At 38.7% G+C, this 72,089-nt stretch overlaps 2 protein-coding genes and 1 pseudogene across 6 annotated transcripts; 1 reads left to right on the top strand and 2 right to left on the bottom strand.

Annotated features, from left to right (window-relative positions):
- Window positions 1–17,439: 17,439 nt before the first annotated feature.
- Window positions 17,440–42,751, bottom strand: C1H6orf163 (chromosome 1 C6orf163 homolog). Its single transcript, XM_025983864.2, has 5 exons — window positions 39,582–42,751; window positions 36,155–36,249; window positions 34,633–34,740; window positions 28,548–28,750; window positions 17,440–20,266 (listed from the first exon to the last, which is right to left on the bottom strand). The coding sequence occupies exons 1-5, from the start codon at window positions 39,727–39,729 to the stop codon at window positions 19,831–19,833; spliced, it is 990 nt and encodes a 329-aa protein (XP_025839649.1). The 5' UTR covers window positions 39,730–42,751; the 3' UTR covers window positions 17,440–19,830.
- Window positions 42,752–43,135: 384 nt separating this feature from the next.
- Window positions 43,136–53,823, bottom strand: SMIM8 (small integral membrane protein 8). Of its 5 annotated transcripts, XM_025983848.2 has the most exons (5): window positions 53,359–53,750; window positions 52,894–53,046; window positions 52,045–52,094; window positions 45,292–45,452; window positions 43,136–43,569 (listed from the first exon to the last, which is right to left on the bottom strand). In XM_025983848.2, exons 4-5 carry the CDS (start codon window positions 45,424–45,426, stop codon window positions 43,411–43,413), a joined length of 294 nt encoding a protein of 97 aa, XP_025839633.1. In that variant the 5' UTR covers window positions 45,427–45,452; window positions 52,045–52,094; window positions 52,894–53,046; window positions 53,359–53,750; the 3' UTR covers window positions 43,136–43,410. The 5 variants fall into 5 exon arrangements, with proteins under 5 accessions (XP_025839633.1, XP_072592961.1, XP_072592972.1 ...); XM_072736860.1 differs by lacking the exons at window positions 52,045–52,094; window positions 53,359–53,750 and adding an exon at window positions 53,758–53,823; XM_072736871.1 differs by lacking the exons at window positions 52,894–53,046; window positions 53,359–53,750 and adding an exon at window positions 53,758–53,818.
- Window positions 53,824–53,990: 167 nt separating this feature from the next.
- LOC112908393 (chloride intracellular channel protein 1 pseudogene) lies at window positions 53,991–55,284 on the top strand (annotated as a pseudogene).
- The last annotated feature ends 16,805 nt before the right edge of the window (window positions 55,285–72,089 follow it).

Raw genomic sequence — 72,089 nt, 5'->3', positions numbered from 1 at the left:
AGCCTTCAGAACTGTGAAAAATAAATGTTTGTTGCTTAAGCCACCCAATCTATGGCAATTTGTTATAACACCTTGAGCTGATTAAGGCAATAACCAAATGTTGACACTTGTTAATTCTGGGGAGTGGACTATCCATAGGTTTTTCTTATGATTCTCTGTACTTTTCTATACTAAAACAAAACAAACACACAGAAACCAGCAAGAATTGAAAGCACAGATCAAGCATTATTTTTTTCTATATTGATCAACTCTTCAGCTATTTCATTTAGTTTTGGATCATAAAATAATTCTGAATCCTTTCTGAGGGTCAAAATAGCCATGATACCTACTTATTCTATCGCATTCAAAAACCACATCAGCTGGCTTTATAAGATTAGTTGCTTATTAATCCTAATAAGGTGTAGCTTTTGCTATTAATCAGTTTCAGAAGACAGATTTACATTCGAATTTAACACATTATTGTGTTAAAGAAGAGACCAGGAGCACCTGGTGGCTCAGTTGGTTAAACATCTGATTCAGTTTCAGCTCAGGTCACGATCTCAGGGTCACGATATCAAGCCCCAAGTCAGGTTCTCCACCCAGTGATAAAGATTCACTTGAGAATCTTCACTGCTTGAAGATTCTGCTCCCCCCACCGCCACCTCAGCCCTGCTCACACATGCATGTGCTCTTGCTGGTGCTCAATCTCTGTCTCTCTCAAATAAATAAATCTTTTAAAACAGAAAGAAAGAAAAGAAGGAAGGAAGAAAGAAGAAAGAAAGAACATCTTGATACATTTTTTAAAATTTCAATATCTTACATATGGTAGACGTTTGATAAGTGTCTTTGGAATCCGTGAAACTAATTTGTCATTTTCTCAACATTAAAAAAAAAAAAACTATCAATGAGAAAGAAACTTCTAGGCACAGAAATGTAGTAGTCTGATAATGTGGCTTGTCATTTTTATTATTTTTTAAATGTGATATATTCAGATAGTTCAAAATTAAAGGTTTAAACTGATATGCAATAAAAACTAAGGCTTCATCCAACACTTGATCCCCAGCCACTCAGTTCTCTCCTAAATAGGCAACCAAAATGGCCAGTTTTTGTGCATGTGTCTGGAAAAGAGATATTTTATCTATGTACAAGCAAATGGATACTCTTTTTTCTTCTGTTTATACAAATAGTAACATATTCATTTTCATGGCTCTAAGTACCATCTATGGATGACATTGATTAGGCAGTCACTGGGATGTCTAATAAATATTTCAAATTCAACATGTGCAAACTGAATTCTTGATCTTTCCTCCAAACAGGCTGCGTCAGCCACTTTCCCATTCTGTTCACGGCACCCCCAGCTTCCTGCTTGCTCACTCAGTCCTACTTGACTCTTCTTCACATGCCACATCTAGTCTGTCAGGAAAGCCTGTTGCCTACCAGGAAGACTTTTCCAGAATCTGATCACGGCCCACAGTCCCTTCTGCTGTCACTCAGGTGATGGCGACCAGTATCTCCCATGAGTGTCCCTGCCTGCCCTGGCTTTCCAGGGCTCTCCCTGCCTCCACTGCTGCCTCCCACAGCCTTTTCTCCACAACCACCAGACTCCAAATTCCAAGTCATACAATGCCATTTGATGCCTCAGATCCCTACAGGACTCCTTGTTCCTCAGAATGAAAGTCAACCTCCTTACATGGTGCTGGACTGATCTGCCTCCCACTGTCTTCTTCACCTTCTCTCTTGCTACTCTTTCCAGATCCCTCCATTCAGCTGCTGGCCTGCTCCTGCACCAGCAGACATATTCCCGCCCTAGGGCCTTTTACTTCAGCTCCCAGGCCTGGAACTCTTCTTCAGACACTCTTCAGACAAATTCCTTCACCTCCTTCAAGTCTTTGTTCAAATCTCACCTTATAAGGCCCAACCTGACCATGGTATTTTTTATCAGTGCACATTATCTTCTCCACCCTGAGGCCCCTCGATCTTCCATATTCTGATCTACTCCTTCTTTTATCCATAGAACTTCCAGTTCTTGATGTACTATTATGCAATGTTCATCATCGTTGTTTACTGATTGTCTCTTTTAACAGAATGCAAACTCCACTACAGTTAAGATCTTTGTCTATTTTATGGACATATCCCAAGTGTCTAGTGTGATGTCTGACACATAGCAGATGCTCAAATGTATTTGATGAATCCATGAATGTATAAATAGATTATACTATGCATATCATTTGCACCTTGACTTTTTCACTAAATGATATATTCATTCATTCAACAAATACATTTTGGAAATCTCAGAAATTTTTAATCGGCACATACATTCTTTTAAAATTTTTTTACAGAAACTTATTATTTCATTAGAATTATATCATTAGAAAGATGTATTGTGGGGTGGCTCGGTCAGTTGACCATCTGCCTTCGGCTCAGGTCATGGACCCATGGTCCTGGGATCCAGCCCTGGGTCGTGCTCCCTGCTCCTTGGGGAGCCTGCTTCTCCATCTCCCTCTGCCTGCCGCTTCCCTTGCTTGTGCTCTCTCTGTCAAATAAATAAGTAAAAACTCTTTTAAAAAATTTATCATAATTTACATAATTCATATAACTGGTTCTATTTAGATTGATTCTAATCTTTTATTTTTACAGAATAATACTGTAATGACAGTCTGGTTCATGTGTTATTTTACATGTGTAAGAATATCTGTAGGATAAACTGCTAGAATTGGAATTGCTGGGCCAAAGGGTATATGCTATTTAATTTTAATAGGTGTTGCCAAATTGAATTCTATAGAACTTGTACCAATTTACATACCCTCCAGGAATGTACGAGAATGTTTGTCTGCTCACACTGTCATCAACACAGTTTATAATCTTATTATCTTTGCCAGTGTGATAGGTAGATAATGAATTCTCAGTGTAGCTTTCATTTGCATGCCTCCTATTTTGAGTGTCTGGAACATTTTTCCATAGGTTTAAATGATGTTTGATTCTTTCTTATTTCCTATGGTTGTTGATCTATTTCTTATTGCTTCCTAGGAGTCCTTTATATAGCAGAGAAATTAGCCCTTTGTCTGTGATAGGAAATGCAAATACTTTTCTCTGGTTTGTGGTTTGACTTTGGACCTCCTTAGGACTTTTGGCTTAGCAGATTAAAAAAAATGTCTTTATGAAGTTGAATGCACCATCTTTATTCACACTTTATTCTTCTGAATTTTGCATCAGACATAGACAGCTATCCTCAATCTGACTTATTTGAACATTCTTAAATGGCTTCTTCCAATACTTTTGCAGTTTCATTTTTACTTTTGAACCTTGATCTACTTGAGATATCTCTTGATATGCAGTGAGATAGAAGTAGATAACTTCACCAGGACTACCCACTTTTTCCCCAAGCCATTAATTGAATAAGCCATTTTTTTCACTATTTCCAAGTGCTATCTTTGCCCTAAGCTAAATTAATAAGTGATATTAAGGAGATTCCAAACCAAATATTTCATCATTTGGGACACCATTCCTAGGTTCTCCCTATATCCTTATATTTTATTCTTTTTTAAAGAAGATTTTATTTATTTATTCATGAGAGAGAGAGAGAGCAACTGTGGGGAAAGAAGCAGAGGGAGATAGATGGACAAGCCGACTCTGCACTCAGCGTGGAGCCTGACATGGGGCTCAATTCCATGATCCCGAGATCATGCTTGAGCCGAAATGAAGAGTCCAATGACTAACTAACCGAGCCACTCAGGGGCCCCTATATTTTATTCTTAAATTCTATTCTGTGCCATTGAGTCTTGCATCTATTCATGTCTCGGGACCACTGTTTCAGTTTCTAATGACATGTAGTGAAAAGGCCTAGTGCTCATCATCACAAGTACTCTCAGAATTCCCTTAAATATTCTTTCTGCTTATTTTTCCACGTGAAATTTAGAAACAACTTGTCTATTTCCTCTTGAAAACAATGCCAGGACCAAACCCCAAGATCAACAACAGAAGTAACAACAACAACCTTGTGATATTTCTCTGGATTTCTATTATATTCATGCCCTGCAGCTCCAATCTTGGCTATTGCCGTTAGTGTATTGAAATCACTGGAAAACAAAGTCTTTTCCTGTCCTGCATCTGAGCTAATTTTTATTGGAGTTTTGGTTGCAGGGGCAAGCATAGTTTTATCTTCATAGCTGCCTTAGGCTGTTGTTCTGGGCTCTGAGCCTCAGCAATTCTGATATCCTTCTATTCATTTTTTTCCTTATCAGTTCGTGCTATAGCATAATTTAAAATGGTTTGTTCAAAGTCATAATTATAAGGGACTTATCATAATATGCATTTTATTAACTTCTTTTAGACAGAAGTCTTATAATCCTGAAACAATCTTGCAGTCATTCCAATTCAAGCTGTATGTTATGACTCTGTTCTTTAAATTTTTAAGTATATTTTCCACTTGAGTTCTTAAAGTTTCAGAGACACAACTGGTTTCTATGCAACCACTCAGGTGAAGTACATACTCTGTCTTGCTACTTTCCATTCCGTAGTGAAGTGCTTAGCATCTGTAGTCAATAAACATACTCCACAGGATGAAAGAGAAAAAAAATTGAGTAGAAGAATTTTAAAATAGCTGTCAGTAGGCTTTTCATAAGATTAAATTTTCAAAAGCTCAAATAAAAAAATTTACCGATCATAGACTAAGTATACTTTAAAATCTACAAGCAGTAGATAGGCCATAATTCACATACACAACGCACACATACAGCACATAAAAAGAATGAGGAAATAAAATATAATGAAATCAGTACATTCTAAGATTTAGGGTAAGTGGCGTTAGGATCTGCATGAGAAATGCAGAACCATATGTGTCTTGTGGGCTCATTTTTATAGGGATAAAAAATAACATTTGGAGTACTTCCTTTCTCTCAGGAACTATGCTAAACACTCGATTGAATCCTCACCAAGACCCTATGGTCCAGGCTCAATTATTATCTACACTTGTGGGTGAAAAAAAAGTGAGGTTTAATAAGGAATTTGTCTAAAGCCAGACAGTTACCAGCTGGTAGACCAGGATTTACTCCTAGGAAGCCGGACTCCAGATGTCTATGCTGCTACTAAGCACAAATGAGATGCTAGAATGGGAGCATTTGCATGGTTTCATCCTAAATGGTGTAATAATAAATGGTCTTTCAAAATCAGCTTTATAGAAGTTTAATATACATAATAAAATTCACTAATTGTGTGTACAGTTAAATACATGCTTAAAAATGTATTCAGTGATGTTATCATCACCAAAATTATAATACTGAACATTTCCATTACTCTCCAAAATTCCCCCATGCAACTTTATGAATTCCCCTTTGCCCCCATACTCCCTGGCTCCTGGCAACCCCACTGATGTTCTTTCTGTCATGAGAGTTTTGCCTCTTCTAAAAGTTTATATAAATTAAATTATATAGTAGTTGTCTTTTGAGGATGAATTTTTTTAAAAAAAAGATGTTATTTATTTATTTCAGAGAGAGAGAGAAAGCATAAGCATAGGGAGGGGCAGACAGAGAAGCTGAGCAGGGAGTCTGACTTGGGGTTCCATCCCAGAACCCCAGGATCATGACCTGAGCTGAAGGCAGATGCTTAACCAACTGAGCCACACAGGCATCCTGTTGTTGTTGTTGAGAGAGAGAGGGAGGTGAGGGGTGCAGAAGGAGAGAGAGAGAGAATTTTAAGCAGACTCCAGGCCCAGTGTGGAGCCCAATGCAGGGCTTAATGTCACAACCCTGAGATCATGACCTGAGCCAAAATCCAGAGTCAGATGATCATTCGACTGCCTAGGAACTCCTTGAGGATGAATTTTTAAATTTATCATGATGCATTTGAGATTCATTATGTTATTGCATGTATCAGTAAGTTATTACTTTTTATTGTTGAATGACAATCCATTGCATACGTATACTACAACTTGTTTATCCACCAATTGATGGATATTTGGATTATTTTCAGTTTGAGGTCATTACAAATAAGGCTGCAATGAACATTTGCATACAAATCATCTTTTGACATGTTTTAATTTCTCTTAAGTACTTCAAACATGACTCCTAGGTTGTATGGTATCATGTAGTCATATGATAAGGTTATATTTCTTTATAGAAAACTTCCAAATAATTTTTCAAAGTGTGTGAACCATTTTGTATTTCCTCCAGCCATGGGTAAATGTTCTAATGACTCATACCCTGGTCTACCCTTGGTATTGTGCATATTTAAATTTTAGGCATTAGTGTGTGGGTGTTTTTGTAGTGGTGTTTCCTTGTGGGTTTTTTTCCCACAACTATTTATTGAAGGCCTATTATTTATCATGCATCATGCTACCCGCAGAGAATAAAATGGTTAGTAATGCAGAGTTGATCCTTGCCCTCAGAGTTTAAAGACCAGAGAAGGAGACAAGCAATTATAACAGAGAATGCTAAGCAATATTATATTATGGCACCTCCTAATACAAATACCTGCCATTTTGTGTCCATCAACTCTTCTTTTCCATAATCAAAACATTTAGATGCAAAGTTGCTCAGAAATAGAAAAAAAAAGACTTTAGTAGAGGTGATTTTATTTTTTAAAAGATTTTAGTTATTCATGAGAGACACAGAGAGAGAAGCAGAGACATAGGCAGAGGAAGAAGCAGGCTTCCTGCAAGGACCCTGATGTGGGATATGATCCTAGGATCCTGGGATCACACCCTGAGCCAAAGGCAGATGTTCAACCACTGAGCCACCCACGTGCCTAGTAGAGGTGAATTTAAATTCCTCTTGAATACATTATTTTTCTTGAATACATTCTTATACATTCTTGTACATATTAGCTGCTTTGTCAGTATTTATATCTTGAAAATCAGTTTGAAAATACACAATTCTTTTAGAACTCTAGACACAGGTAACCTGATATTTTTTAGAGTAAAGAGCCAAAAACATAAACACAGCATCATTCCTGATTTGTGCTTCTAGAATCCTATAGAATTAGGATTTGTAAGCTGATATTACTTTTGAAAATTCTTTGAAATGACAAGAGAAGTGTGGTCAATTTTCCAAACATTTATAAAGTTCTATGTAATTGAGTTCTGAAGATACACAGGGAGAGCTACAGCTTTACAGTCTGGAAGACGATGAAGACACTCTATCAGATCACCCCAATATAGCAGTTAGTATAGTACTACCTGATCAGAGATGACTGCACAGCACAAAGCGAACCAAAATAATGGCATTTCTCCCACTCATGGAGAGACCTGGGGAGGATTTCACAGAGGTGGCATCAAGGTTAAGTGGTGAATTATCAGATCCAGAGGTAGGATGGAAGAAAGATCCAGGTGGAAGTAGTCAGGTATACAGCTACTCCACCTTTATTAAGACTTTAATAAAGAATTTAATAACTTTCCCAGAAGAGCAGACCAGTACCTCTCAGATGTCATAAAGTTATCTGAACCATTAAAATAATGTTAAAAATCTGGTGTCTAGAAATTCCTCCATTCAAGCAAAGATTAGAACAGCCCTCCCAGAAAATATGGACTAGGTATAGCCCCACATTTTCAGTTTACCTAGGCTGATATTAATCTGTTCTGAACAACTAGGCAGGAAACAACAAGGCATGTTCCATTGTTTAGTAGGAAAGAGCGGAAAGATAACAATCAGTGTGAACAACAGTATAATTAAGAGAAGTCAACTTGGCAAGGGTTCTTAATTTATACCAAATTGAAGTTTACAAAGCTCTCCTTCCAATTTGAAGGACTACAAAAGGAAAGAAGGTAAGGTTTTGTCTTGAATGAAAGAATGTTGGTTTAGGAAAGTAACTTAATTTGTTAAGGAAACAGAAGCTTTAAGACAATTCTCCTAAAATTTCAACAGGAGCCAATGCAATGCATATTCCATTCCATTAAACTAACATCCATAATGCTTATGAACTGGGATTTACCAGAAAATCCACTGAAATGTCACTCTAAGTACCATTACTTCTCTGTGAAATGGCTTTTCTTTCACTCTGGTCTCAGGGAGTTCTCAGGCTTGAAAGACTAGCCCTTGTCATTTTACAATTAGATGACGTATGAGCATAAATACTGTAAGAGACTAATATTCCCTATCTATAAAGTGAAGCTAGTAATATCTACTTCGTAGGATTCTTGTAAGGTAAAGTATGTCGAGTTCTTCTTTTTAATTTTTTTTTTAAGATTCATTTTTATTTACTTATGATAGAGAGGGGTGGGGGGCAGAGACACAGGCAAGGGAGAAGCAGGCTCCACACCTGGAGCCCGACGCAGGACTCAATCCCAGGACCCCAGGATCGCGCCCTGGGCCAAAGGCAGGCGCGAAACCGCTGAGCCACCCAGGGATCCGCAGTATGTCGAGTTCTTAGCATAAAGCTGACACCTGGGGCAGCCCTGGTGGCTCAGTGGTTTAGCGCCACCTTCAGCCCAGGGCGTGATCCTGGAGACCCAGGATGGAGTCCCACGTCGGGCTCCCTGCGTGGAGCCTGCTTCTCCCTCTGCCTGTGTCTCTGCCTCTCTCTCTCTCTCATGAATAAATAAATAAAATCTTAAAAAAAAAAAGCTGGCACCTAATAAAATATCAACAAAATGTATTAATCACCCTGTCTTTCTAGCCAGGGTACTGCAGTGAACTGCAAAAAGATAACCTTTAGCAGTTTGACTTATCTCTGAAGGCCTGTTCCCCTGAACATGTCCTCCATAGAACCATCTTCTGATCAGTAACATATCTGTGCGTCTCAAGATATCCTGAAGCATCATTTTCTTTTTACAATAGGGGCTGGGATTCCTCAAGGTAATTAGAGATGGAAGATAATTGAACTGGGGATAAAATTTGCCCTTTGGACAAAATAAAGCATAAAATTCTAATCCTAATCAGTTTGGAAAAATCATTCCAATAGAATAGTCAAAAGAGAAAAAATTTGAGTTGCATATTGTTTCTTTTATTCAAAGGTTGAATGGTCAAGCCACCTAAGACTTCCAGATTTTTCTTTTTTTCCTGCGTGATCTCTGGTTGTTCCCATTTCCAAATGGCGACTGTGGCTTTCCAAGGAAATGTTCAGGAGGGCAGCTGCCTTGGAGGTAGGTTGCCAGGGCTCCTCTACATTAAAACATGCACATGAAGGCTCCAGAAGGGAATGTAGCTGCAAGAGGCCTTTGCTAGCTGTTGGAGGTAGGCAGGTCCACGGCTGCATGCTGCCCTGCCTCTTTGCCCCAAAGTCTGTGTTTGGTTGTCTTTTTAAAAGAGCCCCTCAACAGATGCTCTATTTAATAATTTAATTTTATTTTTTTAAAGATTTTATTTATTTATTCATGAGAGACAGAGAGAGAGAGAGAGGCAGAGACACAGGCAGAGGGAGAAGCAGGCTCCATGCAGGGAGCCCGATGTGGGACTCAATCCCGAGACTCCAGGATCACACCTGGGGCCCAAGGGAGGCGCTCAACCACTGAGCCACCCAGGCTGCCCTATTTAATAACTTTAAAAAGGCAAACCATTTGTAGTCATTTAACACAATCTCAAAGCCTTGATTGCAAATGATGGTGAGATTGCCAGCATGGCCAAAATTATCATACGCTGTGTCCAACTTCTCAAGGTACACCACTACTTTCTTTTCTGGTGATCCCATAACGGAGCAGTTGATGTTGCATTAAGAACCATCGAGGCCTACCGTGAAGACCCAGGTGCCCAGCAGCCCAGGGTCTAAGTGCAGCTGGCAGGTGTGGGGCAGCAAGAGGATGGAGAGCAGCCAGCAGGGTCAGGGATCCACAACGGCGGGGCGGGAGGAAGTGGGGGGGCGGGCAGAGGAGAGAAGGAGAGAGCAGGAGCCCAAGAGCAGCAGGCTGAGAATCTCATTTTAATTTGCATTTCCCTAAAACTAATTTTGAATAGCTTTTCATGTACTTAATTGCCATTTGTATATTTTCTTCGGTAAAAGGTTCAAATTTTGGTAGAGTTTTTTTTTTTTCTATTTTGAAGATTTTATTTATTTACTTGAGAGAGAGAGAAAGCAAGAGAAAGCATGAGCAGTGGGGAGAGGGAGACACAGGCTCCCAGCTGAGCAGGGGCCCTGACTCTGGGCTCTATCGCAGGACCCTGAGATCATGACCTGAGCTGACGGCAGACACTTTACCTACTGAGTCACTCAGGTGCCCTGAACTGTGAATGTACTTTATATATTCTGCACTAATGACCTTTATCAGATATATATTTTCCAAATATTTTCCCTCATTTTGTGGCTTGCCTTTTTAGTTTAAAACATTTTCTGGTTTAACTTATGCTTTGTTCTCTGACATATGGGTTCTTTAGAAGTTGTTTAATTTCCAAATATTTAGGGATTTTTCAGATATCTTTCTGTTACTTTTAATTTAATTTAAATAATAGATTTCACATACTTTCAATCCTGTTAAGTTTATTGAGACTTGTTTTTTGGCCCATTTTATGGTCTTTATTTTATGAACATTCCATATATATTTGAAATGTTAATTAGGTCAATTTGCTTCCTAGTGTGGTTCATGTCTGCTTCATTCTTGCTGATTTCTGCCTTCTTTCTTCTGCCTCAATTACCAATAGAGGATTGTTGAGGTTTCCAACTATAACTGAGGACTCATTTATTTTTTCTTTCTATCAGTTTTTGTGTTATATAACTTGAAGCTCTGATATTGAGTGAATACACATTTAGTGTTGTTACAATCTCTTGATGAATCAATCTCTATCATTTTGAAATATCCCTTTTTTCCCCTGGTAAGTTGCTTGTTCTTAAATCAACTTTGCCAGTAATTAATATAGCCATTCTACTTTTCTTTTGACTAGTGTTTTCATGACATTGTCATTTTTCATCCTTTACTTTTAACCTGTGTATCTTTACACCTGACTTGGATTTCTTATGAGTAGCATATGGTTAAATCTTGCTTTTTTTTTTTTTTTTTTTTAAGAAAGAGAGGCAGAGACATAGAAAGAGGGAGAAGCAGGCTCCATCCTTGCAGAGAGCCTGAAGTGGGACTCGATCCCAGGACTCCGAGATCAGGCCCTGAGCCAAAGGCAGACACTCAACAGCTGAGTCACCCAGGCATCCCATTTTTTTTTTAAGATTTTATTAATTAATTTATTTATTTATTTATTTATTTGAGAGAGAGAGGAAGAAGGGAGAGAGCCAGCATGAACAAACACAGTGAGGGTCACGGACAAGCAGACTCCACGTGGAGAGCAGAGCCCAACTCAGGGCAATCCCACCACCCCAAGATCATGACCTGAGCCCAAACCTGAAGTTGGATGCTCAACTGACTGAGCCACACAGGTGCCCCAAGGCATGTTTTTTAATGCAATCAGACAATCTCTACATTTTAATTAGAGTGTTTGGACCATTTACACTGAATTTAAGTAAATCTGCCATATTGATTCTTGTTTTCTATTAATCTCACCTTTCTTTCTTTTTCTCTCAATTTTTGGTTTCTTTTGGTATATATATATATATATATATATATATATATATATATATATATATATATAGTGGTTCCATTTATACATTATTGGCTTAGTTGCTATACTTATTTGTTTTTTTTTTTTTTTGTTTTAGTGGTTGCTCTAGGCTTTACATTGTACTTCTTTAACTTATTGTGTCTACCTTCAAATAGTACACCACTTCACACAGGTGTGTAAGAGCCTTACTATGGTGTGCTTCCATCTCCCACCTCCCATTTGGTGTAATTGTTGTCATATATATTACTTCTACATATGTTATAAACCCCACATTCTTTTTTCTTTTTTCTTTAAATAGTCAACTATAAAGAGATTAAGATGAGGAAAAATATCTTTTACCTTTACTCACATATTTATCACTCCCACTGAGGCTTAACTGACTGAGCCACCCAGACACCCCTCAGTTTGGATCATTTCTTTCTTTCTTTCTTTCTTTCTTTCTTTCTTTCTTTCTTTCTTTCTTCTTTCTTTCTTTTTTGGTTTGGATCATTTCTGTTGCTATAACTCCAAGTTTATCTTTTCCTCTTAATCCTACCCAGAGTATTTTTCATTTCACATGTCCTATTTTTCATCTCTACATGATTCATTTGAAACACACACACACACACACACACACACACACACACACACACACACAGAGGTACCTGTACCACATACCACTTTGAGAGATGCTTTAGGTGGCACATGCACATGTCAGCCCAATTCAACAGATGTTAACCTCTACTACTTCAGTCTCAGGAGACCATACTGCTATGGCATGCACTTAATCCCTGTATCCATTTCTCCAGAGTAAACCACTACCATTTCCCCACTGCAACAGACTCTCTTGCTTCTGCTCCTCCTTAGTGCAATCCCACTCTTTGCTCTCATTTCTGTACCTTTCTCCACCATCTTCCTTAGCCTTCCTGGTACCTCCTTCCTCCCCAGTTCTCTGCTCACACATTCCACTCTCAGTTCATCTTTCTTCAGCCCAACCCTCAGAATACTGCTTCATTTCCTAGCCCGATGCTTCCCCAGCCTTCTGTTTCCTCAACTTCCATCAACACCTTCTTTTCACTCTTCTCCCAGCACTGAACACTCATTTCTCAGATGCTCACGGACAGCTTCAGTCAAACTTCAGTCCATTACTCTAGTTCTTCCAAATCAACCTCAAAACCTCCTAACCACCTAAACTCCAAATTACATTCATACCTCTGTATCCATCCTAACTTTTCTTTCTCAGGCTGGAATTCACTTTGCTGAGGCTCTGTATGCATCCCTACCAGAATCCTGTCCACTCTTGTTCTTAGCCCTTGGGGTCATCATTACCCGCTCAGATCCTCTTCTTTCTGTCTGCCTTTAGCATTTCCACTCTGTCCTGCCAGTCTCTGTGAGGCCATAATGCTTCCTCCTTCTCTCTTTATTCCCAAAACATGATGTTTACTTAAGTAAAAGGTTACTTAAATCAAATATCAAGTAAATAATACAAAAAAGAGTTCTTTAGATATGGGAAAATTATGATGAGAGTATGCAATGATTGCCTTGTGTTAACTGATCCAAGGAGACTACAAAATCATATTAATACAAAAGGTTATCTTTTATTTTCAGTTGATGATTTCAATAATAACCTCCTTTATTTCCTTCACCTCTTATTTGGAAATAAAGGATACTAAATGGTCTTTTTTTTTTTTTTTTAAATGGAAGCATTATGAATTTTTTCCCCCAGTTGTTCGACTGAGATATCACTCCTGGGAACTTTTCTTCTTTAAATTTTTTTTTAATTTTTTTTATTTATTTATGATAGGCACACAGTGAGAGAGAGAGAGAGAGGCAGAGACATAGGCAGAGGGAGAAGCAGGCTCCATGCACCGGGAGCCTGATGTGGGATTCGATCCCGAGTCTCCAGGATCGCGCCCTGGGCCAAAGGCAGGCGCCAAACCGCTGCGCCACCAGGGATCCCTAAATGGTCTTTTACTAATTATTCAAAACTTAAATTCATAAAATGCAAGGCAAAATTAGTGATAATTTTAGGCATTTCCTTAACAATATATTGTGCATATTGTTATGTTGCAAAGTCAAGACGAGTCATAAAGTCAAGATCAGATACACATTTCAAATAAACTGAATTACCAAATACTACTTGTTTGCAGAGAAGTCTTCTCAGAGTATCAGTGTTCTTATGGAAGCAGATAAATGCCTAGAGATGAGACACAGGGTGTGACTTAGACATACTTCCTGGAAACTTGCTTGCCTAGATTCCTCAGCAATAGAACAGTTAGGTTTATTCTCACAGCTCACCCATTATGTGTTTTTTTTTTAATTTTTTTTTTTTTTTTTGAGAGAGAGAGAGAGCATAAGCAGGGGGAGGGGCAGAGGGAGAAGGAGAAGCAGACTCAGCTGAGCAGGGAGCCTGACACAGGGCTCCAACCCTAGCACAATGGGATCATGACCTGAGCTGAAGGCAGATGCTTAACTGACTAAGCCACCCAGGCACTTAACAACTCACCCATTAGTTTGGGATGCGTCCTGGTCAAAGTCTACTAAGTGTATCTGTGAGAGCAGAGAGCATGAAGCCTCTAGGGTTGCCTGGAACTGAGTGATCACAGTTCCAGGATTTTTTTGTATCTTCTTGAGGCCTTCCCTGAGGCTGTGATTCTCCTTGGATTTCAAGTAACCCGGAGATCATATTTCATCAGATAGGACTCTGTTGGCCTAAACCAACAGAGGAAATAACTATCTCTTCCTGGCCACCTGGCAGCTTTGAGAACAACACTATGTAAGAACTAAAAAAATTTGTCCTTCGGATTGTAGAAGTCACTTTGCTGGGAATAAAATTTGTATCAAGCCATTCCTTCACTAAAGTGGACAGGACTTAGTACTAAGCAAGAATATCAGTGAGGCTAGAAGGTGACTCAGGGTAAATGTTAACACCTGCCAGTACAGCATAACATGAATTAGTAAATGGAGCAATGAGCACATTACTTTGCTTCTCCAGCCCTTGAGAATATTATAACATGCATATTCACTGTCTTTCTATTCACTTGGCTGACTTCTCCAAGATTAATGACTACCATGTATGTCATGTACCAAGAACCCAAGCAATTAACAGTACCTGACATCTAGTACATTGATTCCTGATGCATGTTGAATAAGCAGGAGCAGTACTTAATATCCCATGTGTCTCTATATATCTCATATGTTTCTAGAGATTGTATTCTCTAGATTGTAGAGATTCTAGAAATATGAGATTTCTAATTGGAATCTATAATTCTATAATTCTATTATGTAATTAAATGATAATCCTTCAAATGCACAAGCGGTACAAATAGCCCTGCGTGGGAATCCTGAGTTGAGAGTGAGGGTACTAGTGCAGTATAAAGTGATATGTCAAGGATACTGCCTGGCTCTGGAGTTTGTTATGGGTCTTCTGCAGAGTGTCCTCTATGGTCTTTAGTCCAGCAGTGGGAACTAGCATCTAAAACAGGTAAGAAGGAAAGAGAGCTATTAGAAATAGGAAATATCACATCTGGTCAAGAATAAAGAAAGCAAAAAGCAGACTGACAGGCTTGGATCCTGAAAATTTTAAGACCTAACATGCAGTTGCTATGTACAAAGGGATAATTTTAACTTCATTCAACTCAAGATTAAAGTGTTCATATTGGGAATTAACTAGAGTAAAACCCACTTATTTTCAATCGTGCAATTTGGAATCAGATAGCAATGGGTTGAATGCATCTGAACTTCTCAAATAGTCTGAAGATTTAACCTCGAAGTGCCTGAAATTCTTCATGTGGTTGCTGTGGAGCAGAAGTGGAATAATGCAGGTGAAGCCCTCCCTTGCTGCCTGGCTTGTGATAACCAGACAACAGATGGCAATGCTTTCTTCTCTCCTCTGAATGATCTCAACTACGTGAGGAGAGTTTGGTGGCAGCAAATGAATGTCAGACTCCCCTGATATGAGAGTGAAGCTAAGTTTTGCCGAATAGTGTCTACCTGGTGTCAGCATGAATCAGGGCCCCCCAAACTAGAATATGCAAGCTTTCAAAAGGTCAAGTGGAATCTCAGTTAGGGTGACTTCTTTGTAATATGAAGGTCCATTGATTACTAACTAGCCCAATTCCTGTGTTTTGTGACTAAGCTGGGTGGGGGCTTCTCCACCTCTCCCAGTGGTACCATGCATCAGTTTCCCAGCCTACAGATCTATTTTCTCTAAAAAACAAAATTTCCTAGCATCCCCAGATTACATTACCAGATAGCCTCCAAGAATTAATATATACTGCTTCCTATATATCAGAGATCATGGGAACTGCATGTACAGGTAACTTCTAAGACAACTAAGAAAAATGTACTCTTTAAGTTCTCCTTAAAAGAATTCTCTAAGGGGCACCTGGGTGGCTCAGTTGGTTAAGTGTCTACCTTTCGCTCAGGTGATGATCCCAGAATCCTGGGATTGAGTCTCAAACCTTGCTCAGCGGAGAGTCTGCTTCTCCCTCTCCCTCTGCTCCTCTTCCTGCTCATGTTCTCTCTCACTCTCTCAAATAAACAAGTAAAATCTTTTTAAAAAAAGTATTCTCCAAAATGTTTACAGTTTTAATAACTTACCTGGTGCCTAGTATCTAAGGTCTATAATGGTCTCTTTAGGTATCATACTCGAAGTAAATGATACCAAGAGAGTTAAGTATTCTCAAGTCAAGTTATGCTAAGAACAAAAACAAAAACTGGTTCACTCAAGGAATCTTTTTTTGTGTGTGAAAATAGCCCAATTTAGTCTCAATCAAGTTTCCCTGGAAAGCCTTAGAGTAAGGGTCCCACTGAGAATTCAAAAACATACCTTACTTTCAGTTTTCACTTGGCTTAGAGAGTCTCACCTTTGAGCTACAGGCAATTGATCTCTGTTCAGAACCCCAGGAGGAATCTGTCCTTCTTGACTTTGGAACAGTGGGAAGGAGCTCTTGGGTATTCCCCTCCATAAATTCACCCCTGGACCTTGGGATCTGGGAGAGCTCATCAAGCACATTCAGGGGAAAGTTGTCCAGTTCTGCTCCACTTCATTCTTGGCTCCCAGTCATGGCCACTGGAGCAATCAGGTTTCTGCACAATAACTGGGAATTGCCCTGCTACAATTACAATGTATTGTGAAAGCAACACATCTTTGGCAGCCACTCGGTGTTTACATAGGTACTAAATTTGGCTGATGTGCTGTAATTGTGGAAAACACATGCACTTGTGGTCAAACAATTCTGTGATCTTCAGCAAGTGACTTTGCTTCTCTGAGTCTCAGTTTCCTCATTTTAAAATGCAGGTCCTCATAGGTATCTTACAAGGTTTCTGTGAGATTGCAAAGGACAAGGTTTAGTAAGGAACCTAGTACACTGTCTGATGCACAGCACATAATCAGTAAATGGCCATTGCTATATTTTCCATTACATCATTTTTAAAATCCACTAGGATCATCCTTTTCAGTGCCATAGAAACAAGAGACTATTGAGAGGTCCCATAGAATGTGGCACTGGAAATATGAGTGACATCTCATTTGTAGTCTACTATCAGCCTTTCCTGCTTTTTAGATCAAATTATGCAACCATGTTGACCTCTAATTCTCAGGGGTATATTTTCTGGGAAACATTCAAACTAGGAAGAACTATGATCAAATCAGGGTGAAGGATTTGGGTAAGTGCAAAGATGATGTTCCTTGAACATCAAACTTGAACACACATGTTCAGTGTGACCCTGGGAAAGATAAAGCTGAGTGAGAACAAGAGAAATGAAAGAAGACTCTCCCACTAGGGTTGGTTTTAACTTCAGACTCTAAAGTAAGTGGCAAATGAGGGCCTGGGATCAGACAGTCTGTTCTGATAGAATCCCTAGGATCACCCCTATGACATGAGGATGATTAGCACTTTGGGGAGTGGGCAGGTAGTCCTCTGGTGGATCCAAATTGCTTTAAAAACTCTAAGGAAGAGTTTGGGTGGGATTGAGGTCGGAACAAAGACTGCAGTATGAACAAGGAAAATACTCAAACCACAGATAATTTAATTTCTTCCAATCTGGTTGAAGACTGAGTAGCTAGGTTCCTTTTTTCAAGCCCAAAATACATTCCCTGCTTTCTTTTCATGTTACTCACTATTTTGATGCCAACGGAGTCATGCTTAACTGTGGCCATAAGGTGAATCGCTTCAGAAGACAGTCCCCTCTGTTGCCCTACAGTATATGCTCAGATTTGAATCTGGGGTAAGACTCCAATAATTCAGATACCACAATCTTAGGTACAACTTCATTTGACTTATATGAGACAAAAATGATGCATGAAAGAGAGAACAGACCATGTTCTTCCTGTCCTCATCACAGAACCCACAAAGCCATACACTTGTAGAGTACCAATCAGGCACCAAGCCTTGTTCAGACTGAACAAAATAATGACTAAAAACATGGACCGAAGACCCATGCTCTCTGGCTGTGACCATTACAAGCTGCATGACTTTGAGAAAGTGACTTAACTTGTGACTGTGTTACTGGTTCATACCTTTCACAGACCACAAGGTGTGAAAAATGAATGAGTTAGTTATCTTGTGTACCATGTTCAGTGTGCCTGGCACACACTAGTGCCCCCGAGTGTTAGCTGCTATTATCTACTTGATGCTGAAAAACCTTAGGTCTCTCTGTATCCATGTGCCTGTGTCTTGTAATATTTTGAACCCTAGCTCTGTCATTAGTTGTGTGCCTGGGGAAAATTTTTTAAACTACCCTAGCCTAGGTTTCTCTTCCTATAAATAGGGGACAATGGTGACACCTGGGTGGTTCAGTGGTTGAGTGTCTGCCTTCAACTCAGGGTGTGATCCTGGGGTCCTGGAATCGAGTCCCACGTCAAGCTCCCCACAGGGAGCCTGCTTCTCTCTCTGCCTATGTCTCTGCCTCTCTGTGTGTCTCTCATGACTAAATACATAAAATCTTTTAAAAAAGGAAATAGCGGAAAATGATCATTACTTTCAAAAGTCATTGTGAGGATCAAATATCAATGTTTTTAAAGTGCTTCACACATATAAATACCTGAATATGTACATAGTAGTTTTTATTTTATTATCTATAAACTGTGTAGGATAACAACAAGCCCTGTCCTGTCTCTCTCATGGATTGTTGTGAGAACATACATAAAAAAGCACTGTAAAGCACTATATATAGATGTTATTACATCCAGCACGTAGGCAATCAGTTAGTAGGGATTGTTCAGTCCCACAGTATCAGGAAGCTAAATAAGGAAGAGAGTGTAGTCCATTATGCGATTGTAAACAAATTGCTGCTTTTACCATTAGGAAATCAAAGAATGGTCAATGTAAACAAATCAGCTTAAGGCTTGCTCAAGAACAGTACTTTTTAATTTACTGAAAAGTGCTTTCCAAGTTTTTATTTTAAAGCCACCAACACAAGTTGGTGATGAATAATTTAAGGATGTTATGTTGCAGGGCGCTGGGTGGCTCAGTTAAGCGTCTGCCTTCAGCTCAGGTCATGATCTCAGGGTCCTGGGATACAGCCCTGCAACAGGCTCCCTCCTCAGTGGGGAGCCTGCCTCTCCTTCTCCCTTTGCCTCCCACTCATCCTCTCTTTCTCTCTCTCAAATGAAGAATTAAAATCTTAAAAAAAAAAAAAAAAAAGGAGGCAACATTGGACTGGATAGAATTTTTGGAGAAGTTTTTATGGCCTGGGTATTCTTTCATTTTAATTTAGTAGATGTTGATATGTGTTGGTTCTGAGCATTGTGGTATTTAACAGTTTTCTGCATTTTACCCAATGAAGGTGGGTTCAGAGTACTCCTGGGCTTGAGTATGAACAGAAGAGAACTCCCTATCCCTGAAGCAGGAGACTGACCTCTGAAGACATATTTTTCTTTCACAACTGGCCAATATAAATGAGTCTTCTCTGAATTGCTTTATATAGGGTTCTCAGAATTCAAATTTTATCCTATTGTACTTAAGGGAAATTGCTTTTTTTCCTACAATGCTATTGCAGGTCATGAAATAATAATCTTTACCGGAAATTAGCATACCTCTCCACAATGGGAACAATCTAAAAACATCCCTTTACTTGCGTTCAATTGTAGCAAATACTAAAATAGTTACATGTCTGATGTGGACATGAATAGAGCCAGTTACAGAAATTTGTTTGGACTTTTTCCAATAAAACTTTCCCCTACTAATTAGTTTTGATCCCTCTCACTGTTTTTTCTCCTCAATTAGATTTAGAACTCAAAGTAGCCTGGAATGTGCATTTTTAATATTTTGATTTTCCATCAAAATGCCTGCAGTCCAATAGTATCCTGCACATAACTGGGGATCAACACATAGTTTTGAGTTAATTTATTTAGTCTTTGGAACAATGACTTTTGTAGTGAAATTTCAGTTGTAGACTTTTAATCAGGAGTTGTTTCATTCTCCTGAATAATAAGACTGGAAGGTGTTTTCTTTCTTTCTGGCAGTATAAAATCTGCGTGTCCTGGCGAAAGCTTAGGAAACGTATAATTGATGTATTTTTGAAATGCTGCCCTTGTTTCCTGTAATTCCTCCTCCAGGAAATCTTTCCAATTTGTCATAATGCCTAGTTGTTTCGCTATGGACAGCAGCTCCCCCTGAGTGTTAACCAGTTTATCCATCACATTTTCAAGCGTGGCCTGATGTGTCTTTTCTGCTTCTTGAAGTACTTCCTGAACTTCTTCTTGCTTCTGTCTCTGAGTCATGCAATAGTAAATGTTCATTTCATGTTCTTTTTCTTTTATTATCTGGGTCATACTCTTCTTCTGATCCTTCATAGCTGTTATACCAGTATTCAAAATTTCCTCCGTGGCTAGTCTACAAAAGACACGGATTTATAAGTTAGATGAGTTAGCCACTAAAAACAAAATGATGTTGTTTTTTGCCTCAGATATATGAGAAATTTTTGCATTGTTTAGATGAGCCATCAGTCTGAGACAGGGGAGTAGAGATGAACTTTCAGATGCATTAGCTGTTAACAATCCAAAAGTATTTTTCCAGCAGGGAGATTGCCCACTGACTTCCCTACTGGGGGCTAGTGTCTGATGGTAATTTTAGGGACCTGAATCCTCTGTAGCCAAAAGCTATGAATGCAATGCAATTAAAAATGTAGAAGTAGGGTCAAAATTTTAAACCCCTAGAGAATGTATTTCTGTGTATCAATCCAGCTATTCCCCTCAGCCAGAAAGAAGGAAACTGTACCTAACTTTTATCTGGACAATACTCTAGGAGAGCCACCTCAAACCTTTTGGTCTCAAAACCCCTTTTCACTCTTAAAAATGACCAAGGAACCCAAACAACTTTTGTGGTTTTTTTGGTTATATCTAGTGACACTGGCAGTATTAGAATTAAAAGCGAGACATTTAAAAATTATTTATATATTTATGTATGGTATGATTAAACCTCTTAAATGTTAAATGTAATTAATTTACCTTTTGTCAAAGATACATTTTCCAAATTAAAAAACTTTGGTGAGAAAAGTGGCATAATTTCACATTTTTTGCAAAACTCTTTACTTGCTTGGCTTAATAAAAAAAAAAAAAAGGTGGATTTTTCACATTGTTTCAATATGTTGTGACATCACACATCATAAAACCCTGGAAAATGTCACTCTGTAAATGTGAGATAATGAGAGTAAAAAGGCAAATAATACCTTTGTATTATTAAGAAAATAGCTTTGACCTCAGGGACTCCCTGAAAGGGTCTCAGGGATACTGAGCTTTCCTTGGACCACACCTGGAGAACCACTGCTGAATGAGTTCACAAACCTCTGGTTGTATTATATATAATTATAATTTATACCAGCCAACTGTTTTGAATTCTTACCATGTCCCAGGCAAGTAAGTGGATGAGCATCCCATTCATACATTAGAGCTCAATGTTTCCTCAAAATGACTCCATGAAGTGGGTCTATTATTCTGCCTATTTCACTGATGAGGAGACTGAGGCTTGCCCTGTTTCACTTAATCAGTACAAGTGGCAAAATGAGCAACCCAGGTGGTCTAAGTCCAGGTCACAAGCTTTTAGCCACTTTTGGTAGACATCTTTGCTCAACCTAGTTTGAGTAGAACCTCCCAAGATTTCAGAATTCAATAACTTACAAATGCTGATTCAAATATGTAAGACTGTTCCTGAAAATCCTTCTCCTCTGCCTCTGGGTCTAATACAATCTTCCTAAGACTTAGCCCCTGCTCTATCTTCTAACTTCTATCCTCCAAGATGCAATACTCTCATTGTCTCCAGTTTTTTCAACTTGACTTTCAAATGTGACAGACTTCCCCAATCATGAGGTAAACATCAGTTGTCCTTAGCCTCTTGTGGCTGCTATGTAATATTTCCTCCCTTTTCCCACCAATCATGCTATACCTATGACTAATAATAAGGATTAATATTTACTGAGTATTTACTGTGTCCCAGGGACTGTGCTAAGAATTTTACATGCATTACATCTCATTTAATTTTCACAATAACTCATTGAAGATGGTACAATTTTTATTTATTATTTGTTATTATTCCCATGTAATAGGTGAGGAAATTGAGGCTTAGGGAGATTTAGTTATTGTTCAGAGACACGACTGAGCAAGTGGGAGAGCTCTTGCCCTAACCACTACCTGCTGCAATAGCATAATAGGTCATTATAAAGTTTTTATTGGGAGGACAACGCAATGAAAGAAACATTTTAGAATTGTTATTCCAGTAATACTGTCTAAACTGAATAGTAAAGGGGTGATGTAGATAGATGAATAGTACTATTTTGCAACATTCTGGGTGTGCAATGATTAGGGTCTGAATTAATGATGAAAAAGAAAGGAGTAGGAAAAGGGAGAGAAGGGGTAAGTCCAAGAAATATTACAAAGCCTAAGTGCCAGAGTTTGTGTTGGCTAGGATAAAGGGGATGCAGAAAGGAGGAATCAAGTCCAACTTCCTTTCTCAGTGCCATGTTGGGGATGCCCCCAGGACAAGCAAAAAAGAAAAAAAAAAAAGAAAAAGAAAAAAAAGAAACAACCCAACTGCCCATCAATAATGTAGATAAAATAAATAAATAACACAGACAGTAAATTGTGGTATATTTATATTATGGAATAATGTTCAATAACAAACTATAGTGACATGAAAAAACAAATGAATCCCATTAACACTGTTATGTAGAAGAAGCCCTATAAACAAGATTACACATCTACTGAGCCCATTTATGCAAAGTTCAAAGAAAGGCAAAACTAATCTATGGATTTAGAAGTCAGGAGAGTGACTACCTTTGGCCTCCTATCACATATGTGAAGAACTGAAAAAAAAGGTAATGATTGTGAGGAGTATGAACAGGGACTCAAGGGTATTCTTTAATATTCTATTTCTAGACCTCCATAGTGTTTTAAAAGGTATGTCCATTACTTGATAATTTACGGAGCTGCACACTTATGACTTCTGCATTTTAATCAATTATCTGATATGAATAAAAAGATTTAACTAAATAAACTTCATCTATCTTAAAAAAAAAAAAAAAAAAACGACTTCCTGGTTCTCAGCCTTGGTCACAGGAGAATGGAAGTGCTATCTGTGGCTAGAGCTGGGAACAAGCCTCTACACATACCCTGAAGATTTAGTCTGATGTTTTATAGAATGTTTAGGATATTGGAGAGATTGTGAAGGTGGTGAGCAGGGACCCTGAGGCTTTGATCAGAAGGAATTGGAAGGAAGTTTCCTTGAGCCAGCCCCAAATCCTCATGGAGAAAGTGGTGCTCCTTCTGGAACCACCGCCTTGTCACATGCAGATGTGAACTTCCTGCCTGGTTGGCCTGGCTTTCTCTTGGCCCACAAAGAGGATGTATTCATCTATGGGGCCAACTAGAAGGCTCCACCAGAGCTGACCCCAGGTAAAACTGCTCAAATAAAGTTCATCTTAGATGACTCATGCTCCCACCCTCCATAACAGCCCCCCTTAAAACTCCTTACTCTCAAGATGGGTTCTCACTAAAAAGATCTGGTATTTTTTGGAATGTCCTTTTCAACTCCTCCCAGCCTGCATTAGAGCCTGCATTTTTGACCCTTTGGGATTCACTCTCTTTGGTTAGGTTAGAGTATCGCTGATCTTTATTCTGATAATTTCCTTGAAATCATGGAATTGAAGACTGGAGGAAAGTGGGTGCAGGGCATGGAGAGATGGTCTGGAGTGCCCATTCATCCTTCTATCTTCCCTGTCTGGCATGGTGCCTGGTATATATACGACAGGTAACCAATAAATGGGCAGATAAGTGGGTAATATAGATGTAGTTCTCTCCAATACATTTTTTTTATGCCAAATAACACCAATTTAAAAACAGCTAGAGTAGAGCATTATAAAGCCTGAAAAAATTCATACTTAAAAAGGATTCTTACTATACACAAAATATTCATCATAAAAGATAGTCAATTCTTGTGGTATATCTAAAATATTTTTTGATTTATACAAATTACCCATGATAATTTTTTTTCTCAAAAGATAGCCTAGAAATCACATCATATGGTTTAGTAGTTTGTGTTTTTTTTCTTTTCTCCAAATGAAAGCTTAGACATTTTTTCTCTCTCCTCAAGTATCTGAAGGATCGCTATGCATAGCGGGGAGGCAGAGCTGGAAGCCAAGGGTGGATGTGAGGATGAGACTCAGCACAATTTGGTCCACTTGACAAGTAGAGGCATTCAGCATTTTAACCAACCACTTCAACCAGTTGTAAAATACCTGAAACAGAAGCACCTGGAAGGCTCACCAACACCTGGCAGGCATCTAGCAGAAGGAATGTCAGGTTCAATTTGATGACCTCTAATGCCTCTTCTGACACTATGTGAATATTCATGCTTCTTTCTGTAAGTGGTGAGGTCTCTCTGCATCTCTCACTTTATAAGGCTCTAATCTTGGGATTTCAAAATTACAAACCATATTTACATGTAGTGCTGGCCAGAAATGGAACTATTTTTTAATAATTTTAGTGTGTGTCCATATATATCTACTGGATTCAGCCTGATATTTTATAAAATGGGTTCTCAGAGAAGAAAAATAGATTACTAAATACAAATTGAATCTAATATATAATAATCCAACCTTATTAGAATCTTAGGGAAAAAAAGCATGGAAAAACCGTACTAGCAACTGATTTGTGCTTTGCTCTTTAGGGACTCTCTTAGCTCTCTCTCACTGCTTTTGGTTGAAATGGTACTAGATACATTGCTCACAGGTTGAAAGAATAATATCTGGCTCTTCATTCCCTTCTACCTATTAACTGAATTTTTCATTTTCCCCATATAGGCTGCTAAGAGCACACTTTTCAACCTCCTTTCTATGTCCATCAGTAAAAGTCCTAGCTCTCAAGGCAGTAAGAACCATACTTCATTGCTCCATTTCTTCAATTCCTAAATTATAAAGGGATTTATTCCCAAAATTCATTTGTACATCCAATGTTCAGAGTGATATTGAGCATTTTCCTGATGAGCCCACAATAAACTATTAATCCATTTTTTCTCTTTTTTTATTTTATTTATTTACTCATGAGATAGAGGGAGAGACACAGGCAGAGGGAGAAGCAGGCTCCACGCAGGGAGCCTGATGCAGGACTCGATCCTGGGACTCCAGGATCACACCCTGGGCTGAAGGTGCCGCTAAACCGCTGAGCCACCCGGGCTGCCCTTAATCCATTTATTTCACTTGAACTATAGGACTGTTAGCAATATTTTAATCAGTTATAACCACTGTGTTTTAAAGAAAATACATTTTGATTTTCTAACTGTGAAACTACTACACCCTGATCTTGCAGGAGGATTAGTGATACCCCCAAACAGAGGTGACAGGCATTATACAGGTTTGGTGGGGAGCATCTTCAGAGGCCACCTGTTAGTGGCACATCTATATCTTGGGGTTATTCATATTTTTCACCTTCCCCTGGTTCTGCCTCACTACACTATCCACCTTCGCCTCTACATGTTGTTCATGCTTTCTCACTCTTGCCAGTCTTTCACAAATGGGACCACCTTCCTTCTAAGGCTCAATCCAAGACTAACTGCCTCCAACAAACCTACCTCACCACATAGCACACAAACTTGTTGCTTCATCTTTTCAGGACTTTCCCAGCACTTATGTGTTCTTTGTACCCATTCATCTAGCCTTGGTGTATGGCGCTGCCATGCTTTAGTTATTTCACATGTTGAGTAAACACCCTTATTTCCTTGTACCAGAACTCAGGCCCACATCCATAGAAGACACTTTATAACCTCTGGTGAAATGAGCAGGGTAATGTATTGGAAGGTCATAAGCTTTGGTGTGGTGTAGACCAGGGTTCACATCTGGCCCTGTCACCTCTTTTCTACACGGCCTTTGGCAGGTTGCTCTGTTTCTCTCTTAAGACTCAGGGACTTCATCTGAAGATATAGAGGATGCTAGTATCCCTTGGGAAGGGACATGAGAATTCAGTGAGAATCACACAAAGGGTGTTGCATGTGCTGGGTATTAAATAAAGGGTAGCTATCATTAGGAATTATAGCCACACTAACATTCCTGAAGAGTCACTTCATTCATGCCTTTGTCTTGGGCTAGAAAACATTTAGAACCTTTCCAAACAAAACTTGCCTTCTTACTTGCTCCTCCCTCCCTCCCTCCCTCCCTTCTTCCCTTCCTTCCTTCCAGAGAAAGAGTACAGTATCTCCTAATCTGTTTAGAATCTAATTACCCCAGTCCACAAAAAAATTTTCTGTGAATTTAATGTATGTGTCATAATATATAAATGTTCTGAATCCTTAGTTTTTCAGTGGAAGCTTATAGCCAAATAAAAGAGCTATAGCCAAATTCTAAGCAGTGGTCCTTCTCCCTATATTAGTTTCTGCTAATGCTCTAAAGAACACTGGGATCCAGGGATGCCTGGGTGGCTCAGCAGTTGAGCATCTGCCTTTGGCTCAGGGTGTGATCCCGGGGTCCTGGGATAGACCCAAATTGGGCTCCCTGTGAGGAGGCTGCTTCTCCCTTTGCCTGTGTCTCTGCCTCTCTCTCTGTCTCTCTCATGAATAAATAGATAAAATCTTAAAACAAAACAAAACAAAACAAAACACTGGAATCCAGCAATGACTAGAAATAAGATCTGATGTGCTGCAGAGTGGGTTCAGCTAATTGGAACACATTTGAACCTTTGTTTAATAAATATTTAGCACATGCATACCATGTGCCAGGCTTTCTTCCAGGCATTTGGAATACATCAATGAACAAAATGGACATTCTAGTTGGCTATCCTTCAATAAGAGACATGAGAGTTCCCTAATTTAATAAAAGGCAACGGATTTAATAAAAGGCAGCCATTGAAAATCTTCTACTCAAACCTCACAGAGGAAAGGGCCAGAGGTGGGGAGTATGGTGAAAGCAGCAGAGTGAGGGAAGGAGTGGATATTGCAGGTGTGTGAGCAGTAGACCCAGAAGCTCCCACAGGAGAGGCAGAGTTCCTGTAGATAGAAGGTGGGGAGAAGGTAGAGGAGGATACCTCTTTCACTGCATTGTACCACAACTCATTTGGGAGTTACCACCTTCCCTTTCTCCCAGAATCCTCTTTCACCTTACTTCTCTGTCTCAACAGTGATTTATCGCCTATGAATGAAGGAAGGTACCACCTAAACAGTCACAGCTGCAGCCCTCACTCTTCCTTATCTGCAATATAAGAATCCTACGGAATTTGGCCCTTGGCCCTTCTAAACAGTTCTAACAAAGAAGATTTTACCCATTAAATACATACAAATAGATTCATTCCTAAAGCCAAAGAGCAAAACAAAAGCAACAAGTCCTGGACTAAAAGGCCAAACAGAGGTTTCAGTCTTGGTTCTGTTGCTGCAGCTATATGGCCTCGGACAGGTCACTTAACCCCTGGAAACTGTGGTTTTCTCTTGGTCCCAATAATCACTAGGGATCCTGACTGCTGTCCTGTTAAAATAGGTCAACTCCATCAAATGTTTGTTGCATACATAAAAGTGGTTACTTCAGTATTCTTTAAAAAAAAAAAGTGATCTAATTTATGTAGACATTACTTGTGATTATGTATAAATATAAAGTTGTAATTACGTCAAAAGGGCATGGAAGGACATGGACCCCATTATTCAAAATGAAAATTTGGAATGCCTGGGTGGCTCAGCAGTTGAGCATCTGCCTTTCGCTCAGGGTGTGATCCTGGTCCTGGGATTGAGTCCCACATCGGGCTCCTTGCAGGGAGCCTACTTCTCCCTCTGCCAGTGTGTCTCTGCCTCTCTCTGTGTGTCTCTTATGAATAAATAAAATCTTTAAAAAAATAAAATTAAATAAAATTAAAATCCATGGGAGATAGGGAGGGTAGGAAAGCAATGAGTCAGGATTTAGCAAGTTTTGTCCTACATATTTCCAAAGTGTCAATTTACAGCATATATTACTTGTGTAATAAGGAAATGACCAAGAAGTAACACATCCATGCTGGTGTATCATATTGGTTAGTGGATGTGAAGATTGACTTTTATGTGTTTATGTGGAAATGTTTCTTGATTCCTCTCCTCAGCCTCTTAAAACTGGAGATACAGAATGCAAAACACATTATTTAGGATGCTATTATCTCTTGAGAGGGGTGAGAGGAAGAAAATGTGATTGAGGAAGAAAACATGGGAGTATCAGAAGTGGTAGCAATTTTCTTTTTTTTTTTTTTAAATAAAGATTTTATTTATTTATGCATGAGAGACATAGAGAAAGAGAGAGGCAGAGACACAGGCAGAGGGAGAAACAGGCTCCATGCAAGGAGCCTGACATGGGACCCGATCCCGGATCTCCAGGATCCCACCCTGGGCTGAAGGTAGCACTAAACTGCTGAGCCACCAGGGCTGCCCTGCAATCTTCAATCTCTTCGGATGAGTGGTAGGTCCTTCAATATTGTGCTGTTTTTCTTTAAACCACACACACACATATACACACATTCTACAATATGTTATATACTGTTCTCTATGTTTGATATAATCCATAATAAAAATGTAAAAACACAGAACCTGGAAAATACCTATTTATGTGCCTCAACCTTACCCTTTCTCCAAGTTGATTTGGCCAGAGTAAGATACTTATTTGCAAATGTGTTCTCTGGAATACCTTTTCTGGGCCTGGATTGCTTCTTGAGCCATCTGTCTTTCTTCAGCCCTGGCCTTCTCCACAGCCTGGACCTTTTCCCTGTGGCACTCCATCATAATCCTCTGGATTCTATGCATCATGCGTTGTTCTGCAGCCAAATGTTCTCTCTGCAGTTCATCTTCCATGTTTTGGTGCACCTCTATCTTGGTTTTGGCTGCCAATTCCTTAAGCAATAAAGAGGTTTAGATGTTAAAATTTTGATGTTTAAAAATGCACATTAAGAGGTTATTAGAATCAGTTCATCAACCCAGTGGAATGTGCAGCTGTGAACACTGATGACTTGAAAGAAGAGTGTGGGAGTGCCTGGTTGGCTCAGTCAGTGAAGTGTCTGACTCTTGACTTCAGCTCAGGTCATGAACTCAGGGTCATGAGATCGAACCCTGCCTTGGGCTCCACACTGGGCATGCAGCTTGCTTAAGACAATCTCTCTCCCTCTGCCCCTCTGCCCCCACTTGTGCTCTCTCTAAAAAAAAAATAAAATAGGGGCACCTGGGTGGCTCAGTGGTTGAGCATCTGCCTTCAGCTCAGGGCATGATCCTGGGGTCCTGGGATCGAGTCCCACATCAGGCTCCCTGCAGGGAACCTGCTTCTCCCTCTGCCTCTGCCTCTGCCTCTCTGTGTCTCTCGTGAATAAATAAATAAAATCTTTTTAAAAATAAAATAGTGTATATAAGATGGAAAACTTCATTTATATGATGCTAATGCCAGAAATGTTGCAAACTATAGAATGTAAATATTCATATAGGTAATATTGGAATATTCCCAAAATGCAGAATGGGAAAATAGGTCTTTTTATTCCTTGATTGTCCACATATTCTATAATATCATATTATCTTTATCATAATTAGAGATACATAATATGATTCTCCTTTACAAAGTCAATCCCGGAAAATGACAGAAATAATGACTATGCCCCCTAAGTGTCTCCTGGGTAGAAGGGAACCTGAAGTTCAAGCAGGTAATAGTTGCCCATAACTGTCGTTACAGAAGCTCATCTGCCAGTCCTCTTGCCATCTGAACATTTCGGCTCATTAGCATTGAGGGACTCTTTCTCATTCACCAAGGGGACAGGAACAAGTGCTCCATTGCTTCAGGGTAGAAGGACCTGTGGAGGATGACTTTGGCCAAGTAAAGAGAGGAAGCACAAGTCAAATTTGGACTCAAGAAAAACAGATGCTCAAGGAAAACCCTGTAACCATTTTGGAAATGTCTACCAACTCTGCCGTGTGCCAGGCACTGTGCTAGTCCCACGTACTACAAACACAAGAAGGCAGGAATCCTTCTCCTCAAAGACTCACTGTCCAACGGAAGTCTAGTGGACGAAACCAGCAACTTAATCATGCAATGAGTATTTTAGTAGAAATGCAAGAAAAGAGGAGCTGTCAATTCTGTCTAAAGTTTCAAAATTTTCATTTAGAGGTAAATTTTTATCTCGATTTAAGGGATAACAAGATAGCATAAAGAAATAAGTTATTTTACATAGTGAGTCAGTGGAATAACTAGGAACAGAAACAGAATTCTCAATGCCAGTTTCTTACTTCATTGCTGGCTGTCATGCTAGGGTCTTTCAAGAGATTCATCGATTTATTTTCATTCCAGAAATCCTGTACAATTTAATTACAATGAGCATGTCTGCTTGCTTTTCTCTCTCTTTCTTTCTTTTGAACTCTATGTCTCAAGGGAAACTAAAACCACTTTAGCTTTTTTAGACAAGTGTTTCAGCTATTAAAATATTTGTTAGGCTTCAGGTTTTTTTTTTTTTTTTAAGATTTTATTTGTTTATTCATGAGAAACACACACAGAGAGAGAAGCAGAGACACAGGCAGAGGGAGAAGCAGGCTCCATGCAGGGAGCCTGACGTGGGACTGGATTCTGGATCTCCAGGATCATGCCCTGAGCTGAAGGTGGCACTAAACCGCCAAGCCACCTGGACTGCCTAGGCTTCAGTTTTTTTCAAGAGGAAGCAAGTTTTCAATTTCTCACTTCAGCTACTCCAAAGGTGAAGATTTTAAAAAAGGAATAAAACAAGAGAAAACAACTTAAAGAATCTCTCCAGAGTGGCTGCAGGTCATGTATTTAGAAAGAAATTTTAAGGAAAACACTGGCTATTTAGAAATGCCAGCTAGGTTTTCCATACTACAGAAGGCTTTGTCTCTTAGAGGACTAGAGCTTTTTGACAATAAAACACTTTGAATGGAAATATTTATAAATGTCTTTAACATTTATCTTACTTCATAAAAAGAGTATAGCGAACATACTTTGACCTTTCTTGGTGATCCAGGCTGGTAGATAAAACAGAATGGTTGTATTGAGCTAAATATTCTATGTCACACTTTAGTTAATTGTTCAAGTTATGGGGCTACTTGTCTCTGTCAAAAATGACTCCAGACTGCTTTGCTTTTTTGAGATCTGATAACTGATTTTTGTAATTTTTTTTTGTTCTTCAATGCTATTATGCTGAGGACTGTCTGTTCTCATTACTGTTTGTGATCTCCTTTTTATCATTTCTAGTTTCTGACATTTAATTTATTCTGGATTTGTGACACTGAGCAGCCACATCTGTTGGGTTCAAGCTTTTGAGTAAGTGTAAATAATATTTGAGTGGGGAATGGAGAAGTTCTGCTATGAGTAATAAGCCTGAGTTGCTGTCTTGTAGTCAGAGGCCTTTATTTAAATTCCTCAGGGATATTTTAAATTATTTCTGGGTCTTCAAGTGTATTCTCAGTAATTGAGATTGCTGAATGCTTGAGTTTTAGATAGATGAAGTAGTATCACAAAATATTTCTATCTGAATCACAGAATTTAAAAATGACACCCCACCCCTTTATTTTGTCTGGGTTCTGAACTTGGATTCAAAGAATTAAACCAAGTCCTTCTTTTATGTAATGACGTATTAATCGCAAAATCATTTTACTGCCTCACAAAGCATGTGGAATATATCTTTAAAGTTACAAAAATAATTTAATGACTGACTGTTTGGCAGTATTCTTATTCAATGGAAAGTCTCCCAGTTAAATTACTTTTACTGAAATGCATTTTGAATAAATCAGCCCATATATTGAGATATTGTAAGAAACAGCCTCATGAAATCCATCAAATTTACTGTGCTGATGTTTGACAGACATTTATGACATAATATCTCCCTTAGGAGAAATTTCTCTCAGCTATCACATGTAGGAATATCTGGACCTCTCTGAGTATCTGATCTGTTTTTGCCTTATGGACATGGTGATTCATGGTATTTTCCTCTTTGCACTGGCTGTCAGAAAGTTCAGAGCCCAAATAGTGATAATTGCACAGGAACCCATGCATATATACAATTTTTAAGTTTTTAATTCACTCTAGACTTCATTATATTTTCTACTCTAATTTTCCCTTAACTTCCATTTTATCAGTTGCTTTTAAATATTCTTAGATTTGAAAAAGTTAATGTAAATCTCTTTTCAAAATACTACCTGTCCATTGGATAAGGTCTAGAAATTTTATTTAACAGTAAGCATCTGCAACTTATGCCAAATTCTTAATATCATAAAAGAGTAATACCTGGTGAGGTCTACATATCCGAATTTAATAATATTTGGTTTCAGAATAGCTTGGTTTTCTGCTCTACATATTGGTAATCTTGAACTGTAACATGTGTGAGAATCAGATGGACTGCTGGTTAAAAACCTTGCCCCTGACTCTGTAGGTCAGGTGGGGCCTGGGAATCTGCATGTTAAGCTTCCAGGTGAGTAGATTCTAAAGCAGTTGTTTTGTAGACATTCCTTGAAAAGCAATAATGATGTCTATGTCTGGGTATCCTAAATTAAAACAATCCTATGCATCCCTCCTAGACAAATCATTCCTTCCTTACACTAAAAGTGTCCCTGAATTGTCTTGGTGGCTCAGTAGGTTAAGTGTCTGACTTTGGTTCAGGTCATGATCTCAGGGTTCTGGGATTGAGTCCCAAGACAGGCTCTGCACTCAGTGGGGAGTCTGCTTGTCCCTTTCTCTCTCCCTCTGCCCCTCCCCCTCCCCCACCCCCACACCCTGCTTGTGCACTCTCTTTCTCAAATAAATAAATAAAATCTTTTAGAAAAATGTTCCTGAGATGGCAGTATAAATGTAAATTCCCAAACCCTAGACAAATATTTTAGAAAGGTCAACCTCCTTCTAAGTTTTCCCCTTTACATTTTCTTAGGCTTCTTCTATGTTAGCACCTAAGTGTATCAATTCCGCCCAAAGACTATCTGGGGTACAATCAATGTGAGTTCCATGAAACAGGCTAAATTATCCTTGCATTTTCACAACCTAACTCTAGAAGTGATATTCAAAATGTGTATCCTCTGGCTGCAGCATTGGAGCAAGGTCCTGGAGTTCCCCACTAATTTAAAGGGTTGACCCTTACTGGATTGGAGGAGGCCTTAGAGTCTGGGGGAGAAGCCCAGTGATTGGGGAGTGGTTATCTAATAACTGATAGAGTAAATTCTTAATGGCCATACCAGAAGATGCCAGCTGAATATGAGGTCCACCTAGACATGCTATGCATATTCTTTATGCTTTGAACTAAAGTAGGGAATGGGGAGTGAACCACTGCAGCCAATTTCTCAGGACCCATGGCCAGTGGAGCCAAGCAGAGAGGATCCTACTACGGTTCAGGAACCTTGGGGCAGAGCTCCCTTTCCTGTCAACAAATTTCCTGAGGACAAGGACAGCCCATTTAATCTCATCTAATGCCAATATGATATAGGGTAGGTGCTCATTACCAAAACAATGAAAAAATGGGCCAGTGGTCCCTGAACTGTGTATTAGTTACGTTCTTATTAAGTTAGGCCAAACCTGGGGCCAAATTTCTGCCACTTTCTCTCCAGCCTCTGCCCATGAGTCGTCACATCCACACCACATCCTGTTCTGCCCCTCCCATGGCCGACATATGAAAATAGTTCTATATTTTTTTCCCTTGATCAGATTTTGTGACTGAGGTACTGAACTAAATAATGAATTCCTGGACCTCTGCCTGGAAGGTTTGCTAGTTACTGACAGTTGTGTGCTTGAGCAAGTTTCAGGTTAGAAAGAAGACCGACCCCTCAGGATGCCTGGGTGGCTTAGCGGTTGGGGGTCCACCTTTGACTCAGGGTGTGATCCTGGGATCTGGGATAGTGTCCCGCATCACGCTCTTTGCGGGGAGCCTGCTTCTCCCTCAGCCTGTGTCTCTCCCTCTTTGTCTCTCATGAATAAATAAATAAAATCTTTAAAAAAAAGAGGACTCCTCATTTTATGAGCTCTGGTGCCACAGGAAATACTTCAGTAACAGCTCAGGGGCCCTCTTGGCACCACAGTAAATACAAATTGAGGGAAGAGGATGCAATCAGAGAGTCCAGGAGAAGGAAGAAACAGACTACTTCCTTTGTTCAGCCCCAATTTGAACAACTGGCTAAGTCCAGGCTCTGCATTGGGCACGGGTCTCGAGTGGGAATGAGAGAGACAGGCCTTATCAGAGGCCACAGTCGCATGGGGGGCAGAAATTCAAGAAGTAATCACACAATCTATTTAACTACAATGCTGATGGGTGAGGACCACTGTAAAAGGGGACAATGTGTCGAGGACAGTGTGTGGTGGCAGGGCAGAGCTGCTCAGGTAAAGCTTCCTTTGAGTAGTGATGTTTGAGCTAAAACAGATGAAGTTGAACAGATGAAAGAACATTCTAGCAAAGACTCCTGAGGTAGGAAGGAAGGGGATGCATTCAGGTTTGAGGTCCCCAAAAAGAGCTGTGTGAGACAGAAAAGGGGCTGGGGCCAGAAATGTGGTGGGTAAAGCACATGGGGTAGCTCCTTTGGGCCTTGAAACCCCGTCAAGGTTTGGATTCATCAACCAGAGACCATGGGATTCTCCTGCACCCATCCATCACTGCTGCCTCTCTTCTGTGAAAATCCTGAGTCTCTTGACCAACCTCCACGAAACACCCACTGAGGTTTTACATATTTTGTTTTTTCTCTTATTCCTTTGCCAGAGATTTTTACTGAGCTATGCACCCTTAAAAAGACAACAAATAAGCTGTTGTGAAAACCTGTAAGTCTTTTTGATGTTCCTCTTCCAGGATCTGAATATTAATTTTGTGTTTGTCATTTGCTTCTTCAAGTGCTTTCTCAATTGCTTGTTTTTGACGTTCATCAGCCTTTGAAAGAAACAGCCCGTATTTATTAATGTTTACGTATTAATGTATAAATTTATATTAATACAAATTTTTCGTGTTTACTGAAAATTAGCAACTGCCATGGGGACCCTAATTACTTGTTCTGTTTCCATCTCAAATCTCCCACAGCAAACTGGCTGCCTCAGCCAGAGATGCCCTAACACATCCCAACTGATGGCTAACATCACTGTTTTGGGAATTGCTAAAGAGAGTTTTTCTGTAAGCTGCTGGGTTGTCTTTTCTTTGGCACTTATTCCTTGCTTGACTGACTATCAAAGTAATGTGTGCTCATTGCTGAAAATCTGGAAAATACAGAAAAGTGGAAAGATGCACAAAGCTAGAACTTGCTGAGAAGGGTGGCTGAGCACCATCCCTGGCCTCCTGCATCAGGTGTTCAGAAAGAGATATTATTTTATTTGAAGAGCATGCCCAGATCATTAGATATGCTGACATTCAAATGGTAGATTATTCATAAAGGCATTGCTTTGTACTAAGGTATATAGTTAATAGTTTGCAATTGATTTGAATTTTCCTATGATTGATGAACAGAGATGACTACTATGACTTTTATTCATATTACCCTTCACACTTGGAGCATTTGCACTTTGTATTTGAATACCAAGTTTGTGCCTGCACTAATGCTGGATAATTCTAACACTCTTTGCTATGATGTCTGTGTTATATGGAAACTGAGAAATAATGTTCTAAGCACTGTAGCTTGTCCTGCTCTCACAGAGCATTAAATCTCTTTAGGAAGTTGTTTGTATTATTCTACCTATGACTGCAAGAAGTAGGGGTTAGAGGATTGATATTTTGTTCAGTTAAGTGTCTGGGATCTGACTGTGAGCCCCAACACCCTCAAATTGCCTCTATAGCCCTCAGCAGTCATAGGGACAAGGTATTAAAGATTTTGGAGAAAAAGGAGCAAGGAAAGCAGGCCATAAGGTAGCATTTGGAAAAAACAGGAACTTGGTCAGGGGTGTTACATACCACATAAATGGATGGTCTACATATTAAATACTAAGCAATAATAAGCAATTGCCAACAAGGATGTCATGTTTTTTTGTTTGTTTAAGTTCTAATCCAATGAGAATAAAGGGAGCAGGAGTCTTCCATACAGAGGGGCAATTTAGAAGGAAGCTCCTAATGGTGTCTGCTGTTCACTAAACACCTCCTGTGTACCAGACACATTATTTCACTGAATTCTTTCAATAATCCTATAGAATACTATTTTTCCTCTTTTACATCGAAGAAGCTGAGACTGCAGAGTTGAAGAACTTGCCCAAGGTCCACAGGTAGCCAGGATTCAAAGCCAGTTCTGCTTATTGTTTTGGACTAATCCAAAGAGTGAAAGAACTGTAAAGATGCATTTAGATTGATATCCAACTTCTTTTACCTGAACCCACACATCAGCTTCTGCTTTTGCAATACGTTCTTTGAGTACTGCCTCTTGAAATTGCTCTTCTTTATCCAGAATATCTGCCCCGATATCTGTGTATTTGGGGAAAAACAATCACATGTGTCCACAGACTGTTTTTTCTTTTTTCACTATCACCTAGTTACTTATTAGTGTTCTCTAAAAGATATACTCTTTCAGATGTCAATCTTTTCTTTAAAGATACCGATGAAAAGGGTAGGTCTTTCCCTAATTAATGAGGAAGAAGCTCACAGCACCACCAGGTCTGGAGACAGTCTGTTCCCTTCATCACACTCAGGCCACACAATAAGCAACTGGGGAAGTAAAGTGGCAGAAAAGAGCACATTTTGTGGTCTCAGAGCAAAACAGTAAGAGAATATTCAAGTGCTATTAGCACATCATCCTGCTCCTCTCTCCCTGCCCCTGAGTGCGGGTATTACCTCCCTCAGGAAAGTGGTAGCAGAATGTTCTCTTCACTCTGTTACATGCCCCTTTTTCTCCATGGGTAGGTCTTCATAGTTTGGCTGCCTCAGTTGTGGAGTAAAGGGATAGCTGTTTAGTACTTCTTGGTCAATAATCTCATTTAATTTCCACATGATAATATTCCCATAATAGCCTCCCTATTTGGACAAGAAAATAAAAGGCTAAAGAGGTTAGAGGACCACACAGTACCAGACAGCTAGGGACAGAGCTAGACCTGCAGCCAAGCTCCATCTTGGCCTGCCAGAGCAGACTGTTAGGTGGCTCAGGACCTGTGTGCAGGTGATAAGCCTTTTCATTGCTCAAGGCACACACAGAGGGATCTCTGCCCCAATCTCTTATACTACTCTTCATTCTATTTATTTCTCATATCTTAGATTTGTTGAATTGTTAACTTTTCATGTGATTAGGTCTTGATGATCAGCTTCCAAAAATTATAAAGCATATCTTATATTGCAGTGTCTCTCTCTTGATGCCCAGCTTGGTGATAAGCACAGATAAGCCACTGTGGACATACGTGTTTGCCCAATGTCTCTGCACTCCCTCAGGACCCATTTCTCTCAAGAATATTCCTCTCTTACCTCGGGTCGTTCTGAGGGGACTACAACTCATAGCAACCAATCTGCTTGGCCCATCATATTGTTTCCATTCTCCGGGATTATATATGATGATGTAAGGAGAACATGGCTTTTCCTCTGAGATTTCGAAGCTAGAGGTAATGGCCACTTAGAGCAATTTGGAACCACTTCTACTCTTCCCAGCTGCTAGAGTAAGCCTGGCTGCGGTAGTAAACAATTAGGCCAACTCATTGAGAGCAAGCGTGGATAGATCTAGGAAGAAAGGTGATGAAGCATGGGCCATCAGTGTCCTGAACTTCATAAAAATATGATACAACTGCGGGCTGCTCTTACTCTTTTTTATGCCTAAATTCCATTATTTTATATTAGTTGCTTTCAACCCTGATTGTTCAACAGGATTCTTGCATAGCTTAAAAAAAAATAGTTGGAAAAGACTACTAATACAAAGAAAAACTTGGATGGATCTCAACGGCATTATACTGAATGAAAAAATGCCAATTTCAAAGAGTTACATACTGTATGATTCCATTTATATAACATTCTCAAAAGGATAAGATTATAGTGATGAACAGATTAGTGGTTCAGGTTAAGGGGTAACACAAGGGAGTTCTTTTGTAGTGACAGAACAGTTCTCTGTCCTGATTGTGGCGATAGTTACATAATCCTACACATGTGATAAATTTCATAAAATTATATGCCAAAAAAAAATGCATGTAAGGTCTGTACCTGAATTAGCAGTATTGTTCCAATACCAATTTCCTGGTTTTGACAATACACTAGCATTATGTAAGATATCAATGAGAGAAACTGGAGGAGTACAAGGGAACACTGTTCTATTTTTTAATCTTGTGAGTCTTAATTTCCAAATAAAAATTTAAAAAAATAAAAAATTTCCAAATAAAATTAAAAAAATTATTTGAATAAAAATAAGAAACAGATATAAAAAAATAAAAACCAACAATGCTGAACCCTGATTCTGAAGGTTCTGATTTAGGGAATCTGTGTTGAATTAATATTAAGTCCAATGACTGTATTTAGACATTTGTAGTAAAAACAAATGTTTTAAAAGCTGTGTGCACTGGGCCACCTGGGTGGCTCAGTCGGTTAAGTGTCAACTCTTTATCTCAGCTCAGGTCTTGACCTCAGGATTGTGAGTTCAAGCCTCATGCTGGGCTCTACATTGGGCGTGGAGACTACTAAAATAAATAAGTAAGTAAGTAAGTAAGTAAATAAATAAATAAAAGCTGTGTCCTCAACACTGCTAGGGTTGAGGACTACTGCCCTATGCAATATTCATTTAACATTTTTACAGACATTCTCACATGCTTCTGAATTTACTTACAAAGAACAGAGAATTTTGATTCTTGACTTAGTCAATGATAAATACAGGTCACTGAATATAAAATATTAATTTCTAACTAGATTTAATTTATCCACTTAATGTTTAGATTCAGATATCTCAGAAGGCATAAGGAACCAATCAATAAGCACACATTTAAGAAAAGATAACCACTGACATGGACGTAAAGTCAAATAATTTTAGATATTATTATTAATAAGTCATACTAAATATGTCCTGAAAGTTAAAATCAGTTTTGGTACTGATATTTGTAGAGGACAACTCCAATTTGATCCCCCTATACTGTAGTGTTTTCAAAATACTCTCCATTCTTTAGCTAGCTTCTCATATTTTTAAAAATCAGGAGTGAAATCAAATCACTAGTTTACCAGTTTATAAGAAGAGAGGATCAAAGAAGTATTTTGAGAGTCCTTAGGAAAACATTCCTAAGGCTCAAGTCAGACTATAAACTTTGATGGGAATAAGAATAGAAGCAAAAAATTGTGATGACAATCTGATTTGCTTAGATTAGTCTCCGGTTATCTCCATGTTAACTATATTTATGTCACCAGCTACTAGTAAAGGTTATAGTGCCACCCACTTATTAAGTAAGGTGTTGCTTAGGGGTATTGCCTCTCCTGTATGTAAGGAAGGTGCACAAGTATGGGCAAGGGCAAAAAAAAAAAAAAAAAAAAACCATTTACTATTACGTGTCAATAAATAGCTCATTAAAACCTCATAACCAACCTACAAATAGGGATTAGCATCCCTTTTTAATATAGGATCCCTAACATCCCTTTAAGGAAACAGACTGAGAGGCTAAGTGTACTGTCCAAGACACATAACTGGTCAGAGGAGAAGCAAGATTTCAACCTATATTCTTCTCATGCCAAAGAGACACTTCTGGCAAGATAAGCAACTTTGATCAGAAGAGAAAAGTCTAAATAGCAGAAAGAATGACACAATATGCTGTCAAACACTAGAACAAAGGAAAAGAGCATTCACTTACCCAGTATATCTTTGTGAGTATAAAAGCGTGTCTTAAATGGCTTGTATTCATGGATCCGTTTGAAGGTTTCCCCAAAAGGGGCAGGTGGAATTATTTTATTACAGACAGCACAGCAAACAAAGCTTGTGTAATTCGGATTTCTGATCATAATTAAATTTTAGATGTCTTTTACTATGTGCAGTTAAAATACTCTTATGCTACCAAAAAAAAAAAAAAAAAAAAAAAAGTTGTAAGAAAAGCCAGACGTTTAAGAAAGCTGGAAGCGATTCCAGGTTTTAGAACATTAGAGGCTGATAAGAATGAAATGATTCGCCATGATTAGGTAGTGATTATGTGCCTAATGGCAAAGAATGGTATGGAAAGCCTTTGCCATATAAGGTACAGGCACTGGATTTGGGAAGATTTAAGCAGTAGCTCTCTTCCAGACTCTAGCATTAAATTGTTAACTTACTTAGCAACTGTTGCTAGGTAAGACAAGCTTTGCTCATAAAAGCAACTAGAAATAATGACAAAAGTAGCATGGTACAGCCATTCATTTCCTAGATACTCTACTAGTTTCCTTTTGCTGCTATAACAAATTACCATACATTTAGTGATTTAAGACAACGCAAATTTATTGTCTTGAAGTTCTGTAGGTCAAAAATCCAAAATGAGTCTTATGAGGCTAAAATTAAGGTGTTAGCAGTGCTGGTTCCTCCTGGAGGATTTAGGGGAGAGTTTTTCCTTGCCTTTTTCACTTTCTTGAGTCCATTCAAATTCCTTGGCTCATGGCCTCACATCATGTAGCTAGTCTTTTCTATCCCTGTGTGCATGGTGACATTACTTCTTCCTCTGATCTTCGGCCTCCTTCTTACAAGGACCTCTGTGACTATATAAGGCCCATATGGATAATAAAGGATAATTTCTCATCTCAAAATCCCTCATCTTGATCACATCTGCAAAGTCCTTTCTGCCATATAAGGTAACATATTCATAGGTTCTAGGAATTAGGATCTGAACATCTCTGGGGGTTGGGTGGGACAGGGGAATCATTATTCAGCCAATCACGCTTTCTCTTCTCTTTTTCCTTCCCTTCCCTTCCCTTCCCTTTCTTTCCTCCCTCCCTCCCTCCCTTCCTTCCCACACTTTCTTTTAAATGGTTTATTTAAAGAAGTGATTTCTTTTAGGCCAGCAAAGGAGAGAACTTAATTTTTTTTCAGGTTATCTATAAATGTGATATTTTGGTGTCATGGCAATAAAACTGGGAAACATCAAAGTATCTTAAAGGAAAAATTACTTTCCTTTAGTCAGCACTCCAAATTAATAAGCCTGATTTTTAAAATCACATAGTAAGTTGTCATTGTCCTTGTTTTAAAATGGAAAGTCTGCATCTCAAGAACCATCCTCCATGCCTGACAAACTAGGAAAAATTGGTCACCCTATAGAGGATAAAGCTATAAACCAATAAAGTATTTAGGAAATTCTTAAAAACCAATTTATCAATTGAATAGCTGTTCCTCTGGGCAAATAGCTCTTTTGTCAGGACAGATTAATTCCCTGGGCAAAAAGGTCACTTACCACTTATTAATTGTTTACTTACTGAACTTGCCTCCACACCTAACCTATTACATTACTAAGTTTTGCCCAATCTCAACCAGATTTCCATACCGAAAGACCTTCCTTTAATTACTTGAACCCTGACTCCAAAATGCTGTACAACTGTTACTCAGACCATTTCCTTCTTAGACACAACTGATTTTGTCAAAGTGGCATTTTTTCCCTTAAGAGAATGATTAAGAACATCAATACACAGCCAGGCAGCCTTGGACACTCCGCACACACAAAGCCTGTGCTGTAACTTGTAACTACTCTGTAAAAAGTATCATAGTTAGGTTACTTGTTCCTAAAATTCAGTATGATTGTTCCCTCCTATTATTTTTCAAAGCTGCATGCTTTGCTGAATCCACTGCATATGTATCAACAAATATTTCATAAAGCCTCATAGCCAATCTGCAAGATAGGGATTATCTATGAGAAAATAAAGCAATACAATTGGGAGTTTTTCTTTGAAAAAAAAAAAAAAAAAGCATATTATACTGAGGTATGATGTTTTTATTTGATTACAACCAAATGTTATCTATTTTAATTTTTGTAAATTAATGTTGCAATGATATTATAAACATGAAACCAAACTTTCTTATGGTTATTTTTCAGTAACCAAAGGCAACAATATGATCCTATTTAATATAGAATACATCCCTATAAGGAAACAGATTGAGAGGCTAAGTGTATCGTCTAAGGCACACAACTAGTCAATGGAGAAGACAGATTTCAACCCATATTTTTCTCATGCTAAACGGACACCTGTGCAAGACAAGCAACTTTGATCAGAAGAGCTGATAAAAGTGTATATGGCAGAAATGACATATGCAAATATGCATGTATTCATACACATAAATGTCATATGGCTTAAGGCTGCTCTGTGCATTTCCCACTGCCCTTCTGTGCTTCAATGCTCTCTTGATAGTTCACCTATCTCCCGCACAAAATATCAATTTATTTTGTTGAATAATAAATAGAGGAATTATTAAAGATGACAGTGTGACATTAAATGAGTAAATTGAAAATATAAGAATTCTAGTTCTTTAACAGCCAAGAACATAGGGATACCAGAAACAAAAGATAATACTTTAAATCAAAAGGCATTTTATATCACTTATGTGTATTTTAAACTGATGCAGTGTACTATATAGAGAGGTATAGCAAAGAAATATTTAGGGCTCAGGAATAAAGATTTGATTTAGTTGCATATTGATAACAGTTAAACTCTTTAATATCTACAAATAAGACATATTGCATTTTCACATATCTTATAAAACCACAATAAAGTACTGGAAATTCAAAGCTCAAACTATGATGATAAACTCTGCCTATGTAATTATTGTTACTTGGTAATAATAAATGATACAAAATTTCATGGATAAGATTTATTACTGATTACAGTGATTTGGAAAACAGGATAAAAATTTACAAATGAAACACATCCAGAAAAATCTAAATTATATAAAGTAAACCCAGGAGAGTAAGAAGACCTTCTTTTCTTATCTATTAAATAGTTCTAGTTTTAAAATAACCATAAGGAAATTTGGTTTTATGTTCATAATATCATTGTAATATTAATTTACAAAAACTAAAATAGAATATTTGGTTGTAATCACATAAAAACATCATACCTCAGTATAATATGGTTTTTTTGGAGAAGAACTCCAATTGCATTGGGTTATTCTCTCTTTTATTAATTTTAGTAGTTGAGTGGGAATACCTTTTCAAAGGAAATAAAATTCTGGTCCAAAAGTAGCTGAAATGGAGTACCTAAATATATGAGCCACCTATGACTCTAAAAATTCTTTGTCTTGAATGTTGACTGCAGGCTTCATAATATCTTTTCATAAATAACAGGTTTTGTGCCAGGAAGAAAATGAACATTGCCTTTGCAAATAGCAAAACAAAACAAAACTCTCACAACAGTTGCAAATGAACAATTCACCTTAAAACATTAAAAAATACCCTGCAAATTTCACAGCATTGGGTTCTTTTATTATATAGAACTTAATAATTAACAAAAACTTCCGTTCTCTTGGCACTTTGATACGAGGACTTAATTGAGAAGCTCCCACTGTGGAAAAAGAATTAGGTAAGGGCTGCAGCCTCAGGGCCTGGCTGCAACTGCTACCTTTTTTTCCTCATCAGCACTTTCCAGAACAAGAAGCTGATACTATGCACTCACAAAGTCTTTCCTTTGAAGATTTCAGGGCCCTTTAAGAAGCTCCGTTGGTGCTATCCAGCACTATTAGTCCCATTTAGATGTTCTTCTCCTCATGTAACTGTGTCCCTCACTATCAATAGCTTCGTACAGGTCCTTTTTATTCTCTTGTGTTGCATGTAGATAACCAATATATGCCACGCAAAGTGAAAGAGTTATCAATCCGAAAGCCATTACAGGTTTGTTCTGCCAAAGACAAAAAAAAAAAAAAAGATAAATCATCATTAAGACTAATAATTTGAGGAGACCCAAATATTTGTGGCACTTCCCCCTTGACACACCAAGACTTTATCACCACATTAGCATTCCTGTGGTGATATTTTCCATTATAACAATTTACCTAGTTCCTTATTCAATTACTTCAGCTCCTGATCATTCAAAGATTATAGAAGACTCTTGCTTCTCCTCTCTAGTCTTTCTCCTGTCTCCAACCTGGTTCTCAGGCCTCCACCTTCAGGAACATGGTGGTTGGAAGAGAGGCGAAGGGGAATGAGGCACGGAAATGGATCTGGTTTTCATTGTTATCTGGGTGACATGGAAAAGCTGCTTAACTTGCCTGAACCCAGCTTCCCCACAGGCAAAACTTCAATTAGTTAATCTTATTAGGAATAAAGTATACATGCTATTCTTCTTGCCTGAGTTCATGGATAACTTGCAAAAAGCCTTTCATTTTCATGTCATATATTAAGTGTAACAAAAATAACAATCTATACACTCTTCTCTGGGAACCTACTCTATAAGCTCAATAAATTTAGTGATTGGGCAGATACAATGCTGTTATAACCTTGATTAACTGCTGAAAACTCTAAGACCCTAAGAGACAAAGCAATATAACTTTGAAACTGGAAAAAAAAAATAGGCAAGATGTTCACAACTCCACAGAAATGTTTTGTCCCGTCTGTGGTATAACTCATATCTTCTTTTTTGTGCATTCACACTCAACAAATTAGCCTTTCGTAGGTCAGTGTGAGTGCACAGTAATTGTAATCAATACAACTTTCAATTAGTATTTTCTGCTTCTGTCATATCTGCTGTATTGCTATTTCAAATCTTAATCATCAAAAGAATAAAGGTCAAAATTTTTCACTTGGATGGACACACAAGAAAGGCCACAAGCTCAAAGCAGTTTGAATCTACAAATCTTGAAATGCACTTGGCAATTAAAACAACAAATCTGTTCAAAGGTTGTAAAACATTCTACCTTGACTTAATGATTTGATTGTTAAACTGACCTATTTAACTTTAAAACAGTTTACACTGGCAACTATGTTAATACTCTAACCAAATTCAATTCATTTAAATATATTGTATAATAACTTGATTTCATACATTCATTTAAAACAAATTTATCTTTATTTAAAAATAAAACTGGTCAAATATAGTCAATAATTTGCAACAAGAATATAAATGATTAGCTAACTCCTTTACAGTGTACAAGTGTATGTTTTGTAACTTTTCATAATATTTGTAATATCCCTTAAGTAAAAATATAATAAAGGCTGGAATTGTAGTCTCTAAGAATGACCAGATTTTTATTTTGTTTTGTTTCAAGGGAAGATCTTATTTACTTAATAGTACCTGATCAAATAACAAAAATTTCCTTCAAATTAGTACAACCATTAAAATAAAAGTTTAAATAGGAATTTGAGAAGTGATCTATTAAAGTGCGACTATATTGTGTTAAGGCTCTCAATACCCTCAAAATAATTAGTTTTACATGTATATTCAGAAAAATAGCATTTAAAAAATAGCATTTAAAATTTTCCTTCCACCTGCTTTTATTGAGAGGTCATTAGTCAACATGAAATTTTCATGATACAATCAAATGTTACAGGAAAATAAAAACTTCCTATTTCTGATAGCCTAACTAAACTGAACATAACATCTTATCCTAAATATATTTCTTACAGGCTTAATGAAGAGCTCTGGATTCACAGCTCGAAATAAGGTTGTTGTGCGGACTCCTCTAAGCCCTGGATTTTGAAAGTCTTTCTCTTTGGGTGGTTCCTTTTTAAAGCCGGGAGACTCAGGTGCTGAAGACATCTTCTTGACTAACGATGATTTATTACCTAAAAATAAAAAAAATAATAAAAAAATACTTTTTTCATGACCATGTTTTTTGATAATGTTCTTTAAAAAATCATTCCGTACTCATTCATTTTTTTGAATTCTAGTCCAGATAGATACCAAAAGTGATTACCAATTGTTTTATTACTTTGTATATCATGTATTTGTAAATGGTGCTTTAAATGTTGTTTGGTGAAACATATTTTCTCATCTCTCAGAACAAACCAGTGAGGTGGGCGAAAGTTGTTTTCCTACTTTCACAGAAGCCTGGAGAATTATTCCTTGGTCTGAGTCACATCGTATCTTGTTATATGAAAGAGGTATTAAGGGTGGGGGGGGGGGGCAGTGGTTAATCCATATCCTTATTTCCTCCCATTTTCACTCTTCCTCACCTTCCAACAGCTGAAAGGACGCTAGCATCCCTCAATTTCTCCCACAGCTTCCCTCTGGCCTGTGCTTCTCAACAATCTGCTGGCCTACCCAAGCATGAGCACCAAGCAGTAAGGCTAAGTAGTTATTTTCACTCCTCATTGTCCTGTCAGTGACTTTCTGGGAAGGATTGTTCTGCTATCTCCTCAATCTGAATATCCTTCTTTCTCTAAATTACTCTAACTCTATCCTATTAAATCCAAATGTGTCTTTTAGCTTCTGGTTCTCCCAGCTAAAAAGTCAACATTTTGTGAATATTCTTCTCTTCTAGGTACTAATAGGCAAAAGCTTATTCTTATCATTCCTGCCACCTAATGTTGGGGAGGAAGGGAAGGGTTGGAAGGGAAGAAGTAGGTAAAGAAATCTTTTAAAGGCTGAAATTAATGACAATATAATAAACTTCTCTGGGGAAATGCTGCAACCCTACCATATAGTACGTTATGACACAAGAGTCCAACATTCATATTTAAACACTCATTGTGGCTTTGTTCATACAGAGTCTTTAAGTCTTTCATTTTACAGATTTTATAAAAGCAATATTGTTGCAATTTAATTAAGTATGGAGAAAATTAGGAGTTCAGGTTTTTTTAAACTATTTTTTTAAGATTATATTTATTTATTTGTGAGAGAGAGAGAGAGAGAGAGAGCGTGCGCGTGCGCACGCATGAGTGGGAGGGGCAGAGGGAGAGAGAGAGGCAGACTGCCCACTGAGCAGGGAGCCTGATGGAGGGCTTGATCCCAAGATCCTGATATCATGACCTGAGCCGAACAAAGGCAGACACTTAACTGAATGAGCCACCCAGGTACCCCAGGAGTTGTTTTTTCAAAACTATTTTTGTTGAAGTAGTTACTTCATCTATACCACTTAGATAAATACTTCATCAGAAACACCTACCTGAAGGGAAATTTTTTTTTTTTTTGAAGGGATAGATTCTTAATGCTTCTTATATATACTTGCCGGGGCTTCTGAAATGTTCACTGTCCCCTGTTCCATCATCCACTGAATATTATGGTTGTCACTGTCATCATCATCATCATCATCATCATCATCCACTTTGACATTAGTTAGCTCTTCTATACCAATTTTAGGATTTGCTAACTCTTGGAAAATAGTTCAACTTGTTATCTCTAGCTACAAAATCTTTAAAATCAAACTGGTTTGAGAGACCAGTAACAACTGAGTACCAGACTATTTCAAATACCATGCTTGGTTTGCAGTCTTCTTCCTGGTTAACCTCAGGGGATTCCACAGGAATCATGTCTGTTTTCTGCCAAAATTTCACTATGTGGATGGCTCTACAGACCACCGGATCTCAGCAATCATATCAATAGCTAGCTTCATTCTATTTTCTGTTTTCTCTTCTAAATTTAGAATTGTTTCAGCAGTGCGCTTTCACTGTGAAAATTATACCCCCATCTGATAGCTTTAGAATGGCTGTGCAGTTCAATGGGAAAAACTCAACACATGCATGATCCATGCATAGGGCTATGTTGTAGGCAGAGCAATTGTCTACCAGCTGAGGATATCATGTTTTGCTCCTTTCATTCTCTTGCCAACATTACCAGGCCATTCGTTAAATAAACCTCTCATTTTTCAGGTACAGGTACTGGTTTGGTAACTACAGGGGAGCAAACAAACATTTTTTTTTTTAAAGATTTATTTATTTATTTATTTATTTATTTATTTGGGACTTGATCCCGGGACTCCAGGATCGCGTCCTGGGCCAAAGGCAGGCGCTAAACCGCTGAGACACCCAGGGATCCCCCAAACAAACATATCTGAAGCACTGAGGGTAAACTGACTTGCCAATGACAAAGAGTCTCACCTTTCCTGTCCAAGATGCATTATAGCAGAATAGAGCAATGATCAATCTTTGTTTACTTCTTTTGCAAAGTCTACCTTGGCCATGAAGTACATGAGGTAGCAACTCATTAACTTAATTAGCATTTCAAACATCATTCAAGCTGTAACTAGTAATTGTTTTTTTTTTTTTTTAAATTTCTCCTGTATGCAAGTTACTAATTTTTTCCACTGGAACTAGGTTTTTTTTTTCACTACAGACAACTTCTAAAACAATTTCATAATGTGCCTGAAATTTGTGCAGCCATATACACTTGCTTGAAACTCATCTTGCCCAAGGCTGGCAAAAAAATCCACTGCTTTCTGCTGACCAAGAGGTCCACTTATGTGCCGTGCCCATGTCCTGCACTAACTTAAAAACATTTTTTTAAGTTTATTTAAGTAATCTCTACACCTAACATGGGGCTCAAACTCTGAGATCAAAAGTCACCTGCTCTTCTAATGGAGCCAGCCAAGCACTCTGACCTGCACTAATTTCTTGATACCACACAAACATAGCTATTATAGGGAACTGGCATTTGCTTCTGCCCAGAATCCCTTTAACTTCCTCTTCATTTATGACCTAATCCCTCAATAACGTCAACAATATAGGGGGAAGGATTTCTTTGCTGCTACTCCTTTCTCATGGCAACAATCTACTCTTATTGCTTTCATTTCCTTCTATTAAAACTGCTAGCATTTCATCTTTCCCTCTCAGCCATGAGAGCAGGGTACTTGGCATGTACTAATGCCTTTAGAATTTAAGTGACAAATGTGGGTTACCAGATGCCTAAGCCTAGTGCCAGTGATGTTTCTACTTAACACGATTGACTGTAACAGGGAGAAAGAAAATTCAGAAAGAAGCAATCACTAAAGTGGATGCAATAGTATAGTCTGTAAATCGGCTATGCCCATAATAAAAATGTGAGGCAGGAAATAGTTAATACAATAGTCATACTGTGAGGACTGAATCACAGCCTCAGAGTATACTGCTAATTGAAACTAAGGCATTAGATAAAAAATAGTAGGAAGGCCTGAAAAAGCAAATACACAAAGGTAGGTCATCTAACCATAAACTGCCAAAGCAGCATTTTTCTTCAATTAATGAGAAACTGCTGCATATAATTAAAACAAAGATATCCAGTAGAATATGGTTTAAAGTTATTTACTGGGAAGAAAAACAAGATAATGGGGAAGGTGGGTACAGAGGGCACATACTGTAGAGCACAGAAGGGTTTTCAGACCACAGTTAATCACATACATTCTGCATTTATAAAAATGTGCCAAGAATTGAGTATGGTTAACTCAGTCCTTACCTCAAGTCCAAAAACAAGAGAGATTTCACCATTTCAAAATCAAAGGGATGCAAAAAAATTTTAAATTAACTCAAAGGGATTCAGTGATGTTAAATGTTGAAATTCAACCTATATGAAATGTCTACAAAAACTATGGACTAAGTATTCTAACATGAATTGTAATGACTTAATTTGTTTTTAAGTAGACTCTACACCCAGTGGGAAGTGCAACACAAGAAGCCCAACCCCCAATGTGGGGAGCCCAACGTGGGGCTTGAACTCATGACCCCGATATCAAGACCAGAGATTAAAAGTTGAACATTTAATAGACTGAGCCACTCAGGCACCCCTATAAGGACTTAATTTTATTTGCAAGATTCCTTGGTCTCCTCTTTTCCTTAGTAGAACCTATGTTTTCTTTGTAATGAAGTAAATAACTAAGGCAGTATTTATTATACTGCAATCTCTAGACATCCATATTCACTTAATAATGCACTATTTATGTTAAACTTTTTACCAGAAATGACAAATACTTGAACTGGAAGCCACCAGAAATGTTTATTAAAGGGACATTTACAAATTAAGGGATTACCTACCACACTATATTTAAAAAATTTCATATGCTACAGGGGCACCTGGGTGGCTCAGTGGCTGAGTGTCTGCCTTTGGCTTGGGTCATGATCCTGGGGTCCTGGGATTGAGTCCTGCATTGGGATCCTTGCTGGGAGCCTGCTTCTTCCTCTGCCTAGGTCTCTGCCTCTCTCTGTATCTCTCGTGAATAAATAAATAAAAATCTTTAAAAGAGAAACAAGATTTCATATGCCACAATTTCCATTGCTTGTGATACTTTCAACAAAGTGTATAAGTAACATTTTCCATTATATATCAGTCTTTCATAAGATGTGGTATGAGACAGTTCAATTTTATTGCTTTTTTAAATATTTTATTTGAGAGAGTCGGAGAAGGAGCAGAGGGAGAGGGACAAGCAGATTCCACACACTGAGTAAGGAGCCCAAATCGGAGTTTAGTCTCATGACCCTGAGATCATGACCGGAGCCCAAATCAAGAGTTGGATGCTCAACCGACTGAGGCACCCAAGTTCCCCATTGCTGCTTTTTTTATGAGCCACAGTCACTGAAGATGTTATAATAGTTCTCCCCAAAATTACATGAATTTGTTTATACAATCTATTGAACAAAGAATCTTAACATATACTTTGAATAAAAAATGTAGATTACTGAGTCTAAAAAGGGCTTTAGTAGCCAAAAATGTTATATATAAGACACAAAATAATACAGTATCTTGTCATGTAGAAAGTTCTTTTGAATCTCTTCACATGCCTGGCCCACAGAGCTATAGATATATGGCTGGAGCAGAAATTAAAAATGTTGGTTGGATAAGTATATAGAGAGAGTGCAAAACCTTGAGCATTTTGTTCACAGTCAAAATTTGAGGGGAAAACAAATACCTACATCAAAAGTAAACTTTTGGGCAGACCCAGTGGCTCAGCGGTTTAGCACTGCCTTCAACCCAGGGCATGATCCTGGAGACCCAGGATCGAGTCCCATGTCAGGCTCCCTGCATGGAGCCTGTGTCTCCCTCTGCCTGTGTCTCTGACTCTCTCTCTCTCTGTATCTCTCATTAATAAATAAATAAATACATAAATACATAAATAAATAAATAAATCTTTAAAAAAAAGAAACTTTACGATACTTATTTTTTTTAAAAAAAGTAAACTTTTAATCTAGAAGTGAAAGCTGACTAGCTATTTTCAAATGCAGAGCTAATGTAAATTCCATTTATAAAAGCTGCTGAACTAATCATAAATTCAAAGCACACCAGTAATCTGACATCACCACTCAAATGAACTGTACCTAAGACAAAAACATCTATTTAATATCTAGCACACTTCCTCCAGAACTTGTCCTCCCATCACTTTGTCCAATTTTCTCCCTTACTCTTGTTTCCCACTGCAAGCACTTACTTATATTTGCATATGATATTGACCAATCTCTACTTCAACTCACTTTTTTTTTTTTTTCTTCAACTCACTTTTAAAGACAGATTTATTTTTAAGCTAGGGAGAAACTTCTCATTTATTGTGTTAAAAAGGAAATCACACAAAACAAACACACACAGCGTCTGGCAGGGATGATGGAAACTTGGCATTGCTCTGCTCCTAGCTAAGACTAAGTGATTAGTCTGTGTGTGGGCCCACTTGCAAAATACTCAATAAATCAGGTATCCAAGAGGCCACCCCTGGCTGATGCAATCTATCCTGGAGCCCTTCTTGTATTTCTTTTCCATTTTTCCATCATTCGTTTCTTGTTCCTTTATTGACAAATGATATGAAACTGTCGTTTATATATTTTTTAAGGGTAAGATTTTTCATACCTACCTGTAAATAAAAATTATCTAAATTAAGCTCTATTTACTTCCTATGTCTCTCCCTGGTAAAAAGTTCACCTTTTTCTTCTGTCCATCCTCTTGTGAAGGAAATATGTGATGGGAAAAGGAAGCTGCAGTGATAAAGGATGCCTCCTTACACAGCTCCATGAGGGTCATTCACACCTCAAAGTGTGAGAATAGCGCCCTCCTGGAATTAATAATACACAATGTGTGAGGCTGTACGAGATAGTCTTAGACAGTCAGAACTGGTCATTTTTTGATAATTTTCCTTCCTTCACTAAAATTCTCGGTCAGGGGGATGATCCAGAAAGTATTTGGCAACGGGTATTAAACAACTCATTGACATAAAATTGGCATGACTATCTATATCATGTTGTACATGGAAATCAGACCAAGACAAAAAGACTATGAGTTACTTTGGGGAAAAATTTAATCTTCAGATATTCATTTTTGAAATCAGTATCTCAATAGAAGATGTCAAAACAAAATTACTAGAATTATAGAATGTTAGAGAGAAGGAAACTTAGCAATAATCAAAGCCTTTAAGACTTAAGGAATTATAAAATGGACAAACTATTTTAGTGAGATATAAAATATACTTGTTATTTTAGTTTCACTTACCACAGTATCTTGATATTTAAGAAAATAATTTGAAGTCTGGGACAGAACACCTGTAAAATAATTTAAATTAGAATAAGCAAGTTTGGGATAGAATCAGGGTTTTATGCCTTGAGGGAATTCAGCATAGCCTCAAATTCCAACTTTGCTACTCATAAGCTGGAGCTCTTGGAATAAGTGACAACCTCTGTGGGCCTCAGTCTCCACCCAAAGGGGTAATGTTACCTACTGCATGGAACAGCTGTGTGGATTGAGATCACACTTTTAAAAGGATTTAACAGAAAAAAAAAAAGATATAACAGATGTTCAATGTTAACAGCTATTGTCATACCATCTAGTCAAATTCTTTTCTTTTTTGTTAAGATTTTATTTATTTATTCATGAGACAGAGAAGAGAGAGAGAGGCAGAGACACAGGCAGAGGGAGGAGCAGGCTCCATGCAGGGAGCCCGACATGGGACTTGATCCCGGGTCTCCAGGATCACGCCCGGGGCCGAAGGCGGCCCTAAACCGCTGGGCCACCCGGGTTGCCCCAATTCCCTTTTTTAAACAGAGAAACCTAGACCCAAAGAGATTGTCTTTGCCAATGGGAGTGAAATAATCCAGGCCTCTCCATTTCCAGCTCACCCTTAATCCACTACTTACCCCCACAGTACTCCAAAATCGGTAAGATGCTGCACCTACACGTTATCACCAGACTTAGAAAACCTAAAATTGTAAACACTTGAATTTTCTAAATGGATTCTGTAGTTCTTGTTTTTGATGTAAAACAAAAAAACAAAACAAAACAAAACAAAAAAACAAAAAACACCTAGTTTTAAAAGTGTCTTTCCATTTCTTGAACTTACTGTACCTGAGTAAGGGAGAAAGATGTTGGGGGCAGCCCCAGGGCCCCAGCGGTTTAGTGCTGCCGCCTTCGGCCCAGGGTGTGATCCTGGGATCGAGTCCCACATCGGGCTCCCTGCATGGAGCCTGCTTCTCCCTCTGCCTGTGTCTCTGGCTCTCTCTGTGTCAAACAAACAAACAAACAAACAAATAAATAAATAAATAAATAAATAGATAGATAGATAGATAAATAAATAAATAAATAGATAAATAGATAGATAGATAAATAAATAAATAAATAAATAGATAAATAGATAGATAGATAGATAGATAGATAGATAAATAGATAAATAGATAAATAGATAAATAAGTAAATAAGTAAATAAGTAAGTAAATAAATAAATAAATAAATAAATAAATAATCTTAAAAGGGGGGGGGGGCAGAAAGATGTTCACAGCGGCTGCGACAGACAATCCGAGGGCCGTAAAGTACCACTTAGGTCTGCTCCCCTCTCCGTGTGCAGCGGCTGTTACTCAAAGACAGACGCACGTGAAGCCTCCAGAAAAGGAAACTGCATTCAACCAAGTTCCAGACGCTGTGCTGCCAGGAGAGCACGTGACACCGTTTCCCCCTAAATAAGAGTTTGGTGAGCTGGGACAGCACGATAGTGTCCAGGATGTGGGGATGTGCGAGGGGGTCCATGACCAGGCCGGGATCCTGGCACGGGAGGGGGCTCCCCCGGACGGCTTGGGGCCCCCACGAGCGGCGAGGCCCCGACGCACCGGGGAGTCAGGCCTGCAGGGCCACCGGCCCTCCAAGGTCAGGGAGCAGAGAGCGTGGTGGGGCGGCCGCGCCGAGCCCCGCCGTCACCTGCCAGCAGCCGCCGCTCACCTGCCGCGAGGTCACCTCCGCCGCCGCCTCCCAGCTCCGCCTCGTCTCCGCCTGCGGGACAGAGCGGCCCGGCGCGCAGCCGGCTCGGCGCCACAGCGGCCCCTGCAGCTGGGAGGCTGCGACGCAGGGGCGCGCGGGGCGCGGGACCCAGGACTGGGGCTCGGTGCGTCCCAGGGGGGCGCGCCCACGGACTCCCCTGCAGGAACCTGCAGGCGGCATGTTTAGTTTCTTCCTTTCTTACCTTTAGTTTATCAGCCTCCCAAGGTTCTAATTTTGTGTGCCTGTGTTTTGTATGAATAAAAGGAGACATCACCTAGGAATCTATATATATTTATTTGCTGGAAACAAAGTATTCTGAGGTGGGAAAGAAGGCTGGGATTTGGTGTCCTCCTGCCCCGATTTTAAACGCACAGTCAGATGTGCAGTTATGCTCTGTCTATTAGTAATAGTTATTAGTAATAACTAATAATTCTATTAGTGCCTTGACATTGCAAGGTGCAAGGTGTGTGGAGCTGTGGTGTGATAAGAATAGGTAGGGTTGCTGACCTGTACATACTTCCCTGATGTTAAATTTGTTGGGGGGCCCGTCGCAACCATGGCTGAAGAACAACCTCAGGTTGAACTGTTCGTGAAGGCTGGCAGTCATGGGGCCAAGATTGGGAACTGCCCCTTCTCCCAGAGACTGTTCATGGTACTCTGGCTCAAAGGAGTCACCTAACCACTGTTGACACCAAGAGGCGGACCAAGAAAGTACAGAAGCTGTGCCCAGGAGGGCAGCTCCCATTCCTTCTGTAGGGCACAGACACCAACAAGATTGAGGAGTTTCTGGAGGCAGTGCTGTGCCCTCCCAGGCACCCCAAGCTGGCAGCTCTGAACCCTGAATCCAACACGGCTGGGCTAGACATATTTGCCAAATGTTCTGCTTACATCAAGAATTCAAACCCGGCACTCAATGATAATCTGGAGAAGGGGCTCCTGAAAGCCCTGAAAGTTTTAGACAATTACCTGACATTCCCCCTCCCAGAAGAAGTGGATGAGACCAGTGCTGAGGATGAGGGCATCTCACAGAGGAAGTTTCTGGATGGCAATGAGCTCACTCTGGCTGACTGCAACCTCTTGCCAAAGCTCCACATAGTACAGGTGGTGTGTAAGAAATACAGGGATTCTCCATCCCAGAGGTGTTCCGCGGAGTGCATCGGTACCTGCGTAATGCCTTTGCTCGGGAAGAGTTTGCCTCCACCTGTCCACATGATGAGGAGATCGAGCTGGCTTATGAGCAAGTGGCCAAGGCCCTCAAATAAGTCCCTCCTGAGGCTCCCTCTCTCCTCTCCATTTTGTCCACAAAGACACCAGCTGGATTTCACGTGGCTACCCAAAGGACACACTTCAAAATGGCCAGTGGGCAGAGAATCCTGAAGCGCTTGTACAGGGCTGGCTGGGGGGCTGGAGGGGATGATGGGGAATCTAGGTAAGATTTTTATTGTGGGGTGGTGTGGGTAGGACAGTGTATTTCAGTAGTAAAATACAGATTGGGAAAATAAATAAATAAAACATAAATTTGTTGGGGGCAGCCCAGGTTGCCCTGCTGTTGGCTCAGCGGTTTAGCGCCGCCTTCAGCCCAGGGCCTGATCCTGGAGACCCGGGATCGAGTCCCACGTCGGGCTCCCTGCACGGAGCCTGTCTCTCTCTCTCTCTCTCTCTAATAAATAAATAAAATATTAAAGTAATACTTTCTTGATGTTTAAGTTTGTTGGTATACCAGTTGCATGAGTGGGTGCCTGGGTGGTACCATTGGTTAAAGTTCTGACTCTTGATCTCAGCCCAGATCTTGATCTCAGGGTCATAGTTCAAGCCCCATATTGGGCTCTGTGCTGGGCCTGGAAGCTATTTTTAAAAATGATAGTAATTTTAAAAATACAACAATTTTAAAATTAATAAAACAAACAAAATAGAATAGCAGGTGCCCAGATTTGGGCATGGATTTGTGTTAAAGTTTGGGCAAATGAATTTTGAATTTAAACTTGTTCATTCAAGCCAAATTGATTTTATATTTGACTTGAGGTTTAATTTCTAAAAGTTCATCGGCATCTGGTATTACTAGACAGTCTTCTGACAAAATAAGTTAAATTTTAATTAAAAAGCTGTTTGTGACATAAAAAGATGCTCATTATCACAAATCATAGGGGAAATACAGATCCAGACCACAATGAGATATCATCTCACACCTGTTGGAATGACTATCATCAAAAAAGACAAGAGATAAATGTTGATGAGGATGTGGACAAAAGAGAATGCTTGTGCACTGTTGGTGGGAATGTAAACTGGTGCAACCACTATTGAAAACAGTATGGAGGTTCCTCAAAAAATTAAAAATAGAAATACCACATGATCCAGCAATTCTACTTTCAGAAACATATCCAAAGTAAATGAAATTACTATCTCAAAAAGATATCTGCATGCCATTATGTTTATGTGCAGCATTTTTACAATAGCCAAAATATGAAAACAACTTGAGTGTCTGTCAGTGGGTGAATGGATAAAGAAGATGTAGTATATATGTACAATGGAATACTATTTAGCCCTGAGAAAGAAGAATATCCTGCTGTTTGTGACAATGTGGATGGATCTTGAGGCCATTACACTAAGCATAGTAAGTTAGAGAAAGACAAGTACTGTATATCATGCAGAATCTAAAAAAAGACAAATGCGTGGAAATAGAGACTAGAATGCCGGTTACCAGGAATTAAGGGCATAGGAGACATGGGGAGATATTGGTCAAAGATTATAAACTTCCAGTTAGAAGGTGAATAGTTTCTGAAGATCTAAAGCACAGCATAGTGATTACAGTTAATAAGTAGTTTATACCTGACAGTTGCTAAGAGTAGATTTTAAATATTCTCACCAGGGACACCTTCGTGGCTCTGTGGTTAAGGATCTGCCTTAGGCTCAGAGCATGATCCTGGAGTCCCAGGATTGAGTCCCACATCAGGCTCCCTGCATGGAGCCTGCTTCTCTCTCTGCCTGTGTCTCTGCCTCTCTCTCTCCCTCTGTGTCTTTCATGAATGAAATAAAATCTTTAAAATAAATAAATATTCTCACACACACACACACACACCACCCAAAAAACTAGCTGATACCATGGTGGTTATCAGCTTGCAATATATATGTGTGTTAAATCAAGACATTGTACAACTCAAACTTGCACAATGTTATCTGTCAATTATATTTTAGTAAAACTGGGGTAGGGGGGAAGTTGCCCACAAAATCAGCCAAAGGATCTACATACCAAACACAATATCAAACTTCCAGATGATGTTCAAAATTTTCTTAAAGAAAAGAAAAGAAAAGAAAAGAAAAGAAAAGAAAAGAAAAAGTTATTTGTGGAGTTGCCACAGAACAAATGAAAGACTACAAAACGTTCTTTGTCTTTCATTATCAACATACCTGTATTTTCTTCTCATCCCTTAGGGTTCTCCTACCTAATCAGTAAAATGCCAAGTATCATTATGGAAACCAAACTACCTTTATGGGCCACTTGTGTGGTTCCGTCGGTTAAGCATCTGCCTTCTGCTCAGGTCAAGATCTGAGGATCCTGGGATAGAGGCTTTTCAGGCTCCCTCTGCAGCAGGGAGTCTGTTTTCTCTCTCTGCTTCTCCCTCCCTGCTCCTCCTCCTCTCTCTCTCTCTCTCTCTCTCTCTCTCTCTCTCAAATAAATAAATAAAATATTTTTTTAAAAAAGTACCTTTACTGTCATGATCAATCCAGACTAATCAGGTGAAAGAGTATGAAGCTTAAGAATGTGTAAAACAAGAGTAAACTGTAGGTAAAGACAATAGAGAAAAGCCTAAAGGCTTTGCCAAAGTCATGGATATGAAAGCAATGCAAGTGATGTGAATAAACAAGAGTTCTTTCCATTTTATCATGCTTTTAATAAATCACTTTGAAGACTGAGGTCAGTCTGAAATCAGCTTTTATAATCATTTTAAACAGAACCATCAATACTTAATAATATTTAACAGGAGATTTGGTATTTGCTAGAATTAGAGATTTTATATTTGATGGGATTAGCTGCATAAAACAAAAGTTCGTCTTTATGAAAATGCATTCAAATTTTCAAAATATACCTGCTTCCATTAGGAAGTTCATCAAGTGAACTCCATTAGGAGTTCATCAAGTGTGTCCCAGGGACAATACTGGTGATCTGTGAACCTTCTCAGGGGAATCTCTGATGTGCTGGTTCTTTTCTTTTCCGGCATGAATTAATACTTGACTTACAATATTTAATAAAAATCAGACATTAATTTAGTGTTGTTTTATCAAAAGCAGGGTTTGTTTTTTTGTTGTTGCTGTTGTTTTTATAAGATAAATACTGGCTTGTTTTCCCCAGCATTAAGCCAAGACAAAGTAGGTAATATAATTAACGTGGACTATGGGGTACATGACTCCATTGAATGAATTATTAGCTGACAAACTGGGAAAAATTAAGCATGTATGATATAAAATAATCCCGGGGTACCTGGGTGGCTCAGTGGTTGAGCATCTACCTTCGGCTCAGGGCATGATCCCAGGGTCCTGGGATTGAGTCCCGCATCAGGCTCCCCGCAGGGAGACTGCTTCTCCTCTGCCTATGTCTCTGCCTCTCTCTTTGTGACTCTCATGAATAAATAAAATCGTTAAAAATTAATAATAATAATAATCCCAATTTTCTACTCCTCTATACCCTCCCCCTCGCTCCTGTTTCCACTCCCACTCTGATTCTGGAATTGGCTTTGTGACTTATTTTGGTTAATATGATATTAACAAGTACGACAGGAGCAGAGGATGACAAAGTGCTTGAACTGGTGACTATACCTCAACTAGTCAACTGGAGATGAAAACCACATAGAGCTAAATCAAGTCATCCTCATCATTCCAGTTGAGGCTATCTGAGGCTGGCCATCAGTCAGCTGGCCCCAGATATGTGAACAAACCCAGGCACGATCAGCAAAGCCACCTACCAAGATCAGACAAGTCTGCTAGATCAGCTGAGCTTAAATAGGTGTGTTGGTTGTTGTGCAGCTTTATTGTGGCAACAGGTAATTGATACAATGTCCTCCATTTACAAATTCCCTGATATAAAAGAGCATTTGATTTGCTTGGTAGCTTGAGGAGTAATCCACTTCCAGTGGGAACAGTTAAGAAGAACAAATGTTTGCTTTTGTAAAAACTATATTTTGGTCTAGCATCATAGGAATATCTTTTATGGGAAAGAAACAAAATCTATCAAATGGTAGGAAACATAAATTAGTTTAAAAAATGAGAATGAGGAACTGATATTATTTACTGTTTTTGTTCCACATAATATTTTTAGCAAAACTGGTTTTGGTACTTTCCATGTCAGGTCATCTTATACTTACTCTTATCACATTTATAAATACTAGCAAAAAAAGATTTATTCTATATTAATATTTCTGAAGTCTCATAATCTCAAGCACCTTAAAAAAGAAAAATTAAAACCATTTTTATTTCAAGTTTTTTTAATTGAGTGGAAGAAGCTGGAGTTCCTTATCAGTGCAGTTAGGTTCAATTTAGTGAAAAAAATTCTAGTGCATTTCATGTGACAGGTACTATACTGGACATTGGGAATTTAAAGATTAAGATATATTCTCTGCCCTTGAGGATCTTAAAGATTGGTGAAGGAGACAAATATAAAAACAGATCATCTCAATTATAATGCGATGAGTGATAACATAATTATGTGCACACATTTCTTTGGAAGCACAGAGAATGGTATGTCGCTTGCCCTGGAAGGGCTGATGACCAAGCTGAGAGAATCAGAAGCATTAACTAAGCAAGGAAGCTAGAAAGGATATTTCAGGGCAGGAGAAACAGAATGAATAGTCTTCAAAGCATGAAACCATACAGTCCAATGAAGTGTATTACATATTCACCAGAGTGTGAATAATAAAATGGAAAATGGGGAAGAAATGAGATTGGAAAAACATATAGGGTCAGTCCAGGGGGGCTCTCATCCATGGTAAGGGACTGGAACAGTATTCTGAAGGTCATGGGAAGTTACCACAGTCATTTAAACCAGGAACTACATGGTCAAATGTATGTTTCATATAACTTTCTCCGAGAGCAAGACGGGCTACAGGGCACAGAACTAGTTAAAAAGCCAATGCAGTATTCTAGGAGAGGGAGTGAAGGCCTGGATTAGAACCATAATAGGAAGTATAGAGAATATGGGATGGATTTTGGTGGTATTAGCAGGCAAACTGGTAAGACTGATGATTGTCTTGAATTGGGGTAGAAAGGGTAGGAGGTGAGAGGAGAAAAAGGAAATTAGGATGATGTAGTGGACCCTGTGGTACTCTTCCCAGAATCCCCTTCTTAGAGGAAACCTGGAAGATCTGCGGCTGACTGCCCCCAGCTGCTCCTTCGCTGGGTATTCTTATGGCTTATCCAGTCCTTCAAGGTTTGCCTGTGACTGATGACAGGCTTTTAATGGTATTGGATATATGCATCTGAAGTTTGGGGGGATCTTTTTAATCTTTTTAAAGATTTAAAAATCATCAACAGGGCAGCCTGGGTGGCTCAGCAGTTTAGCGCCACCTTCAGCCCAGGGTGTGACCCTGGAGACCCAGGATCGAGTCCCCGTGGGGCCCCCTGCAAGGAGTCTGCTTCTCCGTCTGCCTGTGTCTCTGCCTCTCTCTTTCTCTCTGTGTCCCTTATGAATAAATAAAATCTTTAAAAAAATAAAAATCATCAACATACAGAATAGGCAAAATTATGAGGGTGGATGTGAGCATATAAGGAGAGGAGGCAGAGAAAGAATGGTGGGCTACAAGGCACTGGGAACATCAACAGTGAGGGAGTGAGTGGAGCAGGAGGAAATCATGAAAGGGTTTGAGAAAGGATAGTCAGAATGGTGTGAAGAACAGGGCAGGAATGCCTAGTAATCTAAGGGAGCTGAGGTGATTAAGAGGAGAGTAGATTAATTACAGGCTTCTTTGCCATCAGCCAAACTCCTCTCTAAACTCTTCTCCTTTCTCAAATACAAGTCTAGTCGTGTCACTTTTCCACTCAACATTTCCTGCTGGGATCCCCTTTCCTGTCCCTGCCCTTTGCCTCACTCCTTATTCTATATGGTTAATCAGAGGAGACATCATACTCACAGCTCAGTCATGCTTGATGTGTAAAAATTATCTTCCTGGAAGCTGACTCTTGGAGAAGAATCATATCTATCCAGAAGAAAAATTTCTTTCTTTTTTTTTTTTTTTTGCATTCTTGGGTAAGGTTAAGTGGCTACATTTATTTCATTTATTGTATAAGCTGAGAAGTCTAGCAGGATAATTTTGAGCCCCCAAAAAGACTGAGCACAAAGAGCCAGCAAACCCTGCCCCTACTCATCTAAAAACTCTGGTGTCTCTATGTAGGAGGTGATAGATAAGCAGACTGTCTTTCTTGGTTAAGTGGGAGGGATGAGATTTATGCATAAGCTCATAGAGAAGAAATGGAAAGAGAGAGTTACTTGTTCTGTGGCCAATAAGAAAAAAGATCTGACCCCCTAGAAACATGGGAGAAACAGAACGGAGCATTTTTTGGATATAGGATCTTGGGAAACTTACCATATAACTGTTATTTCAGTTGCAAATCACTGAAACTAACTCAAGTGCAAAAGGATCTGTATTACATCATAAAATGTTGAGTACAAGGGGACAACTGGTTTTGGGAACATTGAGTTATGGGACATCCAAATACATCAACAGGACTCCCTTGTCTCATCTCTTTAGATACACTTATTCCATATACTGGGTACATACCTGCTGGTAGTTTTGGGCATCTACCATGTTACAGTACATCCAACTAGAAAGGGAGCTTTTCTAATCCTTCATATCTCAAATCTTATAGAAGGGTTCTGATTATCCTTATGACCATTGGGTCATGTGCCCTTTTTCAGGACAAACTGCTGTGCACAGGAGGAAGGGGGTACCATGACTGGTCAGGCCTGGGTTGAGGGTTGAGTCATGTTATCACAGTTGTGGAGGAGCAGCTACCTGGGAGTTGGATAGGATAGAGATGATAGGAAGACAAATTCGGCAGATGTCCACCCAACAGGTAGACCTGCTTTCCAGTTGAGATTATGCACAGCTGGGGCAATGAGTATGCGCCTGAAAAACAGCAGCCAGCAGGGACCATAGAGCAGAGCTTTTCCACTGAGTGGTGCTGCTGCCACATTCTCACATGCTGGTAAAGAGATATCTTCTTCCTGTCATGGCTAATGAAATGAGGTGGCCAGAATGGAAGACATAGGTGGCCTGGTGCCAAATGCACATGAGAGAACCCCAAGGGATGTTAAAACAGAGTATATCATGGGGCACCTGGGTGGCTCAGCCAGTTAAGCATCTGGATCTTCATTTCAGCTTGGGTTGTGATCTTGGGATTGTTGTATTGAGCCCTGCATCAGGCTCCACACTGGGCGGAGAGTCTGCTTGGGATTCTCTCTCTGTCCTTCTCCCTCTGACCCTCCCCATACTCACTCCCTCTCTCCAAAATAAGTAAATAAATATAATGTATCATTACCTGGCATCACAGTTTATTTATTTGTTGGTTACATTTTTATTTTATTTTATTTTATTTTATTTTATTTTATTTTATTTTATTTTATTTTATTTTATTGGAGTTCAATTTGCCAACATATAGCATATCACCAAGTGTTCATCCCATCAAGTGCCCCCCTCAGTGCCCGTCACCCAGTCACCCCATCCCCCCGCCCACCTCCCCTTCTACCACCCCTTGTTTGTTTCCCAGAATTAGGAGCCTCTCATGTTCTGTCATCCTCACTGATATTTCCCACTCATTATCTCTCCTTTCCCCTTTATTACCTTTCACTATTTTTTATATTCCCCAAATGAATGAGACCAAATGTTTGTCCTTCTTCGATTGACTTATTTCACTCAGCATAATACCTTCCAGTTCCATCCACGTCGAAGCAAATTGTGGGGATTTGTCGTACAAAGTTTATTTCTTTTTTGTCTTTCTTCTTTATTAGGATGCAAGTTCCATGAAGGCACAAATACCCCACAAAAGCTCCATAAAACTCCATGTAAGCTCCAAGAAGGCTCCATGTTTTGCTCATAGCTATATTCCCAGACACATTGAAAAGCTCTGGAAATATTTGTTGAAGCAATGCTGAGTGAACTAGGGAGATGTTAAGAAGGAGATACCATAAGGAAGCAAGGCCAACCAAAGCATTACTTTGGGCCTATGGACCAGTGAGAATCAGGGTGAGAGTGAGATATTGTGAAAGGGAGCCTATGGAGGAGGGTGGAGCTTCCAGGGTGGGTCTACAGGTACCAGTCAATTCTGTCTTTAATAGCACCCAGGCCTACAGAGACCACTTATCTCTAGATATTGAGGCTTAGATCTTTTATTCCTTTGTCAACCCGCTCCCATCACTGAATAAAAACACAGTCCCTCAAACTACCATTCTTACTCTTCCACCCTTGCACAAACCCAATTTCCAGAAAAGAGGGAAGGTCTCAGAGGTAGAGAAGGGCCCCAATGAGGCTTTGTAATGGCTTACTGTAACTAGCCATGCCCCTGAGTAGGGAGGGTCTTGGTCCTAAACCTTGCCAATAAGTCAGTGATATGCCAGCATCAATGTTCAAGTGACTTCATTTTTATCCAGAATCCCATCTCCAGAGTGTCTCATAAAATAGATCTGGAATGAGGCCTGAGAAACTGCATTTCAAATCCAAGTGCTGCTGCCACCACTCCTTGGACCTCACCTTGAGAACTGCTGACCCATATGATGGGTCACTTTCCTTCCTCATTTGCCAATTAATACATAATTGCTTTTATTATATGGTTTTGAGGTAGCTGAGGGGATTCTATCTTAGAAAGGCTCCATCTCTGCTGCTTCTTCGTGAGGTCCTATTTATTCATGATCAATATTTGCCTCTGAATAAGCATGTTCAGAGTGAACATGCTCAATTAACCTCCACCCAAAATAGGATCTAGACTATCACCAGCATCCCAGAATCCCATTATAACCTCTCAGTTACTATCTATCCCCTCTGTTAACTTCTATTTTTATTTCTATCACCATATTAATTTTTTAAAGTTTATATTTAAAATTTATTCATATAGATGCATTTATCAGTTGTTCATTTCCATTGCTATAGAGTATTCCATTGTATTAAGAACAAAGATTACTTGCACCAACATAAACTTAATTGATGGGACTGATGGCTGAAACTACCTGTGTTAAATGACTACCCTTAATCCCCAGGGAATTCTTGCCAAAGGAGATAAAAGAGCAAATTAATAAAATACTTCAGTGTTCACATCAGGATGACTTTGCAAACCAATTCTTATAAGCAAATAGTTTTCTTATCTGAGTAAACAACTTACTTATCAGGACAATAGTTTGCTCTTCATAAAACTCATCTCCAGATTGTAACCTTGCTATGACCAACAATCCTAAAATACTGCGTCATGAACTTCATCCAGTCCCAACCAGTTCCCTACCATTTTCCTTAATTTTTCCTTAAGCTCTTGTTTCCAGCTTATCTCTTAACTCAGGCAAATGGAAAGCAAAACTGTCCATGGAGCATTAGCAACTGCCCTGACAGTACCTCCAGCCAGCCCAAACCAGCCAGACCTATTTAAGCTAAACCTCTAACTTGCACTAGTGCAGATGGACCATAGATTGACCTCTAGATGACCAATGACAACCTTTATCACATAATACTAAAATCTTCACTCAAGGAGGAACCTCAAACTCATATACATAACATACAATGTGCGTGCATACAGATCTGTTTCCTTAAGGCACACGCTTGACCTTATGCCCACCTCTACCTAAAATAGACAAGCCCTTCCTACTTAAACATTTCTCTTAACCCTAAACAAAAGGAATCTATCCACCCTTGCTCAAGGAGTCACAGCTTTGGAAGTTATTCCCCATGATCTCCTTATATGCTGCAAATAAAGTTTTCTTTGTGCGACAACTCAATCGTGCAGTTTCTTCTGACTCACCAAAGAACAAACTCATATCGGGTCATTTACACTAAGATTCTGTAAGCTTTGCTGAATCACATGTTTTTCTGGTGGTCTTTATGAGCAAGTTGACAATATGACTATATCTCAATTTATTTACCAGTTTTTATGTTGATGGGCATTTCCAGTTTAAGACTGTTATGATCAGTGCTGTTATGAACACTATTTTGATGCACATATGTATAAACTTGGAGTTGGAATTGCTGAATCCTCAGTGGGTATATGCTCACTTTTCATAGATTTAATAGTTTCCCATAGTGATTGTACCAATTTATACTCATACCAGCATTGCATGAGACTTTCAGTTGCTACCCATTACAACTAATTGTTGATATTGTCAGCCTTTTTAGTATTAGCTATTCTGGTGAATATATAGATGTAACTCATTATGATTTAATTTGTAATTAGTTGATGACCATTCCCTTCCCTTTTCATATGCCATTTTTTAACTTAAAAAATAATAGATTTGCAAGGAGTTGCAAAAGTAATAGAGAGATCCCACATATCCATCACCCAGCTTTCCCCAGCAATGATGACATTTCATAGTGTATCAAATCCAGGAAAAGATCAACACAATACAATTAACTAGACAATAGATATTGATCATATTTCACCAGTTTTGGGGATGCATTTATTCTTTTTGTATGTCATTGTGTATAATTTTCTGACATTTTGTTATATAGGTTCCTATAACCACCACCAAAATCAAGATTCAAAACTGTTGCATCACCACAAAGTAACTCCATTGTGCTTTGCTTTCATAGTCACATCCTTCTTCTACTTCCCTAATGTTTGGCAATCATTTATCTGTTCTCTATAATTGTGTTATTTCAAGAATGTCATATAAATGATGTCATACAGTATGTAATCTTTTGAGATTGGCTTCTCCCCCTCCCCACTAAGCATCATGTCTGTAAGATCCACCTATACTGTTAAAGTTTTTGGCTATTACAAATAAAGTTGCTATAAACATTCATGTGCAGGTTTTTTAAAAAAATTATTTATTTATTCATAAGAGACACAAAGAGAGAGGCAGAGACATAGGCAGAAACATAGGCAGAGAGAGAAGCAGGCTCCATGCAGGGAGCCCGATGTGGGACTTGATCCTGGGACAGCAGGATCACACCCTGAGTCAAAGCCAGATGCTCAACTGATGAGCCTCCCAGGTGTCCCTGTAGTGGTATTTCATGTGCTTTTAATTTGTATTGATCTAATGGTCAGCAATGTTGAACATTTTTTCGTGTGTTTATTCGCCATTCATATACTTTCTTTGGTGAAGTGTCTGTTCATGTCTTTTCCCATTTTCTAATTGGATTGCCTTTTTATTGTTGAGTTTAGAGAATTCTTTATTTGTTCTTGATATGAGTCCTTTGTCATATATGTAAGTATTTTCTCCCAGTCAATGGCTTGTCTATTTATCTTTTTAACAGGAGCTTTTGCAAAGCAAAATTTTTGAGCTTTGATGAAGTACAATTTATCCATTTTTTTATTCTTTCTTTCATTCATTCTTTTCTTTTTCTTTCTTTCTTCCTTTTTTTTTTGGCCAAAACTTTTGGTATCATTTCTAAGATCTCTTTGCCTATCCCTAGATTGTGATGAGTTTCTCCTGTGTTCCCTTCTAAAAGTTTTATAGTAATATGTTTCATATTTAGCTCTATAAACCATTTTAAGACAATTTTGGGGTAAACTACAAGGTTTAGATTGTTTTTATTTGCTTGTTGCCTATTGCTGCCCATTTATATGCTTGTTTTTCATTTAGGCATCCTCTTGCAAAAATGCTGTTATTTTGCCTCATTTTCTACTGAGCTTTCTAGTTTGTATTTATTAATTTGCATTATTAAATAGATGCAAGTCTATAGACTATAGACTTCTATAAAGATACAGGATATGAGTTTCTTTTCAGATGTATTGCAAAAATCTTCTCCCAACCTGTGATTGCCTTTTCACTCTCATTGTGGTATCTTCTGATGAATAGAAGTTCTTAATTTTAATGAAATTAAATTTATCAATTTCTTGAAAAATTGAAGTTCACGTCACTAATCCTTCTGATTAGTGTTTTTATATCATGTTTAAGAATTTTTTTCCTACATCAAAGCCATGAAAATATTCTTCTTTATTACCTTCTAGAATCCTAGAATCTTTAGTTTCCTCTTTCTTTTTTAGATCTACAATTCTTCTACAGTTATATTTTGTGTATTGTGTGAGGTAGAAATTAGGATGAATTTTTTAAGATTTATTTATTTATTTATTTATTTATTTATTTATTTATTTATGATAGACAGAGAGAGAGAGAGGCAGAGACACAGGAGGAGGGAGAAGCAGGCTCCATGCTGGGACCCGGACGTGGGATTCAATCCCGGGACTCCAGGATCATGCCCTGGGCCAAAGGCAGGCGCTAAACCGCTGAGCCACCCAGGAATCCCCCAAGATACATTTTTTAATATGGATTTCCAATTGACCAGCATTGTTTATTAAAAAGGACATTATTTCCCCCCATTGTGCTACAATAATATCACTGTAAAAAACTAAGGAGTGTATATGTTGAGTTTGTGTGGACTTTCAGGGAATTGGCTTACATAATTGTAGGAGCCAGTTAAGCTGTTATCTCCTTGTCTGATGTTGGAGTTTGAAGTCCATAGGGCAGGCAGTCAGGAAGGGAATATCATGAAGCAGGCTAGAACTTACAAGCATGAGTTGGAAACCCACAAGGAGTACTGAAACCTTTGTTCTTGTTGCCTCTGACCTTGGTAACAGGGGCATCCTGCAGAAGCTTCAGCCCTCAGTCACAGAGCTAGATGCATACCTGGCCCAGAAGTCAGGGAGGTTCAAAGAGGATCCTGGAGAATGTGAAGTGATTGTGGATCCAGCTGCTGTTTCACAACAGCAAGGTGAATCAGCATATCAGCAACAAAATGCATCAGCTATAATAGCTGCTGCTTCCCTTTTACTTTCCAAATCTCCCAAGTATCTCCCTAGTAGTGCATCTTAATCAGAAATGTACAAGAAAGAGAATTCTGGGAAATGTAGGTTAGCCTAGCCAGAGACATTTCAAAGCCATCATGGAGTTATTCAAATGTCTTTTGTTTTTTCTTTGAGAAAAGAGATGGAGACATGTTTCTTATAAGATTATTTCCACTGGGTTTAGAGTAATACATTGTCACTTCTTTCAGTACTTCTGCATGTTATTGTATTGTTTTCTGATGCCCATTATTAATGTTAATTGATCAGCAATCCGTCTTACTTTTTCTTTGAAAGGAATGCATCTTTTTATCTGGTTGCTCTTAAGATCTTCTCTTTGTCTTTGGTTTTAGTAGTCTTACTATGATAGGACTAAGTATGTTTTTCTTTATATTTAATCCTGCTTGGGATTCATAAAGTTTCTTGAATTTGTATCTTGATAACTTTCATATGGTTTAGGAGATTCTTGGTCAATAATTAAATATTATTTCTTCCCATTTTATCCTTCTTCTTCCCTTGGGACTCTAAAACTCATATGTTAGAAACTTTTCTTTGGGTTCCAAATGTCCCTCTCACTCTCTCTTTTTTTTGGGAGGGGGGTATTTTTCATCCTTTTTTATTTCTTTGCTTCAATCTTCAATATGGATATTTTTTACTGACTTGTTTTTCAGGTTGCTAAGTCTCTCTTCAGCTAATGTGAGATTATATATATATATATATATATATATATATATATATATATATATACAGTTCCTAGCATAGAGCACCTGAAACCCTTGTAAATTCCTAAGTAATAAGAGCACTAAGAACAGCTTTTTATTCTAATGAGGTTGATGCTAGGTGAGCTCCTGAATGTGGGTTGGTCACCACAGAGATCAAGCCATGATTAGAAGCTTGAAAGTTTTAGCTCTACCTTCCATTCTCCAGAGAGGGGAAAAGGCTGAGACATGAAATTAGTAATTAATCATGCTCATATAAGGAAGCCTCCATAAAAATCCCTAGTACAGAGTTTGGGAGCCTTCCGGTTGGTGAACACATCCACATACTAGGAGGGTGACAGACATACTCCACATCCACAGGAACAGTAGCTCTTGTGCTTGGGACCCTCTTAGATCTTGCCCTATGTATCTCTTTATCTGGTTGTTCATCTGTATCCTTTACCACATCCTTTGATAAACTGGTAGACATAAGTAAGTGATTCCCTGAGTTCTGTGAGCTACTCTAACAAATTAATCAAATTCAAGGAGGAGTTTGTGGGAACCTCAGATTTATAGCTATTCAGTCAGAAGCATAAGTGATAACTTTTAGAATGGCATCTGAGACCAAGTGAGAGCAGTCTTGTGGGACTGAGTCCTTAACCTGTGGGATCTGACACTATTTCCGGGTACAAACTGTCAGCATTTAGTTGAACTGTAAGACATTCAGCTGTTGTTGCCTCTGCAACTGCTTTTGGGGGAAAACCCCATATCTGGCATCAGAAATGTGTGTTAGACAGTAAAGGAAACACACAGGAGGAAAAACTGAAGTTTTTCTTCAAACAGCTACTTTGTTACTAAATCCATCCGTCCATTCTTAATTTTAGATATTGAATATTAAGTAGAAATTCTAATTGATTTTTTGATATATCTTAGTTCTCTGTTGAAATTCATCCTACTTTCTTGAACATATTAATTATAGCTATTTTAAAATCTGTGTCTATTAACATCAATATCTTAATACCTATGGGTCTGCTTTGTGTTCTTGTTTTTTTTACATAAATCTTTTAGTACACCTGATAATTTTTTATTAAATACCTGGAATTGTATATTTATTTACTTACTTATTTATTTTTAAAGATTTTATTTATTTATTCATGAGAGACACAGAGAGAGAGAGAGAGAGAGGCAGAGACACAGGCAGAGGGAGAAGCAGGCTCCATGCAGGAAGCCCGATGTGGGGCTCCATCTTGGGACTCCAGAATCACGCCCTGTGCCAAATGCAGACACTCAAACATTGAACCACCCAGGCATCCCTGAAATTGTGTATTTAATACTGTAGAAGTTCTAGATACAGCTATTTTCCTCCAGAGAGGGCTTTTTTTTTAAGCTTGTGAGACTCAGTTAAAATAGGAGTATATTATCTTCATCTAATAAGGAATTGATCTGATTCAGAGTTGGGCCTTCGCCTTTTAAAAGCCTTGTCTATTTCTTACTTCCTTACTCAAAGTTTGGGAGTCTGTACCAGGACCTCTATATTTTGGCAAACCCTGAAGACCAATTTTAACTCCCTAGAACTATGAGATGCTAATAACTCTGTTTAGGTTCTCAGTTTCATAATACTTTTCTTGCAGTTCTCTTTCTCCTGGTCTGTGCTGTTTCCATATCAAGGAAACAGATAAATTGAATTATGATTTACCCCAGAGAACTTCCTTTTCCTTCAGGGACCTTGGCTACTTAAGTAGTGTTTATGTTGGTGGCTTTCTGATGCCTTCAAACAATTTTGTCTGTTTTTGTATTGTATTCAGCTTTCTAGTTGTTATCAACTAGATAAATGATTTGCTACAAATTAATCTGCCTTAGTTGAAAGAAGGAGTCCTCTTCCATTTCTTTTGATATTGTCTTTGACTCTCAGTCCCTGCATTCCCTTTCCTTGAACTGATCAGAACCTTTAATTCTGGTGACGAAGTTGTACAGACATCTGTTATCTCCTCCCCTTATCCATGGTACCTCTTTTCTGGAGAATCTTTATAAGAAAATGAAATAAACAGAAAAAATGGCCTTGCATTCAAGGGTTCGTTGAACTGTCTCCACAAAATTCTTAAGCCCTTCATTATGCCTGTCCAGTAGGACTAAGGAACATCATTGACTCAGTGCTTATCCCATTTGACACTCATCTCATTACACTGTAATCATATGTGTAAGCATGGAAATGTCTGTCTTCCACTAGACTGAGTTCCTTAAGGCAACTTTATTGTCTGCATACTCTTCTGTTGACTCTCCTTATGACAATAACTGTTAAATTTTCTCCAGAGAATATACAGAGACAATACAATCATTTCTCTAGCAGAGTTGTTCAAAATTTGCTTTTTATTATTGATAATTTAGAAAAATATTTTTCTGGTTACTTTCTACTAATAGCATATAAAGTGGAGATTATTGCCAATTTGAAGGAAAGCCTCCATGAGGTTTCTTCATATTTAGAAGAATCTTCCAGACCAAAAACTGCCTTGATATATTCAAAGTTAATTTCTCCTCCATAACCCAAATCCTTCTGGTAATAGGTTTCACTAGACATATTCAAATTGCAATGAGATCATAATCTCTGTACCTTTGGTTATATTAATGGGTGAGTGGGCACGATGGACAATAGGATGATTCTTGAAAGCTGTCCTTACACCAGAATACTTTGTAATAACTTAACTGTAAACAAAAGTGAACAGGAACTAAGCAAATATATTTCACTAAACCAAAACTAAGCCTAAACAACTTTCCTTAGTTGGGTCCACAGTCACTCCAAAACTCTGATTGGAGGGGAAGCACAACAAAGGGAAATTGTAGAAGAAGGGCACAGCAGTCTCAACTGATTATCTTATAAGTTAAAATATCTTAAATTTGGGGATGCCTGGGTGGCTCAGTTGGTTAAATGTTGTTTTCGGCTCAGATAATGATCCCAGGGTCCTGGAATTGAGCCCTGTATCCAGCTCCCTGCTCAGTGGGGAGCTTGCTTCTCCCTTTCCCTTGTGCCTCTTCCCCTGCTTGCTCTCTTTCTCTTTCTCTCTCTCTCTCTGTCAAATAAATAAAATCTTTAAAAAAAAATCTTAATTTTTGCAAATTTTATAGAAACACATGCCTATGAAAACACACTACTGGGGCCATTTCCAGGGCCTTGGAGGAGGCTGTGCTGGTGAGGAGAGGCTTTGTTAGCTTCAGAATAAATCTACCCTGTATTTAAATATTATTTATTTAATTACTCCCCACAGGGGAGCTCATTTAGAATGTAGACTCTGGGAGAAAGGAAACTTAGTGCACTGCTGCTGGGAATGCAAACTGATATAGCTACTTAGAAAATAGTATGGTGTTCCTCAAAAAATTAAAAAAGAATTACAATATGATCCAGTAATTCCATTACTAGCTATTTATCCAAAGAAAATGAAAATACTAATTTGAAAAGATATATGCACCTCTATATTTATTGCAATATTATTTACAATAGCCAAAACATGGAAGGAACCCGTGTCCATCAATAGAGATTGTATATATGTGTATATATATAAATTGCATATATATATATGAAATATGGAATATTACTAAGCCATAAAAAAGAATGAAATCTTGTCTGTGATGTCTGGG

The sequence above is a fragment of the Vulpes vulpes genome, chromosome 1 (assembly GCF_048418805.1).
Source record: "Vulpes vulpes isolate BD-2025 chromosome 1, VulVul3, whole genome shotgun sequence".
NCBI classification, from domain to species: domain Eukaryota; kingdom Metazoa; phylum Chordata; class Mammalia; order Carnivora; family Canidae; genus Vulpes; species Vulpes vulpes.
This window is presented reverse-complemented; position numbering and strand designations above follow the sequence as displayed.

What these genes read in the sequence shown, in the direction of transcription:
- C1H6orf163 (XM_025983864.2), bottom strand. Translation starts at nt 39,729, where the DNA reads ATGATCAGAAATCCGAATTACACAAGCTTTGTTTGCTGTGCTGTCTGT. An exon ending in AACATCAAAAAGACTTACAG is followed by an intron (nt 28,751 to 34,632) that starts GTTTTCACAACA and finishes TTATTGCTTAAG; the next exon opens with GAATTGGCAGCCAAAACCAA. An exon ending in GCAATCCAGGCCCAGAAAAG is followed by an intron (nt 20,267 to 28,547) that starts GTATTCCAGAGA and finishes TGTCTTTTGTAG; the next exon opens with ACTAGCCACGGAGGAAATTT.
- SMIM8 (XM_072736860.1), bottom strand. Translation starts at nt 52,993, where the DNA reads ATGTGGGACTCGATCCCAGGATCACACCCTGGGCCGAAGGCGGCAGCA. An exon ending in CATCTTTCTCCCTTACTCAG is followed by an intron (nt 45,453 to 52,893) that starts GTACAGTAAGTT and finishes TTTTATTTTTAG; the next exon opens with GTAATAAATCATCGTTAGTC. An exon ending in CAGAGCTCTTCATTAAGCCT is followed by an intron (nt 43,570 to 45,291) that starts GTAAGAAATATA and finishes TGTCTTTGGCAG; the next exon opens with AACAAACCTGTAATGGCTTT.